The sequence below is a fragment of the Moschus berezovskii genome, chromosome 2, assembly GCF_049115385.1.
Source record: "Moschus berezovskii isolate FMDL1 chromosome 2, NW_MosBer_1.0, whole genome shotgun sequence".
In the NCBI taxonomy this organism is placed as follows: domain Eukaryota; kingdom Metazoa; phylum Chordata; class Mammalia; order Artiodactyla; family Moschidae; genus Moschus; species Moschus berezovskii.
Window position 1 is genome coordinate 85,505,176 of NC_142461.1, and position 69,825 is coordinate 85,575,000.

Below are 69,825 nucleotides of genomic sequence, written 5' to 3' on the forward strand. Positions count from 1 at the left end.
GTAGAAGAGCACCAGGATCTTTTAGATCTCCTGTTTTCTTACCTGTAAAAGGAGGAATGTGTTTCTTCCACATTTTCCACATTTCAATTTCTGTGATTCCGAATCAAAGGGTTTTGTATTTGTAAAGCGCTTGTGGGTTAAATGAGTTAGAAGAGGGCAAAACATGCAAATGTAACTAGAACTCCGGTAACTTCATTTTAAAAACTGCAACTTGGAAGAGTTGGGCTGTGATGTGGAAATGAATTAAACATAACAAAATGAGGGAAACTGATTAGGCCTTTGGAGCTACATCCACAAGTTGCTTTAAATTATGTGAGTAAACATTATTATCCTTAAATTGAAGAGTAAAAACTATCTTCCCTTCTAAACAAAATCCAGGCTCTATGTAGACCCTTGAAGTTTAAAACCATTGTTGAACTGAACAACAGCATTATAAGCATTTGAAAGCCTAATCAACCATCTGTCCATCCCCTTTAACACAAATTGGGAAACTGAAAACTATAAATGCCAAAAGCTGAAAGTGAGTGTTCCTAAAAACACATAAAATAGTAAATCCTATCCATGGAACAACTATAGGAAGAACTCCAAAGGCTATGGCTGCCATTTCACTGCTCTGGAAATCCAGTCTTACAATGTCACAATTAACTTGCTACTGCTGCTAAGTCGCTTCAGTTGTGTCCAACTGTGTGCGACCCTATAGACGGCAGACCACCAGGCTCCCCCGTCCCTGGGATTCTCCAGGCAAGAACACTGGAGTGGGTTGCCATTTCCTTCTCCATTGCGTGAAAGTGAAAAGTGAAAATGAAGTTGCTCAGTTGTGTCCGACTCAGCGACCCCATGGACTGCAGCCTACCAGGCTCCTCCGTCCATGGGATTTTCCAGGCAAGAGTAGTGGAGTGGGGTACCGTTGCCTTCTCCAATCTAGTCCTTAATATCATGTGGAGTCTAATCTTTTCATTTTACAGTTGAAGAACTGACATCCAGAAAGGGTAAATACTTACTCAGTATTACCCAGATTAATTGGAAACAAAGCCAGAATTCAAACTCAGATCTTCTGACTCACATATCTGCCAGCATCTGGGTTATAGTTACTAGTCACATAAAATTATTACACATCAGAGGTCTTTGACTCTGCAGTTTTTCCCACAGGGTTTAAGTGATGTATGAAATTATACATGGCGTTAACTAGGAAAGTATTGCTATCAGAGGTCATTTTGTCCCACTGATTTCAACAATTCCTTTTGCATAAGCTCCATCTCACCTGGCCAGGGTTCATCTTTGTTCTAAGCAATTCTGGCCAGGACACTGGGGTCATGTCACAGCCAAACACATTCATCCTTGGAGGTGCCAAGGGCTGTGCATGATTGTAAGTGTTATGAAGTCCCTATTGCCAAGAAAATTACAACATTACTAGGGAAATAAAATATGAAACATAAAGTAACAAATAATTCATAATTAATAACAAAGGATTATATTATAAAATCAAAATCTTAAATTGGAAATTAACCATGTAGATTAAGGGAAGCCTTCTTAGAAGATAACAAAGGAAAATGTAAAATCTGGATTTGGTTTATAGGAAAAAGGTAAAGGAAATTTCTTGAACAAAGACACTGGGGAAAAAGTAAGCAAGCTAACAATGGGGTAAACTTGGGAGATCAGATGAATCAAAAGAAGAGCTTCATTATGGAAACAATAGAAAACAAAGGTGAAATGACAGGGTAGAATCATTGATAGAGGACCTGAATTTGAGCCTGAATAATTTAGGTTTGATCTAATGGAATATCATTTTGAATTTGGCAGAGGGAGAGGAGTGAAAATGAAACAGGAGACCATTTGTTAGATTCTGAAGTAGCAAGTGGAATTTAAAAATCAATGATAGACATAAATGTGACTAAGGAAAAGACTTGGGTTTAGTGATCATAATAAGAAATCTAAGATCAGTAAGAAGTTCAAGATGACTTTAGGGTTGTGGTGTGTCAGTAACAGTATACATAGACCTTACCTCTTAGAATTGGAAGATCATCAGGCTTCAAATGGTACATACAGGCTCTCAGTTGCTAGAGAAGGAAGAAAAATTTTTCCCAAGGTATACCTTCCTATTCATCACATCCTCATTTCAGAAAAGTTTAGTTTGCTACTCAAATTAGAAGGTAAGAAAAAAAAATCTCTCACACTTTTGTGGGTCCTTTGCTATTTTATGGTTGACCTATTTTTATTTCCATTTCAGCCCCACTGATGTAAAAGTGCTCAGTAGTGCAGTATATAATGTTACACTTGGAAATAAATCAGTAAGTGTTTGTTAAATACATACCAAATGCTGTTCAGCACTCTGCTAGCCTGGAGAGCTGGAAAAGTGTAAAAAGGACCTCTGCTTTTCATAATCTTATAATCTGCTTGGATAAAAAAGGTCAACACACCTGACACAATAGAGAATACATTCCATGGATGGGGATACCAACCTGGATGGACTGTAACGTGTGCATATACAGAAATAGTGAGAAAATTTACAATTGAATGAATTGTAAATGATATCATGGATACTATTCATCATTTAGTACATTTTCATCAACCTTTAAGCATGTTCTAAGTTCTGGAGGTAAAGCAGTAAGATAAAAAGTTCCTCCTCTCATGGAGCTTACATTCCACATAGGAGAGACAGAGAGGAACAAATAAATATACTACTATCAGATAGTAATAATTGTCCCAAAGAAAAGAAAATGTGAGGATGTCAAAATGAGTATATGAAAAGTAGGCAAGATGTTTCCAAGGAACATTTAAACAATGGCTTGAATGAAAGAAAGAACCAGTCCAGAGAGGATTTGGGGAAGGGCGGTTCAGGCAGAGAGTTAGCTATTGCAAAGGCCTAAGGAGGTCAAACTTGGTGTCCTTAAGACTAAAAAAGACAAGTGTTTCTGAAGGAAAGTGAAAGAGATGAAATAGGAAAGGTAAGCAAATTCTGGTAGGTAAGAAGGGATTTTTAAGGTCAGGTTAAAGTACAGATATTTGGAAGATTAGTCACTCTGGCATTCAGGATTAGAGGAGGGAAGATTAGAACCTGTAAGACCAGATGGAAGCCTGTGTGATAATCCAGGCAGGAGGTGATGTGAGGTAGACAAGGTTGACGGCAAGGTTAGCAAGGAAGACAAAATGTCAAGGAGATCAAGTAATGGGTATTTATGAGGGGTGGTAGGCGGTGTTGGGTGGGGACAGCCCACAGTGTCAAATGCAGCAAAAAGGTCAAGGAGAATAAGCATTAAGTAAGAGCTAGTATAGTTAACAAGAAAAATGTCATGTGTGACCTCCAAGAGAAGAGTTCCCATAGGGTGAGGTGCTGAGAAGTGAGGAAATTGAGACTGTAAAATATGACTGTAAGAATCAGTACTACTCAGTTGTGCAATTTACCTTTTAGGTCATTTACATTTGGGCTAGTATCAAAATTTTAATCTATGTTAAACACTCCCAATCAGGTTTAATTTTTTGACTCTATACTATAGAAACATATCTTACATGTTTTTCTGGGCCCAAAATCAGTCACACCAGTGATTCACTGCTCTAAATGTAATTAGAGTTTACTTAAAACTCCAAAGACATTTTTCATAGAAATAAAACAAACAGTCCTAAAATCTGTACAGAATGTAAAAGATCCTGGGTAGGCAAAGTAATCTTGAGAAATTAGAGTAAAGCTGGAGGAATCATTGCTCCCTGATTTCAAACTGTATTACAAAGCTATAGTAATTAAAACAGTGTAGTATTTACAGAAAAAAATAGACACATAGATCAGTCGTAGAGAGGAGGGAGCCCAGAAATAAACTTATGCTTGTATGGTTAATTAATTTATGACAGAAGAGCCAAGAATATATGATGGGGAAAGAACAAGACTCTTCAATAAATGGTGTTAGGAAAACTAACCATTATTTGTACCATATACAAAAATTGACTTAAATGGATTAAAGAATTGAATGTAAGACCTGAAACCATGAAACTCCTCAGAGAAAATGTAAGCAGTAATCTTAACTTAGGTCTCAGTGATGACTTTATGAATTTGACACTGAAAGTAAATGCAACAAAAGCAAAACTAAACAAGTGGAACTACATCAAACTAATAAGCTTATGCACAGCAAAGGAAATCATCAACAGAACGAAAAGGCAACCTACTGAATAGAAAAAAATATTTGTGAATATTTTCTCATACAACTTGGTAGCAAAAAATAATTTGATTAAAAAATAGGCAGAAGGTCTGAATAGATATTTTTCCAAAGAAGATATACAGATGGCCACCAGGTACATGAAAAGATGCTCTACATCATTAATCATCAGAGAAATGCAAATTGAAACTGCAATGAGTTATCACCTCACACCTGTCAGAATGGCTAGAAATAACAATTGATAAGGATGTGGAGAAAAGGGAACCTTGCGCATTACTGATGGGAATGTATAAATTTGTGCAGCCACTGTGGAAAACAGTATGTAGGGTCCCCAAAAAACTAAAAGTAGAAGTATTATATGGCCCAGCAATACCACTTCTGGGTATTTACCCAAAGAATTATATGAATTTGAACAAGTTAAAGAGATACAGAGAACAGATTGGTGTTTGCCAGAGATGAGAGTTGAGAATGAGAGAAAAGGGAAAATGGGTTTTGGCTTTGTTTTTTATTTAAATAAATTAAATTTTTTTTAAAGTTCATTCTTACTCCTGGGATGTGGCAGGAGTCTAACAGTAGAAACACTAAGGCCGATGTCATACCATGTTGGTTATGGTTCCATTACTGCCACCTGTCAGATTTAAACCGCAGGGTTGTGGGTGTTACCTTGAACACATCACATAACCTTGCTGAACTCCAGGTTTTCAATAGTAATGAGGGATTTCTCGTATTTTAGCACTTCTCTAAAAGAGAAACAAAGACCATTGTGTGAGATTCATTTGAACAGCTATCACAATTCCAGCAGATACTTTCTCAAAGTCTTTCCAAAAGGACAATTTGGTTGAACTAGACAATTTGGTTCAGCAACTTGTAAAACAATTAACAAGTACCTTTCTTCCCTGGAAACAGATTAGACTAGTTTTTGGCAGACAGAGTGAAAAAAGCAAGTTAAGTCCCCTTCATTTGTAGCTCTGCAGCTTTAGCATCTGAGGAAACCAAGCCTGACTCTAGCTAAGGTTTGCCTATGGATGCGTGTGCATGCCTTCTTTCAATTGTCTGATGTAGATGGGTAGACTGTGTTAATTTGTTCGGTGTTATTGAAAGATGGAATGCTGCTAGCAGTCTTTTTTCTTTGGAATATACTTCATTTAAGGGGATCCAGTTGGGAGCAGCTAATCTCTTGGGATGGTCTGGAAAGCTTCATTAAATTCAGTAAAGAAAAAGTAAGTGTAAGTTATTCTAAAAATCATCAAGGCATATACTGTATTTAATTTGCTTCCCCAAATGCTTCTCAAATCAGTAGTGACCAAGGATTCCTAGCATTAATGAACAATTACCATATTGCTGAAATCAACACCATATTTAGCCTGAAAAGTCTTCTCATTTTTGGTGCTAAAGAGGCCAAAAACATCAGTTAGCCTAGGAAGCATAAAATGTACTGTTGATGAAATGATTTCTTTAAATTAGGGTTTAGCTATTCCAGTGCTGTAATACAAGGGAATTTGCTTTATCATTGTTGCCTTCTGGCCTAGAGACAGAAACGCTTTATGCTGTGGTTCATCCTGTACCTTTTATCACAGATAAATTCGTGTTTTTGTTTAAAAACAAAGAAAGCTTACATAATCTCTGCTGATGATTAGCCTTTCCAGTAATTATCTGTTGCTTGGAATCAATGTCAGCCAACCAAGTTCAGATGGCAAAAAAAAATGATGTTTGATCTGCAGTGATGGGATTTAGATGACTGTGTGTATGGAAGGTATAGTTATGCACATACAGGGAACATATTTATCTAATTTGACTGCCAGTGATTTAATTAATGTTTGTCAGGCACTTTGAACATGAAAAGAACTATCTGAAAGCTGAGAGCTATTACTCATCATCATTTTTCCTATTTGTTAAACTGAAATTAACATACAAATGTGATACTTTTATGGTATCTTTGAGAGATGTGTTCCTATTCTAACAAACTCGTTGGACTACACATTAAGAAAGTCTCGTTAAAACTTCAAGGCTCTGGTTTCTGAAAGTCAAGCTTCAAGCTGGTTGGGTATCATCCATCAGTCGATTTTGAAGCATACAGGCTAAACAAACAGCAGAAACAGATTGGGGAAGTGTACGCACCTGCTTACTGAGAAGATGTTAACAGGGGCAAATCTAAAATGAGAATGCATACCGCAACCTGATTTTCAAGAAGTTTTCGTGCATGCCTACACTTAAATTTGCCCATATTATCACCTAATTTTTTTTCTTCTAGTTTTCTCTCCAAAGAATAACAGCTGATGAGCATAAAGCCTCAGTAACAGTCTGAGAAGAAAAGAAAGAATGGAAAGAATCTATTTTAGAGTTTGGAGGAGAAGTAAACATCTTTTCCCTTTAGCACTTTTTCTCCAAGAGCAACTGGCAAGAGAAGAAAACCTGAGAAGAAAGTAAGAAGCCTGGACAAGGGCCCTGATCTAACATGGTTCTTCACAGACAGGACTGGGTAGTGCTGCATTCATACTTACAGGCCACTGGTAGGGTATTTGTCCACCTTCCCAGGACCATAGCATAGAATGGACTCCTTGTGGTGTACAAGAAGTGACTCAAAAAGATACTGACTGTTCCATATGACTTATTTTTGAATTTTAGTTTCATTTTATTTACATCCTAGTCCCCTAGAGAGACTTTAACATTACACTTCGATGCAGAACCTTTCCATGTACACCATGCAACCCACATACCTTTATAGCATGCACAAGTGCGTACTCAGTTGTGTCCGACTCTTTGCAGCCCCTTGGACTGTGGCTCACCAGGCTCCTCTGTCCATGGGGTTTCCTAGGCAAGAATACCAGAGTGAGTTGCCATGTCCCTCTTCAGGGGATCTTCCTGACCCAGGGATCAAATCCATGTCTCCTGCATCTCCTGCATTGGCAGGTGGGTTCTTTACCAGCTGAGCTACCAAGGAAGCCCTTATGTCTGTACAGTAAGCTTGATTATGGTACCATTTATACCTTAACCGCACTCAACCAAACTTGACACATTGCCCTGGGAATCTTCTCTTTCAACAACCACTCCCAAGATTTTATATTTGCCAATGCTCAAGAAAAACTTCTAAGAGAGATATTACTTACTCTGCCTAGATATTCTTAGCACAAATTTTACTTGTGGTAATTAGATATGGCAGGGACAAGGGTGCTCATGAACCTTTATGTGGCTCTTATATATTTTCCACTCTCTTCTGTGGTTGGGTTGGAGCCATATAACTAGTGCTGACCAATGGGCTTGAAAAGAAATGAAATTTGTCACTCCTAGTCTAAGTTTTTAAGAGCACTTTTTCTTTTCATGGCCCTAGAAACCTCACTTTTGAAATGATGTAGCTATAAGAAGGAAGCACCCCTGGACCCTTGAAAGCTGGTCTGGAGAGTGATGGTGACCTTCAACAGATCTCTTATGAGCTAGAGGTAAACCTTTAACAGTTAAAGAGCTGAGTGGTCCAATGCAGTTAACTGCGCTATCATTGTGTAGCCTGTCCTAAAGAACACAACTGGATTTAGCCAACTCCCACAATTGCAGGGACAGCTTTTAAATTTTGAACCATAATATGGCAGTGAAAGAATAATAGAGAGACGTCCCCAGTGGTATGTCTCATGACCAAAAGACCAAACAGAAAACATAAACTGTAGAGTTTTTCAATATGTTTTTGAATAAATTCAATAAAGACTTTAAAAATGGTCCACATCAGGAAAAAAAATCATAAAAAAAATAATAGAGTGAACAGTGTACAATTCATTAAATAAATAATTTAGGAACAAATGGATATATACAAAGATCCCAAACAGCATGTTGCATGGTAGGAAAAAAGTTTTTTATGTAGTTCAGTTCTGGTGGTGCTTTCCAACACTCCCCTAAATTAAAGAATTAGTGAAACCTTTACTCTACTATATCTAGATAAAGTATCTCTGTCCTGGTCATTTCTAGATCCTCTTTTTACCCCACAACCTGGTTACACATCATTAACAGTCCATCTTCTAGGCTCTCAGATGGATGAAATTCCCATACCCAATACCATCAGAAGTGGATTAATTACTTATTAATTAATTATTAATTACCATCAGAAGTGGCTAAAAATTCACTCCTTAAGCACATCAACTAGTTTTATGTGTTTTCTAAATTTCTCATTCATTATTGCACAGATGTGTGCAATGCTCAGAGAAATTCACTTCTTTGGAGGGCCTACCAAAGCTGTCTGATTCATCCTTCCCATGAGTGTTCTTTTTGGGTGCTGCCCTCACACGCCTGGGACCAGAACCTATAGGAAGGATGAATCAGACAGCTTTGGAGGAAGGAATGAATGATGGAGGAAAAACTTCCATAGAGGTCAAATACTTTGCAAACATCACTGATCTATACTATTTGCTGAGCTACCCCTAACAGCAGAAGGCCCATTTCTGCTATCCAACCATTACAAAATCATTGTAGTTTGAGAGCTACAAAGGCACATAAAACAAGGACAGAGAAAATCCTTTCATGAGTTCGCAAGCACTACAGAGACTCTTTCAGCAGTAGCTATACCCTTGCTTTCAAATCTTATACCTGCCTCAAATCATTTTTTGAAACTAGGGCAATATAAAACACTAGCTAGCTACAGTTTGCTTCTCCCATGAGTAGAGGACAGTTAATAACATTTCTTATATTTTAACATATCACCTTTCCCTTCGTTCATAGACAAAACAGAAAGAAAAAAAAAAAAGTACTGTGTACCTTTTCCTGTTGCTTTTTCAGTAATTCCAAACAAGTCCATACAACATTCATGTACTCATGTTGTAGAACCATATGAAATGAACTCATTGAAGTCATTTTCAGTTCTATTTAATATTTATTTGTCCCCATTTTGAAATAGGGCCATGTTGCTTTTGTTCCTATAGAAGAGAAGTTATGATTTAAGAAAACTTTACAAAAGGGAAGCCGATCTTGATGTTATCAAACTTCCCTCTTTTCTTTTCGCAGAATGTTTGAGAAAATGCCAATTGGTGTAGCCTATCATCAGAACATTTCAAGATCTGTTTGCTTCTGAAAATGAACTTGTATAAAACTATCTGAACTTTTTCAACAAATTATATTCCAATCTGAACACTTAGAACCTATATTTTTCTCTGAAATACTGAGACTGTATCAAATGTTTTAGGTGAAATCATATCATAACTAACTTCTACAGGTTCCCCCATTTTTAAGTGGGGGACATGCATTGGTATAAACTCAGGCATTGATATTCTTTTGTGGTGAGTATTAACGAGAATGCCATTTTTGTCCAAACTGTCGCCGGATGGTTTTATAATTAGAAGATCCACTCTAAAATGAAAGTCTGAGGTTGATGAGGCAGAACCAACTATGTTTTAAAGAGAAATTCTTATTAATACAAAATATTAGAGGACAAACAAAATCAATTTTTAGAGGCATATTAACCAAATTGTTCATTATTGTAGTAAACATTGCAAAAATCAAGAGGATGGACTGTGTTAGCCATACTCAAGCAGGAGAATGAAGTACTGTGGGCTAATTTACGTACAATAATCACTCATACTAGCATTCTCATTGTTCAGGTACTGACTCATACTGTTCTATGGGATCCCTATTCTCCGTGATTGGCTGCTATTAAAAAATAAAAGCAGTAAGAATAAAATAGGATTTTCCCAGGCTAGCTTTGGGTTTTTAAAAATACCTGAACATAAACAATAAAAGAAAGATTATGACTATTTAATAATCCTTTACCTTTACATCTTTAGTATAGGCTTGAATATTTGAAAAGTAATGTTTTTCCCCACTAAAGGACTTTTTTTTTTCATTCCCTCTCATCTGCTATTCCTTCCTCCAAAGGACACTTAGTAAGATGTCTTTGGTGGCTTATTATTTTAGCCTTTTAAAAAGTTGAACCCAAAGATCAAGTTAGGTAAGCATAGGCTTTTGCTTGTTCATTTTGCATTCCTACCATTTGGTTTTCTTCTGGGTATAGATGGGCATATTAGAGGAGGGGATATATTTCAAAGAAAGAGCTTAATAAAATAATTTATTGTCAGCAGGTCATCACTATTAAGCAAATCTTTTCTAAATCATAAAACTGAATAAATTACAAAGGATAGGATGAAAACCACTGTCAAAAGACACAATTTTCAAGGTGCTTTAAAAAATGATGAAAGGATCTAAACGTGAGTGAAGAATATGCAAACACAGATGAATTAACTTCTTAAAGCTGTTTCACTCTATTTTTTATTGAATTATAATTGTCATACAATGTTAAATTAGTTTCAGGTGAACAACATAGTGAGTCAATATTTGTATACATTATGAAATGATCACCATGGTAAGTCTAGTTACCATCTGTCACCATACAGAGTTATTAAAATATTATGGATTTTATTCCCTATGCTGTACATTATATCCTCATGACTTAGTTATTTTATAGCTGGAAGTTTGTACATCTTACTCCTTCAATTATTTTTAAGCTTCTTATTTTGGGAATTTCCAAACATCTACAAAAATGGAGAAAATGTTACTACTATACGTGACCCCATGAAGTCAGGAAGTGGCAATCCACTCCAGTATTCTTGCCTAGAGAATCCCGTGGACAGAGGAGCCTGAAGGGCTATGGTACATGGGGTCACAAAAAGTCGGACATGACTGAAGTGACCCAGCACATGCACATGAGGTCATCAACATGTTTGCTATGCTTGTTTCAGATTTCATGATTCCTATGATATGGTTTTTACTGATGGAATATTTTTAAAGAAAATCCTGATATTATGCTAGTTCAGTTCAGTTCAGTCGCTCAGTCGTGTCCAATTCTTTGCAACTCCATGAATCACAGCACGCCAGGCCTTCCTGTCCATCACCAACTCCCGGAGTTCACTCAAACTCATGTCCATCGAGTCGGTGATGCCATCCATCCATCTCATTCTCTGTCATCCCCTTCTCCTCCCGCCCCCAATCCCTCCCATCATCAGAGTCTTTTCCAGTGAGTCAGCTCATCACATGAGGTGGCCAAAGTATCGGAGTTTCAGCTTTAGCATCAGTCCTTCCAATGAACACCCGGGACTGATCTCCTTTAGAATGGACTGGTTGGATCTCCTTGCAGTCCAAGGGACCCTTAAGAGTCTTCTCCAACACCACAGTTCAAAAGCATCAATTCTTTGGTGATCAGGTTTCTTCACAGTCCAACTTTCACATCCATACATGACCACTGGAAAAACCATAGCATATACTAGATGGACCTTGGTTGGCAAAGTAATGTCTCTGCTTTTTAATATACTATCTAGGTTGGTCATAACTTTCCTTCCAAGGAGTAAGCGTCTTTTAATTTCATGGCTGCAATCAGCATCCGCAGTGATTTTGGAGCCCAAAAAAATAAAGTCTGACACTGTTTTTCCATCTATTTCCCATGAAGTGATGGGACCAGATGCCATGATCTTCGTTTTCTGAATGTTGAGCTTCAAGCCAACCTTTTCACTCTCTTCTTTCACTTTCATCAAGAGGCTTTTTAGTTCCTCTTCACTTTCTGCCATAAGGGTGGTGTCATCTGCATATCTGAGGTTATCGATATTTCTCCCGGCAATCTTGATTCCAGCTTGTGCTTCTTCCAGCCCAGCGTTCCTCATGATGTACTCTGCATATAAGTTAAATAAGCAGGGTGACAATATACAGCCTTGACGTACTCCTTTTCTTATTTGGAACCAGTTTTTTGTTCCATGTGCAGTTCTAACCGTTGCTTCCTGACCTGCATACAGGTTTCTCAAGAGGCAGGTCAGGTGGTCTGGTATTCCCATCTCTTTCAGAACTTTCCGCAGTTTCTTGTGATCCACACAGTCAAAGGCTTTTGCATAGTCAATGAAGCAGAAATAGATGTTTTTCTGGAACTCTCTTGGTTTCTCCATGATCCAGCGGATGTTGGCAATTTGATCTCTGGTTCCTCTGCCTTTTCTAAAACCTGCTTGAACATCTGGAAGTTCACGGTTCACATATTGCTGAAGCCTGGCTTGGAGAATTTTGAGCATGATATTATGCTATTTCACCCCTAAATAAAATAGTATATCTCAAAAAATAAAAAGAGTATTTTCTTATGTGATTGTAACACAATAACCACACCTAAGTATGCTTAAAATATCTATTCTCATATCCCTTAAGTCACTGTATGTTAACTATTAGCATTTTTAAATTTGATTTTTACCTTTACTTTCTCTTTTATAGGCATCCCCTCAACTAACAAAAGAAATCCTGTACTTTGATTAGGTTAATTTTAGCATATCCCTGAGCCACGTTTATGCCTTTCCCTGGCATGGTATGTTATTTAGAATCTTACACTATATCTGAATTCTTCATTACAGTTGGCATGATACAAGAAAATTAAATTATAGTTTTGCTAAAATTCCAAAGTTTTATAGCATGTAAAAATACTGTAACTTATTTTAAAAAATAAAATGAATCCATCATCTAGCTATAACTGTATTAAGTAATCCACTAGGTAATGTCTAGGATGTTTTCCCTGGGATCCTTTGTTTGCATATATGGGAAGCCCACTTTGGCCAAACAAAGCCAAAAAACAAATACATAAAAATTAAAAGGTAAATGACTAGAAGGAAAGGTTTAAATGCTAGCCTGAAAAATGACAGGAATCAGCCACTCTGGGAGAAGAGAGTTCTATGGAGCAGAATCTTGTGGGCAGTCTCTTGAAAGCTCTGCTATTGTGATGAGTCAGACCAATGTGTTTCCCAACCGTGTGTCACTCTGCTCTGCTCAGAGTCTCAGTCTCTGCCTTGTGCTTTCTCTTTGGCTAGGACACAGCAGGATCCCTCAAAACTGGCAGTCCCACCAACCCATACACACTGAGGCAGAGGTGGTTTCCCAAAGAAAATACAGATGTTCATGCCAGAAGAGAGAATGAATACCTAGTAGGAAAATTCAAGTGAGGCAGAATGAGAATATAGAAAACCTTCTTCTCTTTAATGACTATCCTTCATTCATATCTCATTGATGGGTCGTTGGAAACCAAGCTCTCACCAACCCTTCCTGGGTTCTCTCCTCTATATCTACGTGCTCCCATGAGGAGCTCTCTTTTCATTTGTCAGAAATCAGTGTTCCAAATGCCTACAACAGCCATGCTGCCAGAATCGATGAGTTCTGCACACCTGATGCCACCCTGCTCTCTTTTTTGGGCTGGTGAGGCTGGACTAAAAATTTCCAGTCTAATTTAAAACTTTCCATTTCCTTTTTGGCTCAGGTTTTGCCCATTTATTTCCTTTCCTTTCAGTACACTATTAGACTAAATAATACTGATTTAAAAACATGGATCATTCCCTCTGCTCTTTTCACTAGAACTGTCCCCTTCCATACACAAAGACCCCACTCTCACACATATACAGTGAATACTGGAATTTAATTGGGCCATAAGAAATTTAGTACTGTACAAGCTTGCTGTATAATGGAAGAGTTCAGAGACTATTGGTTAAAGGGATTTCATATTTTTCCTTTAAGGCCCAAAGTTCTATTCAATGTTTAAGATAAAAGGAAGTAAAGTTGTTTGCTCATTATTGCAGTTTCCAAGTGAGAATTTAACCACTCAGATTTTAATAAAAACCATTTTCTAAGGCAAAGGTCCTAGAGAGACAACAAAATTAATAAAGCTAGAAATCTCACATGAGACCTGAGAGCTTGGACCAGTCATTTCACCTTATGAATATCATAGTCCCACTTTGTAACCACATGCAAGAGCTTCAAGCAAGCTGTTCAGTTCAGTTTAGTGCAGTTGATCAGTTGTGTCTGACTCTTTGTGACCCCATGGACTACACAGCATGCCAGGCCTCCCCATCCATCACCAACTCCTGGAGTTTACTCAAACTAATGTCCATTGGGTTAGTGATGCCATCCAACCATTTCATCCTCTGTCGCCCCCTTCTCCTCCCGCCTTCAATCTTTGCCAGGATCACTTCAGTTCAGTTCAGTCACTCAGTCATGTCCGACTCTTTGCAACCCCATGAATCACAGCACACCAGGCCTTCCTGTCCATCACCAACTCCCGGAGTTCACTCAAACTCATGTCCATCGAGTCAATGATTCCATCCAGCCATCTCATTCTCTGTCGTCCCCTTCTCCTCTTGGCCCCAATCCCTCCCAGCATCAGAGTCTTTTCCAGTGAGTCAACTCGTCACATGAGGTGGCCAAAGTATTGCAGTTTCAGCTTTAGCATCAGTCCTTCCAATGAACACCCAGGATTGATCTCCTTTAGAATGGACTGGTTGGATCTCCTTGCAGTCCAAGGGACTCCCAAGAGTCTTCTCCAGCACCACAGTTCAAAAATTCTTCGGCGATCAGCTTTCTTCACAGTCCAACTCTCACATCCATACATGACCACTGGGAAAACCATAGCCTTGACCAGACAGACCTTGGTTGGCATAGTAATGTCTCTGCTTTTTAATATACTGTCTAGGTTAGTCATAACTTTCCTTCCAAGGAGTAAGCGTCTTTTAATTTCATGGCTGCCATCAGCATCCACAGTGATTTGGAGCCCCAAAAAATAAAGTCTGACACTGTTTCCACTGTTTCCCCATCTATTTCCCATCAAGTGATGAGGCCAGATGCCATGATCTTAGTTTTCTGAATGTTGAGCTTCAAGCCAACCTTTTCACTCTCCTCTTTCACTTTCATCAAGAGGCTTTTGAGTTCCTCTTCACTTTCTGCCATAAGGGTGGTGTCATCTGCATATCTGAGGTTATTAATATTTCTCCCAGCAATCTTGATTCCAGCCTGTGCTTCTTCCATCCCAGCATTCCTCATTATGTACTCTGCATATAAGTTAAATAAGCAGGGTGACAACATACAGCCTTGATGTACTCCTTTTCCTATTTGGAACTAGTCTGTTGTTCCATGTCCAGTTCTAACTGTTGCTTCCTGACTTGCATACAGGTGTCTCAAAAGGCAGGTCAAGGTGGTCTGGTATTCCCATCTCTTTCAGAATTTTCCACAGTTTATTGTGATCCACACAGTCAAAGGCTTTGGCATAGTCAATGAAGCAGAAATAGGTGTTTTTCTGGAACTCTCTTGCTTTTTCCATGATCCAGTGGATGTTGGCAATTTGATCTCTGGTTCCTCTGCCTTTTCTAAAACCAGCTTGAACATCTGGAAGTTCATGGTTCATGTATTGCTGAAGCCTGGCTTGGAGAATTTTGAGCATGACTTTACTAGCATGTGAGATGAGTGCAATTGTGCGGTAGATTGAGCATTCTTTGGCATTGCCTTTCTTTGGGATTGGGATGAAGACTGACCTTTTTCAGTCTGTGGCCACTGCTGAGTTTTCCAAATTTGCTAGCATATTGAGTGCAGCACTTTCACAGCATCATCTTTCAAGATTTGAAATAGCTCAACTCGAATTCCATCACCTCCACTAGCTTTGTTCATAGTGATGCCTTCTAAGGCCCACTTGACTTCACATTCCAAGATGTCTGGCTCTAGATCAGTGATCACACCATCATGATTATCTTGGTTATGAAGATCTTTTTTGTACAGTTCTTCTGTGTATTCTTGCCACCTCTTCTTAATATCTTCTGCTTCTGTTAGGTCCATACCATTTCTGTCCTTTATCAAGCCCATCTTTGCATGAAATATTCCCCTGGAATCTCCAATTTTCTTGAAGAGATCTCTTGTCTTTCCTATTCTGTTGTTTTCCTCTATTTCTTTGCATTGATCGCTGAGGAAGGCTTTCTTATCTCTCCTTGCTGTTCTTTGGAACTCTGCATTCAGATGCTTATATCTTTCCTTTTCTCCTTTGCTTTTTGCTTCTCTTCTTTTCACAGCTATTTGTAAGGCCTTCTCAGACAGCCATTTTGCCTTTTTTTGCATTTCTTTTCCATGGGGATGGTCTTGGTCCCTGTCTCCTGTACCATGTCACGAACCTCCGTCCAGAGTTCGTCGGGCACTCTATCAGATCTAATCCCTTAAATCTATTTCTTACTTCCACTGTATAATCATAAGGGATTTGATTTAGGTCATACCTGAATGGTCTAGTGGTTTTCCCTACTTTCTTCAATTTAAGTCAGACTTTGGCAGCAAGGAGTTCATGATCTGAGCCACAGTCAGCTCCTGGTCTTGTTTTTGCTAACTGTATAGAGCTTCTCCATCTTTGGCTGCAAAGAATATAATCAATCTGATTTCGGTGTTGACCATCTGGTGATGTCCATGTGTAGAGTGTTCTCTTGTGTTTTTGGAAGAAGGTGTTTGCTATGACCAGTGTGTTCTCTTGGCAAAACTCTATTAGCCTTTGCCCTGCTTCATTCCGTGCTCCAAGGCCAAATTTGCCTGTTACTCCGGGTGTTTCTTGACTTCCTACTTTTGCATTCCAGTCCCCTATAATGAAAAGGACATCTTTTTTGGGTGTTAGTTCTAAAAGGTCTTGTAGGTCTTCATAGAACCGTTCAGCTTCTTCAGCGTCACTGGTTGGGGCATAGGCTTGGATTACTGTTATATTGAATGGTTTGCCTTGGAAACGAACAGAGATCATTCTGTCATTTTTGAGACTGCATCCAAGTACTGCATTTCGGACTCTTTTGTTGACCATGATGGCTACTCCGTTTCTTCTAAGGAATTCCTGCCCACAGTAGTAGATATAATGGTCATCTGAGTTAAATTCCCCCATTCCAGTCCATTTTAGTTCACTGATTCCTAGAATGTGTACGTTCAGTCTTATCATCTCCTGTTTGACCACTTCCAATTTGCCTTGATTCATGGACCTAACATTCCAGGTTCCCATGCAATATTGCTCTTTATAGCATCGGACATTGCTTCTGTCACCAGTCACATCCACAACTGGGTATTGATTTTGCTTTTGCTCCATCCCTTCATTCTTTCTGGAGTTATTTCTCCACTGATCTCCAATAGCATACTGGACACCTACCGACCTGGGGAATTCCTCATTCAGTATCCTATCATTTTGCCATCAGGGTCTTTTCAAATGAGTCAGTTCTTCTCATCAGGTGGCCAACGTATTGGAGTTTCAGCTTCAGCATCAATTCTTCCAATGTATATTCAGGACTGATTTCGTTTAGGATGGACTGATTGGATCTCCTTGCAGTCCAGACTCTCTCAAGCTAACTCGCACCTATTCCAATCGCTCTCTGATGAGTCCCCAGGCCTCCTCTGCAAGACCTTCTCTCCAGCTTGTTCACCTGCCAACAAGCCCAGAGTTGGCCTGGATTTCGTCCCATTGTCCTCAGAGCTAAGTGGGCCAACACTAAACATCTAATTGCATACTTCACTCACTTTCCCTTCTCCGTCTCTCTCCAGTGTTCCGATCTGCTGGACTACCAAAGTGGGGATAAATTTGGTCTTGCTGCATCTAAGGAACGCGAGGAGGTGCAGAGAAAAACAGCAACTCTTGGTTGTGTTTCATCAGTCCTATCCCCTGACTAGTCACAGAACCAGAGCAAGAGATATCTAAAGGAAAAAAAGAACCTTTGTTGGCGGATAATTACAGTCTACTGAAACTCTATGCAGAAGTCATTGGAGATATTAATATCCCAACACCATGCTTTCCTGGTTCTATGACTTTTCTCTTCTCTGCAAGCAGGTTTTCTTTTACCTGTATATCCCCATGTTCCCAAATATGTAAATCTCCTGGCAGGTTTCATGTCCATCCTTTTTTCTCACTACTCCCCACACATACATGTTCTATTTAGTTGATCTCAGTTGGTTATCATATCCAGGGGAAGCCACATGGTAAATTTTTTTTTCACTAGTTTCATTATCAGTCGTAACTTAAGGTCTCATTACTTCTCTCCTGGACAGTTGCAGTGGCCTCTTGACTTGATTCCTTTCAGACAGTCTGGTCTCTGCCCAATCATGTCTCCAGAGAAATCTTTCCAGCATGCAAAGCTGTCAAAGCCCTACTCTCTCTAAACAATTCCAATGTCGCTGCAGTAGACACGGGACAAAATCTCAAATATTTAGCATGATAAATGCTAATGGCTATGGTCTAGACTGGGTGCCCCAACTCCCACCCCTAGCATAACCTTTCAGCCCAGTCATCACAAAAATACTTTCATTCCCTAGCATGCCTTTTGTTGTTGTTTAGTCACTAAGTTGCATCTGACCTTTTAGCGACCCCAAGCACCATATCCAGCCAGACTCCTCTGTCTATAGGATTTCACTCTTTTATAATTCTGGGCCCTTGGCTTTGTAGTTCTTCATGTCAAACTTTCATTGTCTACCAGGTGACATCAATTCAATCCTCCAGAGACAACACCAAAGTTATAATACCTTCTTTTTGAAGGCTTCCATGATTTCACCAGATTACACATTTTCTCAGTGCCCTCACAGTAACCTGTCAATACTTTTACTGTAATACTTCTTGCATTGCTACTTCTCTCTGCTGATATGCCCATTTCTCTCACTGGAGTGGAAGCTGCTCAAATAAAGGAACTGTATTTGGGTTTCCCAGGTGGCACTAGTGGTAAAGAACTTACCGGCCAATGCAAGAGACATAAGAGACTCAGGTCTGATCCCTGGATCGGGAAGATCCCCTGGAGGAGAGCGTGGCAACCCACTCCACTATTCTTGCCTGGAGAATCTCATAGACAGAGAAGCCTGGTGGGCTACAGTCCATAGCGTCGCAAAGAGTCAGATACAAGTGGAGCGACTTAACACACACACATAGTCCATGTGATTTAGTATTCCTGCTAAGTAGCACAGAACTTGGAATATTATTGGCATTATTGCTTAATAACTTAGTGAATGAGGACAAGAATGGAGAGAAACTCTTCTATAAGTGTAAAAATCTATTAAGCCTGAGCACACAAAAACAGAGATCTAGTACAGACTTCTTTGTTTGCAAATCACACAAATGCAACTTAAATTAGCTTAGGATAAAAGGAGGATTTACTGGAAAGACACTGGAATATCTCAGATAATTGAAAAAAGAATTTGTCAACAGAATAGTGTGAAAGAAAGCCTGGGAAGATATTCTGCCTGTGTGTGTGTTTTCTGGCATTGCTGCAGGTCATGACTCTGTTCCTCCTCACTGTAAACTTTGCTTCTTGGTTCAGTGGTTCTCATCACTAGCTGCACATTCAAATCACCTGAGGAGTTTTCCAGAAATACTGCCACCTGGGTCTCACCCCAGACCAAGTTGATTATTATTTCTGGGGGTTGGGGCCAGGGCATTTTGTAAAGGCTCTCAAGGTGATCCTAATGTGGGAAACAAAAAAGGCAGTAGTTCTTGGGTTTCAGATCTCATTCTCACAGCTAATGACTGTTAGTTCTCTTTCAAAAAATTCCCCATAGAATGAATCTTTTTGGTGTAGTTGGGTCCAAGGACTATTAGTGAATCCAACAGGACTGGTCAAGTGTGTGGTGTCACCTTAAATATGGGAGTTCATTTGAAGCAATAATCATTCCAAATATTGAAGATGATGTTTTTAGAAGACATTATTTTAACCCATAAAATAATATCTAATACATGACAGGAAACAACAAAATTCTGTAAAGCAATTAACCTTCAATTAAAAACTTAATTAAAAAACCATATTTACAACAAAATTTAAATTCACTAGGAAGTAAATAATTGCTTATTAGGTGACTGAATGATAACATATATTAAATGATGTTATCAACTACAAATTGGCACTTGCCATCTACTTCTACAAGGATTAAATCGTAGTGCTGCAGCTACTGATCTTCAACACTCCCTGAAAGGAGCTCAGGGTGGAGAGCAGAAATGAGACACTCTGGGCTCTGGAAAAACTGGCAAAACAGGTCTTCAGATAGTTAGGGATTTTCAGGAGCTGATTTTATGACCCCAATTCTTATATCTCCTCATATCTAGAAAAGCACTAAAATCCTTCATGGTGACCAGTGTTCCTCATGACTAGCAGAAAGCTTCTGGAAATATATGTGTTTGATTGCATGTATTCTCCCTTCATCAAAATCACATATACATATATAGTGACCTTCCCCCACCACCCACCGCTTTGGAGCAGTTTCTTAGAAGCTGTCTGAGGTGCTGTCTCCAGGGCTGCTGTCTTAATTTTGCCCCTAATAAGCCTAACTTGCACAACTCTCATGTTGTGCATTTTTTTAAATCAACTCAGTATGGTTAGTAAATAATGTCATGTTACAAAAACACAATCCTACTAAGTTTTACTTTGTTTTTTCCTTAATTCTCTACTATCTGTAAGTAATGTCAATCTTACAAACTTTTGTTGTTTGATCACTTAATATTAGGTCAGTTTAATCCTCTTTATACAGAAACAAACACAGGCCTAATTTTACCATGTGAGCCAGAGTGTCAAGTTTCAGGGCAACAGGCGGGGGCGGGGAAAGGAACAGGAAAATAGGCACAGTGAGAATGAACTCTGAATCCTGATGTCTGGGCATCTTGGGAGTAGTTGCTGTTAAGAAGTGTGGAAAGATATTTCCACTTGTGTTCAGGCAGTAAAATGAAGGGCAGGACAAGTTACAGGGAAGAAATTTGCCAGCAGGTAGATCTGTACTTGGGCAGAGAAGGTGTCACATTCCAGGGCTGATATTAAATAAGCCACAGGTGCCGAGACACCCCTGTCTGCCTTCTAGAAACCTCTCCTGGGGCTGGGGAACTGAGAAGCATCTGGAAGAGAGACAGTAGTATATGCGACCTGGCAAACGTCTTCAATGTTTCATTCTTCGTTTTAAAATTTAAATATAAATGTTTTGGGAAGTGTTGCTAGTGGCTACCCCTGGAAAATAGAACTGGAGAAAGGGGGACTTTCAGGCCTGCTTTATTTTTCTCTGTATTTTTATTTTTTTGTGATGGTTGTCATATAACATCTTTTAAACCCATCAAAATGGAAGCGAGTTTTTTTAATAAAAAATACATTATAACCATAATGACAGAGTATAAAATTTGTATAATAACTTGGAGAAACTAATCTCTTTTTTAAATATCTAATATAATTGTTGCCTTTTTTATTTTTCAATTTGCCTGCACCCCTCACTTTGCATTTGGGAATCTTAGTCCCCAGACATCTCCCAGGCACAGAGATGGAACCTGTGCCCCTTGCATTGGAAGCACAGAGTTTTAACCACTGGACCACAAGAGAAGTCCCAATATAGTTATTATCTTGACTAAATAAAGTACATTGATTCTATACTAGCAGAAAAAAAAAAAGAAAACAATCACTCTGGGAGAAGGATGGTAAAGAGAATTGATATTGGACTTGATTCTGGGTTCTTTTTTTTTTTTTTTTTTTACTTTTTTGCTGGGAAGACAACCTATAAGATGAGGAGAAAAGGATAAGAAAACTAGGAGGGGAGAGTGGAAATCCAACTTGTATACCTTTGTTTTCCCTAAAGCTAGTGATGTGGCCCTTGTTACCTTCAGCTATCTAGCACTAAAAAATAAAAGCTCTTTAGGTATTCCATGCTGTTTACAAGAAACACTGAATTTCAGTCCCTGGTGCTGAGTTCCCTGGGGATACAAACAGAACTTTCTCAGTGAAAGCCTGGCACGTTAGAAATTCATTCCTGCTTCTTTTCCTATGACTCTCTCCTGGATGAGGGGCATGGGATAAGATAGACTGTTATTATTTGTGCTATAATGCAGGAGATCTACTGTGGGAATTTAAATTCTACTGTGTATTTTAAAAATGATTATAAAAAGGCATTCAGGTACAGCAGGCCTTGTGCTCCTTTTATAAAGGTTTAAGCAAATAAGCAAACAAATGACTGGAGTGTTGTTATTGAATCTGGGTCCCCAAGGCCCAATACTTCCTCTGAATACATACATATGAGCTCCTGACTTTAGTGGGAGTCATGACTCACAGCTGAGAGCAGAAATTGCCCTTTGAATTCCTGCTACGGGGCTTTCAGAAAGAAAGAAAGAACATGAAAAAAGGGGGAAACAGTCTTGAATTTTATTCAAGGCTGAGTTACTGAGGTCTGTAATTACTCACCTCTGCCCAGTCGTCCAGCCTAAGAAGGCGCTTCTTGACCACCCCCACTACAGTGGAAGCCATATTGAAAGGTCCACATCTGAAGAAGCAGATGGATTTAGCAAACACCTTCCCACTAGATCTGATAGATAGAGTGCCTGATGAACTCTGGACGGAGGTTCATGACATTGTACAGGAGACAGGGACCAAGACTATCCCCATGGAAAAGAAATGCAAAAAAGCAAAATGGCTGTCTGAGGAGGGCTTACAAATAGCTGTGAAAAGAAGAGAAGCAAAAAACAAAGGAGAAATGGAAAGATATAAGCATCTGAATGCAGAGTTCCAAAGAATAGCAAGGAGAGATAAGAAAGCCTTCCTCAGTGATCAATGCAAAGAAATAGAGGAAAACAACAGAATAGGAAAAACAAGAGATCTCTTCAAGAAAATTAGAGATTCCAAGGGAACATTTCATGCAAAGATGGGCTCGATAAAGGACAGAAATGGTATGGACCTAACAGAAGCAGAAGATATTAAGAAGAGGTGGCAAGAATACACAGAAGAACTGTACATAAAAGATCTTCACGACCAAGATAGTCACGATAACGTGATCACTGACCTAGAGCCAGACATCTTGGAATGTGAAGTCAAGTGGGCCTTAGAAAGCATCACTACAAACAAAGCTAGTGGAGGTGATGGAATTCGAGTTGAGCTATTTCAAATCTTGAAAGATGATGCTGTGAAAGTGCTGCACTCAATATGCTAGCAAATTTGGAAAACTCAGCAGTGGCCACAGGACTGGAAAAGGTCAGTCTTCATTCCAATCCCAAAGAAAGGCAATGCCAAAGAATGCTCAATCTACTGCACAATTGCACTCATCTCACATGCTAGTAAAGTCATGCTCAAAATTCTCCAAGCCAGGATTCAGCAATATGTGAACCGTGAACTCCCAGATGTTCAAGCAGGTTTTAGAAAAGGCAGAGGCACCAGAGATCAAATTGCCAACATCCGCTGGATCATGGAGAAAGCAAGAGAGTTCCAGAAAAACATCTATTTCTGCTTCATTGACTATGCAAAAGCCTTTGACTGTGTCGATCACAATAAACTGTGGAACATTCTGAAAGAGATGGGAATACCAGACCACCTTGACCTGCCTCTTGAGAAACCTGTATGCAGGTCAAGAAGCAACAGTTAGAACTGTACATGGAACAAGAGACTGGTTCCAAATAGGAAAAGGAGTACGTCAAGGCTGTATATTGTCACCTTGCTTATTTAACTTATATGCAGAGTACATCATGAGGAATGCTGGGCTGGAAGAAGCACAAGCTGGAATCAAGATTGCCGGGAGAAATATCAATAACCTCAGATATGCAGATGACACTACCCTTATGGCAGAAAGTGAAGAGGAACTCAAAAGCCTCTTGATGAAAGTGAAAGAGGAGAGTGAAAAGGTTGGCTTGAAGCTCAACATTCAGAAAACAAAGATCATGGCATCTCGTCCCATCACTTCATGGGAAATAGATGGAAAAACAGTGGAAACAGTGTCAGACTTTGTTTTTTGGGGCTCCAAAATCACTGCAGATGCTGATTGCAGCCATGAAATTAAAAGATGCTTACTCCTTGGAAGGAAAGTTATGACCAGCCTAGATAGCATATTAAAAAGCAGAGACATTACTTTGCTAACCAAGGTCCATCTAGTCAAGGCTATGGTTTTTCCCGTGGTCATGTATGGATGTGAAAGTTGGACTGTGAAGAAAGCTCATTGCGGAAGAATTGATGCTTTTGAACTGTGGTGTTGGAGAAGACTCTTGAGAGTCCCTTGTACCGCAAGGAGATCCAACCAGTCCATTCTAAAGGAGATCAATGCTGGGTGTTCATTGGAAGGACTGATGCTAAAGCTTAAACTGCAATACTTTGGCCACCTCATGCGACGAGTTGACTCACTGGAAAAGACTCTGATGCTGATAAGGATTGGGGGCAGGAGGAGAAGGAGACAACAGAGAATGAGATGGCTGGATGGCATCACCGACTCTGTGGACATGAGTTTGGGTGAACTCCAGGATTTGGTGATGGACAGGGAGGCCTGGCGTGCTGTGATTCGTGAGGTCGCGGAGAGTCGGACACAACTGAGCGACTGAACTGAACTGAACTGAACTGAACTTCCCACAGGTATTTTTCAGATACTTGCCTCTGTCTCGATGAGTAAAGTTTTCTTTCCAGTTGCTCTCCTTTGTGTCAGTGCCAGTTCCACTTCCAGTATTGTTCTGTTCAGGTTTCTGGGAGAGGAAGGAAGGGTCAGGGGGCCAAGAAAAGCCTGGGGAACATGACTTGGGGAGCAGAGAGACACAGACGACCAAGAGGAAAACAGCAGAGCAAGACATAAAATAAGAGCATTCAGAGGACGGGATTAGAGGGATAAGGAGTTCAAGGGACAAACATGAAGAGAGAAAAACAAGAATGAAAGGATGTATGGATGACGAGGTAAATACTGAAAAAATAAATATTCTCACTTCATTTTTTAAAAAGGTACTATAAGATCTGCTCCCCCCAACTTTCTCTTGAGCACATTTTTGTTGACTCCAAGTTGGCGATGTTGTAAAATGTCAACAAATACAGACATCAGCTTCATTTTTTCTCCAGAACAAAATAGTTTGTTGGCTATGTTTATTCTAATAATATAATGGAGAGGGTTTGAGTTAAAAATTCATTTTTATGAAAGTATGACAAATTATTATGCAATCAATTATAATTACATCTAGCGTTTCATAATCAAGAAAAAAATATTAAGGTTCATGTATTAAGTTTTCAAGATTTGGATATTCCTATTTAACAAAAATAGGCATTTTTTTTTCTCAAAATAACCCCAATAGAATACAGTTTATTCATTCACTCATCCAACTAATATTTATTCCTTGTTCTAAATATTGGAACTACAAAGTAGATAAAGACCTCGAGATTTATAATTTAGTAGGAAGAGGAAGATCAATCAGTGATTGCGCCACACATTGGCAATCTTCCCAGGTGGTGTTAGTGGCAAAGAACCCACCTGCCAATGCAGGAGACAAGAGACACAAGTTCAGTCCTTGGGAAGACCCCCTGGAGGAGGAAGGGCAACCCACTCCAGCACTCTTGCCTGGAGAATCCCATGGACAGAGGAGCCTGGAGGGCTACAGTCTATAGGGTCACAAGGAGTCGGTCACGATTGAAGGGACTCAGCACGTGGGGGCAGAGGGAGGGAGAGAAAGTTATAGTCAAGACTTGTGTGAGCACAGACTGAAGGAGAATGTCAAATCAGGATCAATACCTGAGCTGGCTTCCTGAAGATGATGCTTGAGGTAGGTTTATGAGAGTGACGAAAGTTGGTGTTACAGAGAAGAAAGTAAAGATGGGGGAAAGTAAAGGAAGACAAGACACGGTACTCCAAGAACAAACTGAGTATGTCAACACAGGGAGAATTAAATGAAGGAGGTAGTGGGAGATAACTGGGAGGTAAACAGAACAAGGTTAGAAACGCTTTCTGCACTAAGCACAGGTATTCCGACTTGATCCTGAATGGTGTGAGAGACTATTGAGAACATTACACATCCGATTGATCTGAGCAGCTGTATGTTTTAGAGAATTCATCTGAAGCACAGTGAATTGAAAAGGGCTAGACTAGAGGCAAGGAATCCAGTTAGGAGGTTGCTGCAATAATTCAGGAAGATAGTGGTTTGCTTAGAGAATTACTATAGGTTTAGAGGACATAGACAGATTTGAATATATTCAAGAGTTAGAACTGACTAAAATTGGTGGCTGATTAAATGTTAGGAATGAAAAAGAATAGGAAGTTGAGCATGACATGACTTTATAATGTATATAAGCTTGTACATAAATTAAATATTATATCTAGATAGACACAATACATTGAGAGTTTCATTTCTTGGTAATGGGATTAGGAGTGGTGAAGGGGTCCAAGTTTTCATGTCTGGGAATCTGGGTAAATGGCAGTATATTCATCAAATTAAGGTGAAATTTTAAAAACAGAATTCAAAATATATGGAACCTAGGAGGAGGAGCAAGTTTTAAAGGAAACTATTTGCCTTAAGGCCAATGAATTGAAAAGCGACTAAACTCAGGATAACAGTAGAAACTGTAACTCCAGGACAGAAGATATGAATGAGTATTGAAAGAGACGAGTTCTTGAAAGAGGCTGGGAAGTTAACAGAAAGCTGGGAGAAAAGCCCAGGAAAAGTGCCATCACAAAAGTACAGGAAGGAGTGAGTTTCTAGTTGAGGTGGTGAATAGTCGCTCATGCCACAGACAGGTCGAGTCACATAATGACAAAACCACCCAGTGGGTTGGTTGTAAACTTAAGAACAGGAGTGTAAACTCTTTTTTCAAAAAGCTTCACCTGTGAAAGAGAAGTGATTGTAAGCAAGGGATTTTTCATTATCATCTTCATTATTATGATGCCTACTACTACGATGATGAAAGAGCCTTAAGGATGTTTATATGAAAAGAGGAATTAGTAGGGGAGGAACTAGAGATTCAGTTAACAGAATGATGGATGAAACAGAGTTCTTGCGAACAGCAGAGAGGAGAAATATGTATCTCACCAATGCCCTGAGGCTTCACTCATAGTTCAGTTGGTAAAGAATCTGCCTGCAATGCAGGAGACCTGGGTTCAATCCCTGGGTTGTTAAGATCCCCCGGAGAAGGGAAAGGCTACCCACTCCTGTATTCTGGCCTAGAGAATTTCATGGACTGTATAGTCCATGGGGGTTGCAAAGAATCAGACACGACTGTGTGACTTTCGCTTTCACTTTCAATGCCCTGTACAACTTTAAGGGGCACAACACATGTTGTCTTCTGTGAGTAATAAATGTGAATTTAGTCAACTAAAGCACAACTCTAGGAGTTACCATTTACACAGAATACAACTTGTGTCTCCAGAGTTGTGCATGGCTGCTGCTGCTGCTGCTGCTAAGTCGCTTCAGTCGCGTCCGACTATGTGCGACCCCATAGACGGAAGCCCACCAGGCTCCGCCATCCCTGGGATTCTCCAGGCAAGAACACTGGAGTTCTCCAATGTGTGAAAGTGAAAAGTGAAAGTGAAGTCGCTCAGTCTTGTCCGACTCGTAGCGACCCCATGGACTGTAGCCCACCAGGCTCCTCTGTCCATGGGATTTTCTAGGCTGGCAACCCTGGAAATGCACAGCATACATGGAGAAATTGCTCAATTCACCTTTATTCCCCTGAGTGACAGTTAAACTGCATCTAACACATTGAAGCTCTTCATACTGAGATCAAGGGTAACTATTAGGTGCTTACACTATTTGACAAGTACAATTGACAGAGAAGTAGAGCTTAGTGTTCTGTCTTACCAACCCAATTATCTTTCAGTGCCATTCAACACATATTTATTGAGCACCCCTCTGCCTCACTCAGGAGTATGCTAGGCTTTAAGGAATGCAGAAAAGATGCTAAACAGTCAGTAGCCTCAAACTAATTATAACCTGGTTTGAAAGACAAAACATATCTACTCACTCAAACTGTTAGGAGATACTGCAAAATAATGTGTGAGAGAAACAAGCGCTAAAGGTTAAAAAGAGTTTCATTTAATTGAGAGAAAAGGAAATTTAAGATCATCTTGTTTACTGGTTTTCAAACTGTGCTTCCTGGAACCCTGGGGCTTCATGGCGTTGCTGCAGGAGTTTCACAAAGAATGATGTATTCTCTGCCAAACACTGAAGATTTAAATTGCTCCTGGAGGTTCACCACGGCAATGTTTGTAATAACAAAAAATTAGAAACAAACTAAATGTCTTTCAATAGGGGTCTAAGTAAATTATGGTGCCTTCATACAATAGCATACTAAATAGCTGCTTTTAAAGGAAAAAGAAATCTGTATGTATTGTTAGAGAAAGATGTTCAAGATCTATAATTAAATGGAAAATGTAAGTTACAGAGAAATATCCATAGTATAATCCTATGTGTATAAAACAAGAGATATGTGTATGTACATGCATGCATATAGATATGTATACCTTGTTTATACATTAAGTATTATTTCTGGAAAGATACAATGTATTGAGAGTTTTATCTCTTGGGGAGGCTGGGAGGCTGGGAGTAGTATTGGGAGGAAATAGAAAATTATCAGTCTAGGCTAAACTCTTTATTTTATTGAGAGAAAGAGGAATTTTTTTGAGATTGAGGAAACTTTATTGAGATTGAGGAATACTGTGACTTATCCTAGGTCACACGGGCAGTATTAGTCAAAACCAAAACTGAAACCCAGTCTCTGGATCTGTTATTTACTTCTCATCATACCTCAGGACAAGATAACTATGGACAGGAATCGTGTACAGAAGCTCAGTATTTCTTGCCTCTATTTCCAACATCCGCCCTCTTTCTCTACCACAATTCATCTCTCATTTATTTTCTATCGTGTACACACTAGCTTTTCTCTTTCCAGTTGACTCATCAAGCAGGGGTGCTCAAAGTAGCTGTGAACTGTTGTACTGAAGAGGATTTTAGTCCTTGAAGGACCAAGTCTGTCTTCTCTTTGGGCCGTGGGGCAGCCAGTGGAAGACACATTTAGTGTGTACTGGTTCAGTTGAAATCCCCATAGAGTTCACAGATTCCCTGGGCAACAGTGGTTCCATACCCAAGCAGGAGATGCCTCTAGGTATGATTTTCCTCTGCTGTCACTCCATGTGGGACCTTAGGTAAGTTGCAGGGCTCTTCCGTGCGCAAGTTTCCACATTTGTAAACAGGGACATTGTTTGAGCCTCTCACCTTACTCTGGGTTGCTGAGAAAATAAAATGATACAATGGACATAGGACTGTAATATTTCTTATCATTTTCGGGAGGATAATATATTATGATGGAGTCAGAATCCAAGCTCTGTCTCTCCCTAGTGTGTGGCTTTAGGCAAGTTGTATGCCTCTGCGTGATCAATCTTTTTCTATTAAATGAGACTGATCCCCTGGTGGCTCAGTGGTAAAGAACCCATCTGCCAATGCAAGAGACACAAATCGGATCCCTGGGACTGGAAGATCCCCTGCAGAAGGAAATGGCAATCCACTCCAGTATTCTTGCCTGGGAAATCCCACGGACAGAGAGCCTAGTGGGCTCTAGTCCATGGGGTCACAAAAGAGTTGGACCTGACTTATCAAGTATAACAACAGTAACACCTAACTCCTAGAGTTACTTTCAGGCATAAATGAGATAATGGATGCAAAGGGTTTAACTCAGTGTTTGACACAGGAAGCACTCAAATATGGTTAGTTTTTTACTATCTTGTTGTTGTTACATTTTAAAATGTTATTAGGTGCCTGTTTGGATCTATCCGTAGAAGGTCACTTCAACCTTGTCTCATTTTAGTCGTTAATATTATTCCAGATTCTCTTGTGAATATTAAGCAAACCAAGAAATCCATTTTATGTCAAGAAATCAGGCTATTACTTCTGTTCAGTTATGTAAGTATTTATTTTTATTAAGCAACTATCATGTGCAAGATTTCAGGCTAGGCTTTGGAGTTACAGAATGAAAATGATACTGTCCCTGCTCTCAAAATGTTTTGATTCCAGTGGGTTCATCTGTCATTCTCAAACTCAAGTGATGGTTCCTGGCCCAGGCAAAACTAATGGTATACCTTGCAGACACAGGATGAAGCATAGCCATGGCAGCAACAATTGATTTGCAGGCCACAGAAGCGGTGTGAATTATATAACTCAGATTTCTTCCAACTTTTTGATTTTAGGATCTTCTTACACTCTTAAAAAGTATCGAGGATCCTAATAAGCTTTCTAAAATATGGGTTAGAGTTAGGAAACTGGACAGATTCTTGCAAAATAATGAAACTGTACCACTATCTTATACCATCCACAAAAATTAACTCAAAATGGATTAAAGATTTTAAGACCTGAAACTGTAAGATTCCAAGAAGATGACCAGGAGGTTAACTCCTTGACATCTATCTTGGCAATGATTTCTTTCTTTTTTTTTTAATTTTGGCACCAAAATCAAAGGCAACAGAAGCAAAAATAAACAAGAGGGACTACATCAAACTAAAAAACCTGCACAGCAAAGGACCATCAAGAGAATTAAAAGGCAACCTATGGAATGGGAGAAAATATTTAAAAATCATATATCTCATAAGGGGTTAATATCCAAAACATATAAAGACTCATAAATTCCAGTAACAAAACAAACAAAAAACCCAAACAATCTAATTAAAAATGAACAAAGGAACTGAATAGACATTTTTCCAAAGAGGACATAGAAATGTTCAAAAGGTACGTGAAAAGGTGCTCAACATCACTAATTGTTAAGGAAATGCAAAGAAAAACTACAATGAGATACAATATCATGCCTGATAGAATGGCAGTCAAGAAGGGGACAGAGGATAGCAAGTATTTGGTAAGGTAACTGAAGAAAGAGGAACTCGTGTACTATCAGTGGGAATATAAATTGTTGCAGCCACTGTGAAAAACGGTATGGAGGTTCCTCAAAAGATTAAAAACAAAACCAAGATACTGCAGTTTCACTTCTGGGTATATACCCAAAGGAAATGAAAACAGGGTATATGAGGAATATCCATCAATAGAAAAATGGATAAAGAATATGACACACACACAGTGGAATATTATTGAGAAAGGAGAAAAGTTCTGAGACACCATAGATGGACCTCACGGGCATTATGCTAAGTGAAATAAGCCAGGTAAAGACGCATACCACATGGAATAAACATGTGGAATCTGAATAAAAGTCAGACTCATGAAAACAGAGAATAGAAAAGTGGCTACCACCTGGAGGGACAGCAGAGATAGGGAGAGGTTGGTAAAAAAAGTTCAAACTTTCAGCTATAAAATGAATAATATCTGGGGATTTGATGTATAACATAGTGACTATAGTTGATAACATTGCATTGTATAACTGAAATATACTAAGAGAATAGAACTTAAATGTTCTCACCAAAAAAAGAAAAAGGAAAAAAACAAAAGGATAAATATGTGAGGTGATGGAAATGTTATTTAACTTGGTAGGAGGAATCCTTTCATGATGTATATAAGTATCAAATGATAACAGTCTTTAATATCTTAATATCTTTTAATATCTTGCACCTTGTCAATTATATCCCAATAAAAATGAAATAAAATAAAATATGAAATAGTGTTATAGTTATTGTTGTTAATTGTATTAGAAATTGAAGCAAAACCATTTAAAATATTTATTTATTTAAATAACATGTTAATTACCATTCATATTAGCATATTAAATAAAATTAAATTTAAAATTAAATTATAATTTAAAATTATTAAAAATAAGAATAAGCCAATTATATGTTAATAAAAATAACATTTTTGAAAAATAATTTATAGCTATGGCTGTTATAGAATAGATAATAACTTATTGAGTTTAACTTATCTTTGGAGAAGAAGAAAGTGAAAAAATGACTTATTTCATGATGGTGAATAGACTCTTCTAGCAGTGGTACCAGGATGACTTTCCATGATGTGTGATTCAGTCATATGTACACCCATCCAGACATCTTTGTGGCTTAGGTTTTGAGGCTATCAATCTTATCCCGACCTCACACTGTCCTTTTTTTCTCTGTCATTGAGAATTGCCTGTTCATGGATGTTCCTAAGGGATGAAGGTTATATACTGAGTAATGGAGAAAGAACCACTTGGAAATTCTGACGTTTGGGTTTTCCAGCCAAAGACGTTGGATGAGACATTATTAAGAGCCATAAATGTAGCCTGAAACAGACAGAGCATAGCCTCAGCACCATGCAGGAAGAGAGAGGGGATTAACTTTTTAAACTTCCACTTTTATTAAAAGCAGTTCAACAACCAAATCCAAACATTATATTGCCACCTTTGCTTCTTGTCAGTTAGTCTTACTTCGCTCAAAACACTGTGAGTTTCCTAAACCTGAGCATGTTTCTTATAATTCTGCGCTTTCCCTTTCTTTTGACCATAATATTTAACTTGGTGTTAAATACTTAGCTGGTCTAACATATCCAAAGTGAAAGCCATCACCTTCTTTTTGCTGTTTTCTTCTCTATATCCCAATGGCTATATATGGTATCATCCTTTCCCCAGCTATCAAGGATAGAAAAATGTAGTCATCTTTGATTTTTTTTTTCTCCTTCTCTCTGCCAGTTCTAGTTTTACAAAGTCTGAACACGATGAGGTAGAAACATGTAATGATTTTGCAGTTCACTGTTTTCAACAATGTTCTGTTCATCTTCCCTTCAGTTCAGTTCAGTTCAGTCGCTCAGTCGTGTCCGATCTTCCCTTCTCTCTCCCTTAAAACATCCTAAGCTGATCACACAGCCTTTGGTTACTTTCTGTAGCCCAGAACTGACTCATTTTCAGTTACCTAAAAGTCTAATCCAGGTCAAATCAAACCTTTATTTTGTTTCTGACTCATATTGCGTCACCTATCCTACAGATCAAGTTTGACCCAGATCTGGAGTGACCCCAGTTGGAGGGTCAGGCCCCAAGTTGGGAGCCTCTTACCATTCCTAAGTGGAATCTTAAGACTTTGATAATTAGTGAATGACTGTGTGTCTCCTCTTCATCCCTTTCCACATGGAAATGTTTATTGAGATTATCCTGCTCTTGTGTCTTTACTGTATATTAGGTGTGTAGGGGGAAAAGCTTATTATTTCATGTATAGGTCTTTGGATTAAAATGGACATCATCCAGACCTAATGTAGGGAATATCACAAGGTCTTGAACTTTGGGCCTAGTTTCATAAATAGATAGGAATTTTGGATTGTCTCTTTTGGGGACAGGATAAATACAGGGTGCAGAAAGGAGGGAATGGTATTATGCTATCAAAGGGGTAGAGGGTAACAGAATGTATTCTTTTTTAAGAAAATTTTATTGGTGTATAGTTGATCTACAACGTTGTGTTAGTTTCAAGTATACAGCAAAGTGAATCAGTTTTGCATGTACATATATACTCTTTTTTAGGTTCTTTGCCCACATAGGCCACTACAGAGTACTTAGCAGTGTTTCCTGGGTGTTGCTGCTGCTGAGTCACTTCAGTCGTGTCCGACTCTGTGTGACCCCATAGACGGCAGCCCACCAGGCTCCCCCGTCCCTGGGATTCTCCAGGCAAGAACACTGGAGTGGGTTGCCATTTCCTTCTCCAATGCATAAAAGTGAAAAGTGAAAGTGAAATTGCTCAGTCATGTCCGACTCTTAGCGACCCCATGGACTGCGGCCCACCAGGCTCCTCCATCCATGGGATTTTCCAGGCAAGAGTACTGGAGTGGCTTGCCATTGCCTTCTCTGTTCCTGGGTGTTATTTAGTAGTATTTAGTAGTGTTCCCTACAGTAGGTTGATAGATTGTATTCTTGTTCACAATATTTGCTGCTCCTCCCTCAGGGAAACTACACATGCCTGCCCAATGACCTCAGGTTTGCCCATGTGACTTACCATGGACAACAAAATAAGGGTAAATGTGGTATGTGCCATTTTTGAACAGAAAAACCAAAATACCTAAAGTCACGATGCCTGGACCCCAGAGTGAAGAGAACTCCTAGCTGAGCCCCAGTAGAGCCCCATCAGATCTCAGCCTACATGTAATGTGAACCAAGAACAGGTTTGGTGCCATGAGCTACCAACACGTGGGGGCTGTTTATTATCACTTATAACAGCTAAACTTGCCAGGCCTAAATTGCTTGCTAAATCCTTAAATGGCTTGCTAGTCTTGTGTTTCCTCTCCTCCTCAGTCTTTGATTATTCAAGGCCACTTAGTTGAAACTGGATAGACTTTGCTTTGAATCCTCGCTCCACCACCTTTTATCTGTGTAATCTTGGGCAAGTTACTTGACCTCTCCTCTCATCAGGTCATCTTAAAAATGAAGCAAAGGATATTAGGATATTATTTTGATTAGAGAATTAATATCTCATCCATGTCTGGCATAATATAAGTACTGGATAACAGTTTTCTACTCAACTCTTATTTTTCACCCAAGAGGAGGGTAGAATTCATCATTGACTTAATCTTTTTGTTTTTGTTGTTCTTGGAATTTCCCAGGAATACTTCTAGCTTCTGTTTTTTACTTGAAAAATTTAAGAAATATGGTTACTATTCCCAAATATATGCTATTCTTACTAGTAGGAGATTTAACTTATGCTGTTCTACTCCTCCACCTCTGAAGTCTTTATGCACTTTATTTGTAATTTCACAATGTAATAAAGCTACAGGCTTTTGTATTTAAGTCTCATCCTCATCCTCGTATGCTATATTCTAAGTTCTATGAAAGCAGAAACTATATTTTACTGCTGATAACTGTGTAGGACCTAGAATACTGTCATATATGACAGTTCACAAAATCAGTAAATAAATGGTGAAATTAGTTTAAGGTTATTTGGGTGTGTGTGTGTGCTCAGTCACTTCGGTTGTGTTCAACTCTTTGCAATCCCTTGGACTGTGGCCTGCCAGGCTCCTCTGTTGATGGGATTCTCCAGGCAAGAATACTGTAATGGATTGCCATGCCCTCCTCCAAGGGTCTTCCTGACCCAGGGATCAAACTTGAGTTTCCTGCAATGCAGGAAGATTCTTTACCCACTTAGCCACCTGAAAAGCCCTTAAGGCTATTTGAGTACAGAGATTTTTCTATGAGTATGTGCCCCACTGATCTATCAAAATAGAAGCTTTATGTCTCAATCTTCCATAGACAGACCTTCTTGGAAGAGGCCTGACCGGTTCCCTTCACAAATTATGGCATGTGTCTGAATGAGGCATGCAGAGCAAAGGTTCTCATTTAAAATATTTTCTCATGGTTAGAAAATATCATTTGGAAACTTAAAAGCTGTAGACTGCTTTTAAAAAATAAATAAAAAATTTTGAATTGTACATTGCTTTTGTTTTTAAGCAAACTAAAGTTCCTAGCTGACTTCTGTTTGTTTGTTTTCTCTGGGAACCAAGTAGCTGCACTACACCCAAGTGTGTATCATTTCACGACAATGACTCAGAAAGCAGTACAGATGTCATGGCTTACCTAGTCCCTAAAAAATGCCTACCATGCAGGAAATGAAATAAGGTTCCTGGACTCAGCAGAAACGGGGTGAGGATAAAGAGGCTGCTTTGAATTTGTGGGCTTTCCCAAACTGCTTTGGAAATATCTCATGCAAATCCAAACAGTATCTGGGTCACAGATAGTTTTTGACCAGTATTTTCTGAATATACTGTTGGTCTTCTAATATATATAGAGGTAGTAGGCCTATTTGGAAGATAAAATAATTTGAATAATTTAGATAGTTTGATACCTTTCTACCAATGAGGATCTTTTTCCTAACTGTCTGTCATTCTAGGAACAATTTTCAAGGCCAAAATTTTATTGTGCTGAACAACAAATAAAATCCAGTCATCTAGTGCTTTTACCAACAACTTAAATATGCATGACCTATTGTTTCTGAATATGTCTTTTTTGTGCATATATATACATATAACAATTTAGTCCAGCTTTTTAACCAAGAAACAGCTTGCTGAAGATATGAATTGTATCATTGTATTTGACAAAACATTCAGTCTGTAACTCATTACTTTAGAAGCCTGTCAAAAGCTATTAGAAACTTTCTCTTTAGTCTTGGTGATAACAAACCAAAAGTACCTAGAATTCTATGGGACATAGACTGTCAGAAAGTGTTGAATGCACCATTTTGTGGGGGAAAGCAGAGAGACCTTTACAAGAAGACCTCAATATGCAAATAGAGAAAAGTTTAAAATATGCAAATTAAAAAGATTTAAGAATGGGAAGGATTTAAGAAGAGAGAAATCATCATGCAAAGCAAATTATTTCATACCTCACTTTGACACCCTGGCTTGGATACTATTCTGAAAATGGGGTTGTTAAATGTCTGCCATGACAGAGAAGTTTTTCAGGGGAAATCCCAAAGATGACCACAGCCTAAAAATGCACAGCTTAGAGGGGAGTTTCCAATGGACTTGGCCATTGGCCAAGCGCCAGGTCATTCATTCAAATTATTCCCCACAGTACAACTAAATGCTTGCCCTGGTCTAGTATGGCACTTATGCATAGAAAATAGGATTTAGCATGAGGAATCCTCCAGCAGGAGAAATGAACTGTGAAGGAGAGAGCTTGAGTCTTACTCAAGGACCTCAGCTAATATACTGTTGAAGATTATCAGCTCTTACTGAATTTGAATCTACACGTTATAGCTTGCTCATTTGGGGCTCTGGTAAAAAACAGCACCAACAAATGACTATAAGATTGTTTGTCTTACAATACAGTTTTTCTCTTTTTCTAATTTGTGGGGAAGGTGAAGAACCATCTGTAGGCATCTTTTTTATAAGCAATACGCATACAGAAAGTGAAAAGGAGAAAAAAATAAACTTTAAAACTACACATCATGACATTTTGACACTGAGTAATTTACTGACATTTTAGTTCACACCATCACATTTCAAGTCAAGTATAGAAGTGTTTTATCCAATAACAACAATGAGAAAATGGAGCAAGAATGAGGCTTGGAGTCTGATGGACATGAGCTTAAATACTGCTTCAGTTTATGGGCATATCATTGAAACTTTGTGAGCCTCAGTTTCCTCATCTTCAAGATAAAAATCAATGCTAATACTTTTCTCTTTCACTTATTGTGAGATTGAATGATCTGAATTAAAGAACCAGACTACATCTCTCAAAGACGTGGAATCTGACGTTTTTTTTTATGTTCCCAATGGTTGGCAAAGAGTAGACATTTATAAACGTTTAATGAATGAATGAACAAATGACATAGTGAAGCATTAGCAGGTACAGGCCTGGCTCAATAAATGTAAGTGCTCAACAAATATTACTTTTCTCTGGGTAAGGTAGCAGTGTGATTACTTGCAAAGTGCAGCATGATATATTAACTCACTCCCTCCACACCAGGACTTGAATTTTGACCTAGATGAGAATAAAACAGGCCTCCGCCACTGCTGCTGCTGCTCCTAAGTCACTTCAGTTGTGACCGACTCTGTGCGACCCCATAGACGGCAGCCCACCAGGCTCCCCCATCCCTGGGATTCTCCAGGCAAGAACACTGGAGTGGGTTGCCATTTCCTTCTCCAACGCATGAAAGTGAAAGTGAAGTCGTTCAGTCATGCCCGACTCTTAGCGAACCCATGGACTACAGCCTACCAGGCTCCTCCTTCCATGGGATTTTCCAGGCAAGAGAACTGGAGTGGGTTGCCATTGCCTTTTCTGAATAAAAAAGGCAACATTGCCAAATATAGAATTGCCATTTGAGGGGAAATGTAGGGAAGAACAAACCTTATCATGACAAAATCTTTTGCATAAGTGAGATATCATTTTTTCTGCTGAATTCTGCAGTTTGGCCATGGGGATGCAATTGTATTCTTTCAGTAATTATTTACTCCTTTAATAAAAAAACACCTAGTTTTTTGGAGAATTTGTTTAAGGTAAACATACCTCAAAATATTCTCCTGAATTAGACTGTTATTTGCCATATTTTTCATGTGAAAAGTCTGAGCAGATTATTAAATTGGAGTCACCTATTTGTCATTCAATATTCTAGCAATTTAAAAATCATGTAATTTAAATAAATGTTTAGATGATTATTTCCATACATGTGATTATTGTATTTGTTATATTATACACAATGGACCTAATTTTTCATTTCATTGTAAAGGATACTGTTATTATAACTTAAGCCATGTAATTTTCTTTCTTTTTTTTTTTTTTGGCCAACAGAAACACTGAGAAAAATAACATTTCCAACATATATCAGAATTACTTTGAATATCTGTTTATAAATTATGTTAGGAATAAGAGTATAAAAAGTATCATATAAATGACATAAGGGGGAGTGAATGCATGAGTTGAAATTTATTTATATAGGAGTTTCTTTTCAAATAATCTATACAGGAAAGGATGAGTTAATGTCATTTTCCTGAAGTTATGCTCTCATTCTTGAAGACACACTCCGTGTTAGCAATCTCAGGGCTCGCTTTTTAGTAAGTCAAGACATCACTGGAGTAATCATAAATCTCTATACATGACGGAAATTTTGAGTTAATTGGATTACAAATTCTTGGTGTGATAACTCAGGACTGGCATTGATGAGTATGACTTTTTCAAGACAGACAGGCATGGACTATAAGAATGAATTGTATATCCAAGATGTAAACCCTTGTGCTCCGACTACAAAATTTAAATGTTACTAAATTCACAGAAAGTTCCTGAGTGAACCTAAATGGGGGGTGGAGGAAGATTCATTGAAAAAGAAAAGGCAACATGTAAGAGTACAAAAACTCAAAATCAAGAGGAAAAACATGAATTATTTTGAGCAGAAGTGGGAAGAACTAATATAATATTCCACATTATAGCAACTAAGTATTTTGGGCTATCTTCTATCATAAACAGTAAAATACAGAGCAGATTATAGATTTATTTTTTTAGGGTGCAGATTTATAGCTTTTAAATTCAGAATCTAGAAAAACAAACCAGGAGATGGGCACATTTTTCTGACTCATGAGAGGGAAACTGATGACTTCATTCAGCCTTAGAAGTTATAACTTTAAGATCTGTAAAGCTTTCCTTTGCCTAATAATATACAGGCATTCCATAGATATTATTGGTGTCACACTTTCACATTTTCACCTTGGGAACATGGCGTATATGAATCACTATTATCATAGATAATAGCAATAAAAGACCATTGATAATGTTTGGACTGTTAGCCACTATAGCTTTTGAATGAGAACTCTGCAATTATTATCACAGCTCTGTTCCAAGGAAGTGATCATAAATAACACAGTGGGCCAAGACTCAAGCCCTCCAGGGATCTGGAATTACTTTCACTACTACAAGGTGCAGGCCTTGTATTTGAAGAATATAGAATCCTTTTGTGCATACTTATACATATGGATCACAATAAACTGTGGAAAATTCTTAAAGAGATGGGAATACCAGACCACCTGACTTGCCTCTTGAGAAACCTGTATGCAGGTCAGGAAGCAACAGTTAGAACAGGATGTGGAACAACAGACTGGTTCCAAATAGGAAAAGGAGTGTGTCAAGGCTGTATATTGTCACCCTGCTTATTTAAATTCTATGCAGAGTACATCATGAGAAACTCTGGGCTGGAAGAAGCACAGGGTGGAATCAAGATTGCCGGGAGAAATATCAATAAACTCAGATATGCAGATGACACCACCCCTATGGCAGAAAGTGAAGAAGAACTAAAGAGCCTCTTGTTGAAGGTGAAAGAGGAGAGTGAAAAAGTTGGCTTGAAGGTCAACATTCAGAAAACTAAGATCATGGCATCTGGTCCCATCACTTCATGGCAAATAGATGGGGAAACAGTGGAAACAGTGGCTGACTTTATTTTTCTGGGCTCCAAAATCACTGCAGATGGTGATTGTAGCCATGGAATTAAAAGATGCTTACTCCTTAGAAGGAAAGTTATGACCAACCTAGACAGCATATTGAAAAGCAGAGACATTACTTTGTCAACAAAGGTCCATCTAGTCAAGGCTATGGTTTCTCCAGTGGTCATGTATGGATGTAAGAGTTGGACTATAAAGAAAGCTGAGCGCCAAAGAATTGATGCTTTTGAACTGTGGTGTTGGAGAAGACTCTTGAGAGTCCCTTGGACTGCAAGGAGATCCAACCAGTCTATCTTAAGGGAAATCAATCCTGAATATTCATTGGAAGGACAGATGTTGAAGCTGAAACTCCAATACTTTGACCACCTGATGTGAAGAGCTAACTCATTTGAAAAGACCCTGATGCTGGGAAAGATTGAGGGCAGGAGGAGAAGGGGACGACAGAGGATAAGATGGTTGGATGACATCACTGACTCAATGGACATGGGTTTGGGTGAACTCCAGGAGTTGGTGATGGACAGGGAGGCCTGGCATGCTGCAGTTCATGGGGTCACAAAGAGTCAGACACGACTGCGCGACTGAACTGAGCTGATACACATAGATAATGAAACCTTCTCCCACTGATCACATTAATGTGATTTTCTATATTTTAGGAAGAGGCTTCATTTCAATTCCTATGACAGTCTCCAGTTTCTTATTGGGAGTAGAAGTCCAACCAAAGCCAGACTGTTCCCCTGAGGCAGTGGTAGTGTGCTAAACCTCAGCCAACTACTTACTGTCAGGGGCCACAGTGTGTCTTTGTTTATCATTTCCCACTCGTCTTGCCACAAAGCCCTGGTTTAAGGAATTCCACCCTAAGTGGCATCCAAATTATATTGTTGTAGTAGATACTCTTGTGCTTTGCCTAAATCCACTCTTTTGGGTTGACATGCCTGCTATAAACTGCACTGAATCCCCCCAAATTTATATGTTGAAGTCCTAACTCCCAATATGGTGGTATCAGGAAGTGGGGCTTTGGGAATTAATTAGGCTTAGATGAGATCGTGAGAGTGGGTGACTCCACCATGAGATGTCTTGTTATAGGAAGAGGAAGAGAGAGCAGAGGGCTTGCTCTCTCTCTCTCTCTGCCATGCAAGCACAGTGAAAAGGCAGCTGTGTGCAAGCCAGGAAGAGGGTACACATTCAGGGACCAAACTGGCCAACACCTTGATCTTAGACTTTCCAGTCTCCAAAACAAATTCCTGTTTCTAAGCCAGCCAATCCATGGTGTTTTGTTATGGCAGCCCAAGCTGACTAATGCAATTATCTATTCCTCAGCTACTAAGAAAATCAACCACTGAGGCTCACAGTTGTGTCCCTCACTGAGCACTGCTTTGCCCAAGGTTACAACCCTTTCTAAATAGGAGGCCAAGGCCAGAATGGGGAGCTACAAAGATTCAGCTCTTTTGCCTAATTTTGTGAAACTCCCAGTGGCCATCACAGCCTCCCCTGAAGGACTAGCCAAAAACTCAATCGCAAGCAGAGTGCTGGCCAACTCCTTCCTTTGTCTAATCTCGCCTTCCTCACTTCCACGCAGGTCTCTCCCCTGAGATCACCTTCCAGTGAACCTTCTGCGTGGCACTCACTGACTCAGAGTCTATTTCCAGGGAATCCTATTTAAGCCAGCTGCTGCTACTGCTAAGTCACTTCAGTCGCGTCTGACTCTGTGTGACCCCACAGACGGAAGCCCACCAGGCTCCCCTGTCCCTGGGATTCTCCAGGCAAGAACACTGGAGTGGGTTGCCATTTCCTTCTCCGATGTGTGAAAGTGAAAAGTGAAAGTGAAGTCGCTCAGTCGTGTCCGACCCTTAGCGACCCCACGGACTGCAGCCTACCAGCTCCTCCATCCATGGGATTTTCTAGGCAAGAGTACTGGAGTGGCCTGCCATTGCCTTCTCCACTTAAGCTAGCTATGATCCCGTAATTGCGAATAGTATCACTTCTTATCAACTTTTAATGTTCTGCCTCACCCATCAGAATCCTAAACAAAAAAGTTATTCTGGTTGCTTGTTAACAGCAAAAGTTATTTGCTTAATCCTAAATTACAAAGTTGACAGTCTGTGGAATCAGTCCTTCATCTTAGAAATCTAGGTCTCTTCCTTCTTGCCTAGTCTCCTCTTCTCAGTATCTAGTTCCCTCTTGCTTTAGGCTCTTAACACACCTCCACCCAGCTGTTCCATGTGCCAACAAAGTGGCAACTACTTTCTTCTCATCAAATCCTCCATCATCAGATAATGCTCTCATCTAGGCCTCAAGGTGGACGTTTGAGTCAACCAGTTCACAAGTGTACAAGTGAAGTAACAGTAGATAATTGGTTTTTGCCAGGTTATTTTTGAGAAGGGTCTTTTCTCTTTTTTCTTTTCTCGTTACTTACATCCTTCCCTCTCTTTCCTCCCTCCCTGCCTCCCTTCCTTCTTTCTTTTCTTTCTTTCAAAATGTGGGAATGGGAGATTTCCAAGGACAGCGACACCAAATGGCATGCTAAGGCATCTAAAGTGTTAGCCACCAGCAAACTCCACACTACTGTTTTTTCTTTATATTTTATCCTTTTCAAAATTACTTCTTTTGTCTACTTCTGAATCCAACATTTCTCTAAAAGCACTATATTTTTTCACAATGGTGCTCTTGAAAGCAATAGTGAAGATTCAGACAGAGAGCAGGCAAGAAGCGATGTGATTGGGAATTGGGCCATGTCTACTAATGCTGTGTTCCCTTAGATCCTTATTTATCTAACCTCCCTGGTGATGGCTGAGCTGTCTTCCGGAGACTGGATGCCATGCAAAGTCATGTTCAGAGAAACTCCAGTCCAACTTTAGGATCCACAAGGACAGTATAGATATTTACTGTAAGTAAAGAGGTGAAATGAGTTTTACAGGATGTATCACACAGAACATTTCTGAAGAGTCATTAGGCTTCTCTGCGTCTCCCTAAAATCTCCTACATGTGTCTCCCGCTCCACTCCAGTGTAGTTCCCTCGATATTTTGCCGACATAGCTTTGACCCCTTGTCTACACTGCATCCTCATATTCTACCCTCCCCAAGTGGGCCTGTTCTGCCTGGCTCCCTGGAAAGGGATATGTGGTCTTTGGCTCTGCCTTTTTCACTGTGAGAATTCACATGCTTTCTTCCCCAGAAATTCTGCTGAATAACATTCCCACTCCTATCATACAACTAACTGACCCACTGACTCATCCACAGAGTACAGTACCACAGGAATCTGACAGACAAAAATAGCCCTGTCCTTCTCTAGGGCCAGGAATCATAGCTACAAGAAGCAGAGACAGGAAAGAGAAAGGGAGACAGCTCAAGTCTGATTAGTTCTTTCAGAAGAGTGAAGATATCTTTAACTTTTTAAAAAGAAATCCTCACCCCACCTCCCTTTTATTTATAAAACATCAGATACATAGTAGGTATTCATTTCATGGGCTTCCCTGATGGCTCAGCAGTTAAGAATCCACCTGCAATGCAGGAGCCACAAGAGCCACAGTTGTGATACCTGGGTCAGGAAGATCCAGGGCATGGAGTAGGGCATGGCAACCCATGCCAGTATTCTTGCCTGGAGAATCCCATGGACAGAGGAGCATATCGGGCTAGGGTCGATGGAGTTGCAAAGAGTCAGACATGACTGAAGCAGCTGAGCACACATGCACTTGCTTCATATTGGTTATTGAATATCATTCTGAAAAAAAGACAAAATGAAGAGATTTCTAACTAATCTCAAATAGACTTTATGTAAATTTTCGAAATCTTATGAATTCCCTTAAAACTTATCCCTAATCAAATATATTTACAGAAAAAATAAGCAAATATGGGATTATCTACCATGTTGTGTTATTTGGACTACTGCTACTGGCTAGTTATGAGTTGACTGTACTAATAAAAATCTAAAATAAATGCAATATCAAAATCAAGATAGAGGGAAGAGGAGTAACATTTGTTGAGTATACGCATTAAAGCTAGCTGCTGTCCACATGTATTCCTTCATTTATATTGCAGTGACTCTCTGAAGGCTGTGCTGTTGTCTCATTGTTTGAATGAGGAAACTGAGGCTCAGAGTGGTCATGTAACTTGCCCAGGGTCACATGAACAAAAGCAATAAGGTGGACTTGCACTCAGATCTGTCAGGCTCCCAAGTCTGTGATCTTTATCCACTACAACACGCAGCTTTTTGATTCTGGATTTTATTCTACTTTGGGGAGTTGTCTTGGGCTTGCTCTAGCTATTTTGTAGATGATGAAGAGTCATTTCTGTCTAGTTAAGCCTTAAACACCAAAGAACAAAGTACATCATATTTCTACATATGAAAAGCCATTTGGAGTGGAGTGTAGAGGATTGTCGTTTCGAAGCACTCTCACACATAGTAATTGCTGACCCAGTACAAGAATCTAACACAAATTGCCAGAGTCTTATTTATTATATTGTACGCAAGCCAGAAAACCTAGAAATCCAGTTCGGTATTGGCTTTCCAACTCCTGAGCTGAAAGGGAGCCAGGTAAAGCAAGCTGCCTTTCTCATTGTGTTTTTTCCAGAGGCCCCAAGCTAAGGCATCAATCACATTCACCCCTTTATTCCAACTTGAGTTGTAAAGTGTAAGAGTGTGATTCAGCCCCTCTTGTTTAATGTCTACTATTTTATTCTACTACCTCATTCTTTTTTTTTCTTTTTGTTCCACTTTTAGCTCAAGTTTCTGGGCATATAAAAATAAAATGTAAAATGTGATAGGTGCATGCTTTAGTGATTTACAGAGGTGGATTCCAACTTCCTTTTAAGGCCAGAACTATGGATTTTGCTTTTGTTTTATTGTTTCTTATCTATCCAACTGGGCTGTAAGTTTCCTTTAGGATAGGATCCAGGTCTCATTCATCTTTGTAGCCTCCTCTCTCTCTCCCCAGAGACAGTGGCTTTTCCCAGTATCTTGCACATTGGAGACCTTCAATAAATGCTTATTGAAATACATGTGTGAACAAATGCAGATGATAGAGGCGTAGAGTTCTATTTTTGTCCAATGCCATAAAAGGTAGTGACTGTGTCTCAATGGTTTAAAAACTTTTGTTGTGGTCTAGATAATTTTGAATTGTTTAGTTCAAAACTGGCTAAGGCTGCTGTGTCATTTAAGATGCTTTTAGCGGCAAGTAATAGAATAACCAACTAAAAGCAACTCAAGGAGTAAGACTAGATGAGATGATAAGACAGCAGGTCTGGAGGAGGTGTGCTACACAAACAGGATCATCAAGGACCCAGGTTCTTGGCATCCTCTGATTTTGCTTCCCGAGTGTCTCATTGTCGCCAGATGGAGATGGATGCTTCATATCCAAACATCTTGTCTTCCTAGAATTTATTTCAAAGATAGGAAAGAAGAGGCAGAAGAGGATTTCTTGACATATTTTCCCTTTTTGTCAGCATACTTCCCCTTTCCTCCTATTGACTAGCCAGGATCACTTGCTCATTTTATACCACTGGCATCAGGTGAAAAGAATTGCCACATACTATGATTAACTTGGACAAGTCATGGTTCATCCACTAGGAATTAAGGAGTGTTATACAACAAAGGTCCGTCTAGTCAAAGCTATGGCTTTCCAGTGGTCATGCATGGATGTGAGAGTTGGACTGTGAAGAAAGCTGAGCGCTGAAGAATTGATGCTTTTAAACTGTGGTGTTGAAGAAGACTCTTGAGAGTCCCTTGGACTGCAAGGAGATCCAACCAGTCCATCCTCAAGAAGACCAGTGCTGGGTGTTCATTGGAAGGACTGATGCTGAGGCTGAAACTCCAATATTTTGGCCACCTCATGTGAAGAGTTGACTCATTGGAAAAGACCCTGATGCTGGGAGGGATTGGGGGCAGGAGGAGAAGGGGACGATGGAGAATGAGATGGCTGGATGGCATCACTGACTCAATGCACATGAGTTTGGGTGAACAGGTGGACAGGGAGTCCTGGCGTCCTGCGATTCATGGGGTCACAAAGAGTCGGACATGACTGAGCAACTGAACTGAACTGAACTGATACCTTTTCTTCTTCATGGATCACTGCCTTATTGTGGTGAAGGGGCTTGTATAACTCAGTGAAGCTACGAACCATGCCATGTAGGGCCACCCCGGTCTGACCGGTCACAGTGGAGAGTTCTGACAAAATGTGATCCACTGGAGGAAGGAATGGCAAACCACTCCTGTATACAACAGAAAAGACCATGATACTGGGAAAGATTGAAGGCAGAAGAAGAGGGTGACGGAGGATGAGATATTTGGATGACATCACCAATTCAATGGACATGAACTTGGGCAAATTCCATGAGATGGTGAGGAACAGGGAAGTCTGGAGAGCTGCAGTTCATGGGGTCACGAAGAGTCAGACACAACTTGGTGACTGAACAACAACAATATCTTTTTCAGGGAAGCCCTGGGGGCTCAGTGGTAAAGAATCTGTCTGCCAGCATAGGAGAGGTGGATTTGATCCCTAGGTCATGAAGGTGTCCTGGAGAAGGAAATGGCAACCCACCCCAGTGTTCTTGCCTGGGAAATCCCGTGGACAGAAGAGCCTGGTGGGCTACAGTCCACAGGGTTGCTAAAAGATTAGACGTGACTTAGAGACAACAACAAGTATCTTTTCCAAGGTATCTTTAAGTTAGAGTCCTGTTATCTCCTACTGGAACAAATCAGAAAGAAGTAATGAGGAGTAGGTTTTGGTGAAGAAAAGAGTAGTATCTGTTACCTCCTGTATGAATTAGTTGTCACAAACATTTCTGCCAGAGATGTGAAATAGTTTGTGAAATTCCTAGACCTCAATAAAGGGGCAGGGGGCTCTTATTTATTTATTGAATACCTATTACATACATATGTTATTTCACTTGACCCTCACACCACCAACCTAGGAAGCAGGTATTTTCACCAGTTTACAGGTGAGGGTACTAAGGCTCAAGGAGGTTAAAATATTGCACAAAAGCTAGAGACCATCATGATATTCAAATCGATATGTGTCCTTCTCTAAAATACATTCCCTTTTCTCCATGTTTTAGGGTCTAATGTTCAATTTCATCTGTCAACCTGACTGGACTATAGGGTTCTCAGATATTTAATCAAACATTTTTTTTGTTATTTTTGTGAGAATGTTTTTAGATGAGGTTAACATTTCGGAGAGGGCAATGGCAAGCCACTCCAGTACTCTTGCCTAGAAAATACCATGGATGGAGGAGCCTGGTAGGCTGCAGTCCGTGGGGTCGCTAAGAGTTGGACACGACTGAGCAACTTCACTTTCACTTTTCACTTTCACACATTGGAGAAGGAAATGGCAACCCACTCCAGTGTTCTTGCCTGGAGAATCCCAGGGACAGGGGAGCCTGGTGGGCTTCCATCTATGGGGTCACACAGAGTCAGACACGACTGAAGTGACTTAGCAGCAGCAGCAACATTTCAATGGGTAGTCGGAGTAAGCCAGATTGCCCTTCCTAATTTGGCTGGGCCTCATCACAACAGTGGAAGACCTGATACGTATTCACGTGCTCAATTGCTCAGTTGTATCCGAATCTTTGAGACACCATCGACTGTAGCCCATCAGGCTCCTCTGTCCTTGGAATTCTCCAGGCAAGAATACTGGAGCAGGTTGCCATTTCCCTCTCCAGGTGATCTTCCTGACCCAAAGATCAAACCCGCATCTTCTGCAATGGCAGGTGGCTTCTTTACCACCAGCTCCACTTGGGAAGCCCCAATGAAACAATAATATTCTGTCGAGTAAGAGAGAGTTCCTTGTGCCTGATGGCCTTCAGACTGAAGCACTGGCTCATCCTGGGCCTTGAGCCTGCCAGCCTTTAGACTGGAACTACACCATTGGTTCTCCTGAGGCTCCAAGTTGCTGAATCACTCTGTCAATTTTGGGACTGGTTATCCTCCATAAATTGCATGAGTGAATTTCTTGTAATTAACTATATGCATGTGTGTGTGCTAAGTCACTTCAGTTATATCTGACTCTGTGCGACCCCATGGACACTAACCTGCCAGGCTCCTCTGTCCATGGGATTGTCCAGGCAAGAACAATTCTCCTGGGTTGCCATGCCCTCCTCTAGAAGATCTTCCCAACCCAGGGATCAAACCTGCATCTCTTAAGTCTCCTGCATTGGTAGGTAGGTTCTTTACCACTAGCACCACCTGGGAAGCCCCAATTAACTATATTAACTATATAATTTATACAGAAAATATATTAACTATATAATTTATACAGAAAGTACTTATACATATGAACAGAAGTAAACAAGTACTTATGCACACATATGCACATCCTATTGGTTTAGCTTCTCTGGAGAATGCTAACACATGATAAGAATCTCTTTTCAGTTTGGGAAGACTTTATTCTTAAGGACAGTCCAAACCAGCTCTTGAAGTTCTATGACCCAGAAAAAACAAAAAAAAAAATCCCAGCCTCTGTTAGGAGTAAAGAAAGCTTAATGGAAAGGTTCTTCAAATAGGTGAGGGGTGGAAAAAGAAGAGATGCTTCAAGCTTTCGGTAGCACTAACATTCTAGAATGCCACATCCTGCACGAAACCAGAGAGCTTTGACTACAGAGCAGCAGTTCTTAATCACTATGGTTAGCCATCCTGATGGGTTTTGATTAATTATGAATCATTGCGTAAGGCATTTGTTATCTATTGAAATCAAATACTGAAGTTTAACAATCCTTTTTAAAATATAAATTAGAGAAACAAAGTTCTCACTTTCTCTCACGTGTGTCCTAGACTAAAGCAGAGCCTTAGGTAAGAGAGGGATGAATAGAGAGCCAGCCAACATTTGGAGAATGATCCTGCCTCCCACGATGGACCCTGTGCCACCAGGGTGTCCTGACAGGAAAAGAGTGAGAACCGTTGCTTGCCCTTGATATATTCATGACATCCCACTTTTAGAGCCTCTGGAGGCTGGGGTATTACTCCTCTTAATACTTCTTTCTTGGGATGAGTTAAGCTGGGAAATGGCTTTACCCTTGAACTTAAAGTCACTCTTTCCTCAAAACATTGATTCTCTAGCACATATAATAGCGTTTCACTATTTGGCAGTCTATTTGACTGCCCCAAATTCTATCTAAAAGAAAATCCAATATAATGTTTCTATCTTTATTTGGAAGAATGCTGCTAAGTCACTTCAGTTGTGTCTGACTCTGTGTGACCCCATAGACAGAAGCCCACCAGGCTCCCACGTCCCTGGGATTCTCCAGGCAAGAACACTGGAGTGGGTTGCCATTTCCTTCTCCAATGTGTGAAAGTGAAAAGTGAAAGTGAAGTTGCTCAGTCATGTCTGACTTGTAGCGACCCCATGGACTGCAGCCTACCAGGCTCCTCCATCCATGGGATTCTCTAGGCAAGAGTACTGGAGTGACTTACCATTGCCTTCTCCATTTGGAAGAATAGAAAGGGAATTATTTAAAAAATAAAGATATCAACATTTTATACAAAAAAGTTAGTTAAGCTGAATATTAATTAATCCAGTCTTAGACTATAAGAGAATTCTTTGTTTTTGTAATAACTTAAAGAATTCTTCTTTATTAAAAAAAAAACATTATGGCAAGGTATCAGGTTACTTTTTTCCTAATAAATTTAAAAACACAGAGTGGGAAAAAAGTGCAAAATCAGCAAATTGCCCTCCATTTGGCAAAAAAAATGGGAAGAGATTTCCTAGGGAAGCTGCCTCTGACAGAAATTAAGCACTGTACTATTTGATTCCATACATTCATTAGAATAACAAGAAAATAGATAGCTTCCCTGGTGGTTCAGATGGTAAAGAATCTGCCTGCCAGTGAAGGAGACTCAAGACAGGGGTTTGTGTCCTTCCTGGAGAAGGAATCCAGTATTCTTATGCCTGGAAAATTCCATGGACAGAGAAGCCTTGTGGGCTACAGTCCATGGAATCACAAGGAGATGGTAGCTGTGGACAATTCAAGGTCAGGAATTAGTAGCTATGTTTAGGTCAAGGTCAGATCCAGATCTTAAGCTTAATCTCATCCTCTGGAAGTTCTATAATTGATTATCTCTGAAGATATATCACTGATTATATAAGGAAGATACTTGATTACAAAATTAATGTTTTATTTATTTAATAAGCTTCAGGTGTTGGGTGTGCTTACAACTCAAATAGGGCTTCCCTGGTGGTTCAGAGGGTAAAGTGTCTCCCTACAATGCAGGAGACCTGGGTTCGATCCCTGGGTCGGGAAGATCCCCTGGAGAAGGAAATAGCAACTCACTCTAGTACTCTTGCCTGGAAAATCTCATGGACTGAGAAGTCTGGTAGGCTACAGTCCATGGGGTCGCATGGGGTTGCAAAGATTCGGATACAACTGAGCAACTTCACTACAACTCAAATATTTGTTTCAACCACATATGTTTCTTTTATTCTTTGAATGTAAGGGAATTCTTTAGGGTATGGATTCCTAACACCCTCCCCACCCCACCACGGGAATATTTCCTGTCAGTGTTGTTTCTAAATTTGAGAACATAGAACTTTTAGTTTGGTGGTGTGTCTTAACCAGGTCTTGTGTTCCTGGTTTATTAAGCACAAAGCATATGAAGCCTGGTTTTCTCAAAAGCTTACTAACTAAGATCTTCCTTACCATGTAAAGGAATTCAACTGTACTTTTATCTAGCTGGAGTTTTCAGATGCAAAACAATGCAGAATAGAGTAGTTGATCTGTTTTAGTCCATATTTAAGAGGGAGAAAGTGAAGAAGAGGCAGAGATGGCAGAGGAGGGGAGGGAGGTGGAGATGGGAGAGAGAGGAAAGCGGGGAGAAAGGGGGAAGAAGGGGAGGAGGGAAAAGAGAGGAGGCCGAGGAGGGAGGACAGGAGGAGGAAGGAGAAGTCAGTAACAGTGTGATGCTTTATCTTTGACTCTGGACATTGTTCGAGGCATCTGGATACGGTTTCCTGATTAATGTGATTTTCATTGGTAGCCATTATCTAAAATCATTCCGTATCCACATCCTATGATTCAGCATGCTGGAACATAACCACACCTACAGAGAAACTTAGTGAACCAATGACAGAGAATGTTACATTTCACCAAAGTTAAACCAAAACAACAAAACACAAGAAACAAAAACAATACCCCCAAATCCAAAATACGGAAAACATTGGCTATTTAAATTAAACAAAGTATAGCAATTTTTTAAAAATAAAATGAATTGAATTTAAAAAATTAACTTGATGATTTGGGAGGATTCTAATAGATTCATTGTATTATAATGATATCAAGTAGATAGTCCTAATCCAAGCAGTTGTGCTTTTAAAACCACAAATAGCATAAACATCCATATACACAATGCAGTTAGGATTGGTGGTGAATTAATTTTTCTCCCCATGTATGCCAGTAGACCTGAGTGTGTGCCTGGGGGGCTACAATTAAGAAAGAGGGAAAACACTGCTTAATAAAATTGGGATCAGGCATTTAAAAAGACTCCTTAAGCTCAAAACTGCTAGGGATCTGACTTGTTTATAGGAAGCAGTTCTGCTAGAATTAGAAGTGGAAATAAGGAGATGATAATGAAATACAGTTTAACCAGTAAAGGGTGGTGAACATATGTATCAGGCCGCACCATATGAATATGCTGCCAGTTTTGATATACAGCTGTGGTTCCTTTTGTCAAGCTATTCTATTTCCTGTTAGGAAAGATAACTCTGAAATACTGTTTCAGGATGCAGGAATAGAACAAGAGCTTCATTAAATTGCTTAAAAATTATTTCCTCAAGTTTCTCTCTTACTGTTTGTCATAATGAGATGATGTTCTTATAAGTCACTCACTTATTCATAGCTTGTGGGAAAAAAGGTTTCAGTCTTGACTGCTTACTAATGGTCAAGCATGCACATCTGGAAGTCACTCGATGGTATTTCAGTGAAAGGTCAGAATCCAAGTGTAAGATGACCCATCAATCAGGTGCTTGCCTCACTTTCCTGGTTTCATTCCAGCCATATTTGTCTCTGTTGGGTGGGGGTGAGTGACTTCCACCGACTTTTTCTCTCCTCTTCCCCCAGAATGATTTCTGTTCGTTTCCAAGGCAAACCATTCAATATTACAGTAATCCAGGCCTATGCCCCAACCAGTAATGCTGAAGAAGCCGAAGTTAACTGGTTCTATGAAGACCTACAAGACCTTTTAGAACTAACACCCAAAAAAGATGTCCTTTTCATTATAGGGGACTGGAATGCAAAAGTAGGAAGTCAAGAAACACCTGGAGTAACAGGCAAATTTGGCCTTGGAGCACGGAATGAAGCAGGGCAAAGGCTAATAGAGTTTTGTCAAGAGAATGCACTGGTCATAGCAAACACCCTCTTCCAACAACACAAGAGAAGACTCTACACATGGACATCACCAGATGGTCAACACCGAAATCAGATTGATTATATTCTTTGCAACCAAAGATGGAGAAGCTGTATACAGTTAGCGAAAACAAGACCAGGAGCTGACTGTGGCTCAGATCATGAACTCCTTATTGCCAAATTCAGACTTAAATTGAAGAAAGTAGGGAAAACCACTAGACCATTCAGATATGACCTCAATCAAATCCCTTATGATTATACAGTGGAAGTGAGAAATAGATTTAAGGGACTAGATCTGATTGATAGAGTGCCTGATGAACTCTGGACGGAGGTTCGTGACATTGTACAGGAGACAGGGACCAAGACCATTCCCATGGAAAAGAAATGCAGAAGAGCGAAATGGCTGTCTGAGGAGGCCTTACAAATAGCTGTGAAAAGAAGAGAGGCGAAAAGCAAAGGAGAAAAGGAAATATATAAACATTTGAATGCAGAATTCCAAAGAATAGCAAGGAGAAATAAGAAAGACTTCCTCAGTGATCAATGCAAAGAAATAGAGGAAAACAACAGAATAGGAAAAACAAGAGACCTCTTCAAGAAAATTAGAGATTCCAAGGGAACATTTCATGCAAAGATGGGCTCGATAAAGGACAGAAATGGTATGGACCTAACAGAAGCAGAAGATATTAAGAAGAGGTGGCAGGAATACACAGAAGAACTGTACAAAAAAGATCTTCACGACCAAGATAGTCACGATAACGTGATCACTGACCTAGAGCCAGACATCTTGGAATGTGAAGTCAAGTGGGCCTTAGAAAGCATCACTACGAACAAAGCTAGTGGTGGTGATGGAATTCCAGTTGAGCTATTTCAAGTCTTGAAAGATGATGCTGTGAAAGTGCTGCACTCAATATGCCAGCAGATTTGGAAAACTCAGCAGTGGCCACAGGACTGGAAGAGGTCAGTCTTCATTCCAATCCCAAAGAAAGGCAATGCCAAAGAGTGCTCAAACTACCACACAATTGCACTCATCTCACACGCTAGCAAAGTCATGCTCAAAATTCTCCAAGCCAGGTTTCAGCAGTATGTAAACCGTGAACTCCCAGATGTTCAAGCAGGTTTTAGAAAAGGCAGAGGCACCAGAGATCAAATTGCCAACATCCACTGGATCATGGAGAAAGCAAGAGAGTTTCAGAAAAACATCTATTTCTGCTTCATTGACTATGCCAAAGCCTTTGACTGTGTCGATCACAATAAACTGTGGAACATTCTGAAAGAGATGGAAATACCAGACCACCTGACCTGCCTCTTGAGAAACCTGTATGCAGGTCAGGAAGCAACAGTTAGAACTGGACATGGAACAACAGACTGGTTCCAAATAGGAAAAGGTGTACGTCAAGGTTGTATATTGTCACCTTGCTTATTTAACTTATATGCAGAGTACATCATTAGGAACGCTGGGCTGGAAGAAGCGCAAGCTGGAATCAAGATTGCTGGGAGAAATATCAGTAACCTCAGATATGCAGATGACACTACCCTTATGGCAGAAAGTGAAGAGGAACTCAAAGGCCTCTTGATGAAAGTGAAAGAGGAGAGTGAAAAGGTTGGCTTGAAGCTCAACATTCAGAAAACAAAGATCATGGCATCTGGTCCCATCACTTCATGGGAAATAGATGGAAAAACAGTGGAAACAGTGTCAGACTTTATTTTTTTGGGCTCCAAAATCACTGCAGATGCTGATTGCAGCCATGAAATTAAAAGACGTTTGCTCCTTGGAAGGAAAGTTATGACCAACCTTGATAGTATATTAAAAAGCAGAGACATTACTTTGCCAACCAAGGTCCGTCTAGTCAAGGCAATGGTTTTTCCCGTGGTCATGTATGGATGTTAGAGTTGGACTGTGAAGAAAGCTGATCGCCGAAGAATTGATGCTTTTGAACTGTGGTGCTGGAGAAGACTCTTGAGAGTCCCTTATACTGCAAGGAGATCCAACCAGTCCATTCTAGAGGAGATCAACCCTGGATGTTCATTGGAGGGACTGATGCTAAAGCTGAAGCTGCAATACTTTGGCCACCTCATGTGACGAGTTGACTCACTGGAAAAGACTCTGATGCTGGGAGGGATTGGGGGCAGGAGGAGAAGGGGACGACCGAAAATGAGATGGCTGGATGGCATCACCGACTCTGTGGACATGAGTTTGAGTGTACTCCGGGAGTTGGTGATGGACAGGGAGGCCTGGCGTGCTGTGATTCATGGGGTCGCAGAGAGTCGGACAAGACTGAGCGGCTGAACTGAACTAAACTCCCCCTCTAAGGCAAGGAGGTTGTTCATCAGCAACATAGCTCACGCCCAAGTATTGCTACTTCATTTAGTTCTTCATTAGCAACTGTGGAAAATAGGTAATTAATATTTAGGAGGGTAGATATAATTTATCTATTACAGTATGGATTTTTTATTTTTTGGTTTAAATATGAAGGCTACTTTGGTCCCGTTTGAGGAGTTTATCACTGGATGCTTGAGGAGGATGATGAGCTCGTCATGGTTTTCCCACACCGGGACTCCTCACACTCCCATGCCTTCTAACATTATCCTCTCTTCTCAACCTGCTGAGCTTCTATTTGCGCTTTTATTTTTATTTTTGACAGGAAATAGCATTTAGTGGTGAGCGTGATTAAGGAGGGGACAGCGCTGATGCTCATGAGTGCAGGGCCCGCCATTTGTCCAGTGGACCACAATTAGGGATGTATTTGACCCCACAGCCATCTGGGATGAGAGGCTTTTCAGCCACCATGTTCTCAAATTCATCCGCGTTGAACTTGGTAACTCCCCACTTCTTGGAGATGTGGATCTTCTGGCGCCAGGAAACTTGAACTTGGCCTGGCGGAGAGCTTCAATCACATGTTCCTTGTTCTGCAGCTTGGTGCGGATGTACATTAGGACCTGGCCAAGTGGACCCTGGCCACTGTGCCCTGGGGCTTTCCAAAGGCGCCGCTCATACCTGTCTGGAGTCTATCAGCTCCAGCGCAAGACAACATCTTGTTGATGCGGATGACATGGAAAGGGGGGAGCCACACTCGGATGTGAAAACCATCTTTGCCACAGCTTTTCACCATGTACTTGTTGGCACAAATACGGGCAGCCCCCAGGGCTTCAGAGGAGAGCTGCTCATACTTGTCTGACACCATGGGGCCACAGAGTGGGAACTCATCCACTTTGGCCTTCTCATGCCCCAAGAAGAAGATGCGGATCTTAGCATCAGGGACGCCTCGGCAGAAGCGGTACTTTGGGTACGTCTTGTTCTTACAATACCGGTAACACCGGGCAGGGCGGTGGCCATGGCGACACCAGAATCTTCAGTGGCATGCCGAAGGGAAAGAGCTCTTTTATTTTTTTAAATTAACTTTTATTGGATATGGTTGCTTTACAATGTTGTACTAGTTTCTAATATATACATATAATGTATACATCCCCTCCCTTTGGACTTCCTTTCCTGTCAGGAAGTAGAGTTGCCTGTGCTATATAGTGGGTTCTTAAGACTGTGAAGAAAGCTGATCGCCGAAGAATCGATGCTTTTGAACTGTGGTGTTGGAGAAGACTCTTGAGAGTCCCTTATACTGCAAGGAGATCCAACCAGTCCATTCTAAAGGAGATCAATCCTGGATGTTCATTGGAGGGACTGATGCTAAAGCTGAAACTGCAATACTTTGGCCACCTCATGCGACGAGTTGACTCACTGGAAAAGACTCTGATGCTGGGAAAGGTTGGGGGCGGGAGGAGAAGGGGACGACAGAGAATGAGATGGCTGGATGGCATCACCGACTCTGTGGACATGAGTTTGAGTGAACTCCGGGAGTTGGTGATGGACAGGGAGGCCTGGCGTGCTGTGATTCATGGGGTCGCGGAGAGTCGGACACGACTGAGCGACTGAACTGAACTGAACTGAATAGTTATCTATTTAGTATCAATAATATATATGTGTCAGTATCAATCTCCCAAGTCCTCTTCCCTGCGCTTTCCCCTCTTGGTGTCCATATATTTGTTCTCTACTTCTGTGTCTCTATTTCTGCTTTGCAAATAAGATCATTTGCCTAGAAAATCCCATGGATGGAGCAGCCTGGTAGGCTGCAGTCCGTGGGGTCGCTAAGAGTCAGACACGACTGAGCGACTTCACTTTCACTTTTCACTTTTACACATTGGAGAAGGAAATGGCAACCCACTCCAGTGTTCTTGCCTGGAGAATCCCAGGGACGGGGGAGCCTGGTGGGCTTCCGTCATGGGGTCACACAGAGTCGGACACGACTGAAATGACTTAGCTTATACCATTTTTCTAGACTGCATAATATACGCATTAATATACAATATTTGTTTCTCTCTTTCTGGCTTACTCCACTCTGTATGACAGTCTCTAGGTTCATCCGTGTCTCTACAAATGACCAAAATTTGGGTCCTTTTTATGACTGAGTAATATTCCATTGGGGCTTCCCTGGTGGCTCAGAGGTTAAAGCGTCTGCCTCCAATGCGGGAGACCCAGGTTCGATCCCTGGGTCGGGAAGATCCCCTGGAGAAGGAAACGGTAACCCACTCCAGTATTCTTGCCTGGAGAGTCCCATGGATGGAGAAGCTTGGTAGGCTACAGTCCACGGGGTCGCATAGAGTCAGACACGACTGAGCGACGGAACGGAACGGAATATTCCATTGTATGTGCCACATCTCCTTTGCACTGTTGGTGAGAGTGTAAACTGATACAGCCAATATGGAAAAAAATATGGAGGTTTCTTTAAAAACTAAAATTAGAACTACTATGTGACCTCGGAATCCCACTCCTGGGCATATATGCAGAGAAAACCATAATTCAAAAAGATAATGCACCTCAATGTTCACTGCAGTACTATTTACACTATCTACAATAGCCAGTACATGGAAGAAACCTAAATGTCCATCAACAGAGGACTTGGTAAAGAAGATATGGTACATTCATCTTGTTGTTGTTCCGTTGCTAAGTCATGTCCATGGGGTTTTAGGTGAGAATACTGGAGTGCTTTGCCATTTCCTTCTCCGGGGAATCTTCCCAGAATAGGGATTGAACCTGCATCTCCTGCATTAGCAGGTAGATTCTTTACCACTGAGTCATTAGGGAAGCCCCAGGGCATGTGTATTAATACAATGGAGTGTTACTTCTATTGGCCCTTCAACACCAAACTCAAATAGTTTTTTTTCTCTGAAGCCTTCCCTAGCTCCCGTGGACAGAGGTCTCACAAAATGACCAGAACTCTTTCCTGCCTGTTGCTCTTGTAACAGTCTGTGGACCAACACAATGACTGGTATTTACTGGTAATTTGTAAATATTTGTTTGCAAATGACCTATATAAAACATCCCATCCAAGCATCAGAATTTATCAAGGTATTCCACCTATGTAAACTGTTAGAGGAACTGAAAGTAACTAAATCGGATGACAAGAGTTAACATCATTCGAGTCTGTCTGAATCAGCGTCAGGTTTTAGTGTTGTATATCTAACTATCGATCTGCCAAGTCTTTTCATTTTTGCAATAGAAATGGCCTTTCAGGTTGTCATCTACTTGTATCTTTCAAGCCAGTCTTCATGGAAATGTTTGTTTACATGGGCTTAAGAAATATGTAGTATTGTTTTCATAGAGGCTTAAGAAATACTTGGCTGAACAGTTTAATAGGGGAAAAAAAAGATTTGAGGAACAAAAAGTACCAAAGAAAACTTGGTATTCATCAGAATTAAAATTAGCTGAAGGAAAACAATGATCATAAACTAGAAACCTTTTCCTGCTATTTGGATCATCAGATTTCATCTCCAGCAGCTTCCCCTCCCGCGTCTCTTGTCAAGTTATGAAAGAAGTTCCCCGTATGGGCCGATTATTCTGACAGGCAAGGCTATCTCATGACTTACAAGTCTCCTTAAAATATGCAAAAGGGCTAACAGGAAGGTTCGAACTGTGAGCAGTATCTTGGCTGCCTTGTTTCAAAGGCTCACCCTTGTGACTACTTCATTATCGTCCTAGATTATCTGCTCAGAGCAGCAAAGGCCCCATGTACTTAGAACTGAGACACAACAGCCTCCTCATTTCTCATGCTCTGAGGCCTCTCATTGGCCTGATAATTGTCAAGCATTCCTTCCTCTTTCATGAACCCGAGGCTCACACCCACCAGGAAACAAAGGGTTCCTTCGAGGATGAATCTTGAGACCATCCCGGCCACCGAAAAATTACAAGCTGGAAATTTTCTAAGTACTGAAATTATTGTGTTCCTTTTAGAGAACTCTCTGTGGACCTAACTCTAGGAATAGGTTATCAAAAGCAGACTTCCCTCAAAACCAGGAGGGAAGAAAGGACACTGAGGAAGAGATGAAATAAATACACTGCACACACCTGCCCCTTTACCGGAGCCTGCCACAGAGACCGTTTGCAAACTATTTGCACATCTCTTATCTTATCTGATTCCCATAGCCATTCTATGAAATGGTTACTAATAGTATTCTCATCTTAAAGGTAAGTAAATTGAGGTTTAGTGAGGTAATGGTCAAAGTCACTCAGGAAGAACAGAACAGAGATTTGAACCCAGATCTTTTCACAAGAAAGCATAGCCTTTCAGCCATCAACCACTGAGCTTCTCATGCTAACACTCCCTTAACCAGGGCTACCCTCACATCTTAAACTTCATAGAAAGGAGCCTCCTTTACAACCCCTCATTTTATTGACAAGGAAACACCATCATAAACTGCAGTTTAAATATTCTTTAGCTTCAGGAGAAAAAAGCAAAATCATGAGAGAACCAGTTCACGTCAGCAATTTTGTGAGAAAACCAAGAGAAGCAACTTTCAGGGAAAGCCTGCAGTCCGTGTGCACTCAGGACCATGTGATGAGAAATGAAGCTTTCTCTGTTGACCCCAAGGAACAGCAACGTTCCAGCTAAATGCCTTTGTGATCTGTGGACTTCACATTCTGGGACAAAGCAACCTGAAAGAACTTATCAGATGTTGTCACAACGGCTGGAGGAAAAAAAGTTTTGTAATTGCCTCTGTGACTTTAGAAATTGTTCAGTTGTATTATTGGTTTGCAGAAGATTTCTATTGGCAAATGGTTATTTTGTCTATCTTCCATTTGTCTGTCTTAGCTTCATTTAAATCATTGTATGCCACCCAAACAAGGGTGATATCTGCTAACTCTTATACTGCTGCTAAGTCGCTTCAGTCATATCTGACTCTGTGCGACCCCATAGATGGCAGCCCACTAGGCTCACCCATCCCTGGGATTCTCCAGGCAAGAACACTGGAGTGGGTTGCCATACAGTTAATCACAATTCCCTAAATACAGAGGGTATGCACAGTGTTTTCTGGTATCTAACATTTTAAGATACAAATGCAGAGAAAATTCTAGTAGCATCTATGATGGAGTCCTTACAAAAAGTCACTTAGGATTCAAGAAGGAAGTGTTTATATTTCCTGGGAAAGAACAGTGAGGTCTGCGTATCCACCTGCTCTGTGATATATGCATGTGGTTTTCATTTTATTTAAAAATCACTAATAGAAATTGTACCTTTTCTCATGCCTCCCACTGGCCTTCACTGCAGGATATATTACTCATGTCAGACCCAAATTTACCTCTGGCCCACACAAACCTACTGTTATCTTGCTGATTTGTTACTGTAAATTACTGACATCAGCAAAGCTTTGTCAGGAAACTGAGGTAATTGAAAATTCCAGAGAAGTTGAAGAAAACGCATCCCAGATTACTTTGGGCTTCTTCCTCTTTTATTTAGTTCATGTTCCCCATCTGAGTCATTGCTAAAATAGTTGAAAGGCTATGTTCACATTCAGTATTAGGTAGAAGGCTTATTTATTCATGTTTCCCTTTAACCCACCTCACTTGGATTGTAGCGAGTTTTGCCTAAGTTTACAATTCGATCAATATCTGGATGTCGGCAGTGGAGTTTGATGCTGTTATACATACTTAGTGATTATATGAGAAATGAAATTGTTAATCTATGTGGGTAAAATTTGTGCCCCAAAATATCTTGTAAACAGTTTTTTAAAAAATCTTCGAGTGTATGAAATGACAACTTTCTGATTTGCATTGAGGTCCTTCCACAGCTCCTTATTTTTCCATCACTCACTTTCTACGTGATTTTCTCTCTCATCACCAAGTTATTCCTCTCTTTGTCTAATAACCAGGGTCAATGGGGACTAGATGTTGCTGACAGCCTCTTTCCAAAAGACGCACAGATTTCCCAGGTTCTAGCTGGGTGTCCGGCTTATTACTGTGCACTGCAGTCAGAATGTTCGATTTTGACCTTCCAGGAACACGCTGCCTTAGGGAGACCAACCCTTGTATAGCGTGTTAATGAAGTAGGTGCAGAAGCCAGAGGAGGGCATGTCTAAGACTAGGGTTTCAGGAAAGAGGGTCTTAAGAAAGTGACCCTTGATCTGTGTCTTGAAGGATGAAAAATAATAATAATATAAAGAGAGGTATGTTCAGGCAGATGCAATTGGAGGGATGGTGAGAGCTGATGGAAATGGAGGCGAGGAGAAGCCAGCATATGAAAGTTTTGTGGACTAAGCTAAGGAATAAGAGCTATATTTTGGGTGTTCTGTGGAATCCCACAAAGATTTTAAAGGCTTTGGCATAATCAAATTTGTACTAGAGCATTAAATCAGTGAGCATTTCGGTTCAGTGATAAGCAATTTTAACTAGGGAAGTATTTCCCAATTTTCTGCCTCAGTTCAGTTGCTCAGTCGTGTCCAACTCTTTGCGACCCCACGGACTGCAGCATGCCAGACTTCCCTGTCCATCACCAACTCCCGGAGCCTACTCAACTCATGTCCATCACTTCAGTGATGCCATCCAACCGTCTCATCCTCTGTCGTCCCCTTCTCCTCATTTACTGAATATCTATTTGGTGACATAACTCCCAGAGAGGTGGGACTACAGATAACATGGTCCCACCCTTAAGAATAAGCTTACCTGTTTACGTATGAGAAGGCAGACCTGAAAACCAAAAAGTGTCAAAAGAGCACTTTTGGTCCACGCAGTAACGTAGGATGAGTTAGAAGGAGATAAGACCCCAAGAATAGTTACAGGTGGAAAGGAGAGGGAGGGGACTAATAATTTCCCCTGAGCACATTCTTTTCAACCATAGTTAAGGAGCTGCATCAACATAACAGCTGCTAAGACTATGATGAAACAATGTTCCAGAAAGGCATTATGTGATGAATATCAAGAAATATCTTTGAAGAGCATAAAAGGGGCATACTTCTATCTGCCAGCTCTGCCATCAACCCTCAGTGACAGCTCTCTTCTCTGTTGTATTAGGTAAGGCAGCACCTTGGGTGAGACTGCGTCAGTGTGCCTGGTGGAAAGGCTATTAGAACAGTTCTTGAGATGTGCTGTGAGTCTGAAACAAGGGAGAGATGATGGTGGCTGAGGAAGAACAAGTAGGAGAGGTCGTGGGGAGTATGACTCAGAAGACCTGATAACCCGTTTAGAGATATAGCAGGATGACTCTCAAGATTTCCACGTGAGTGACCCAGGAAGTGACAATCATCAGGTTTCGGGGGCAGGGGCAGGAGGAAGACAGCTGCATCCACCTTGGATGAGTCAGATTTGAGGTGCTTTTCAGACCATCAGGGGACAATGGGCAGTATTCATTTGCATGTGCAGGTCTGGTGCACAGGAAGAGAGCCTTACCGGGAAGGTGCATGTTTGAGTCTTTGTTGAAAAAGTCACTGCACCACAATGATCAGAAAGAGGAGAGCAGAGAGCCCCAGAGGGACCCTGGAGATGCTGCCATTTGAAGACTGAGTTGACGAAAGCAGAGCTTGGTCAGTGGATAGGAAGAGAACCAAAAAGACTGTGGTTAGGGATTTAAAGAAGGACTTTTAAAGAGGAAGTCATCAGTGGAGTTAAAAGCTGCCTCTTCTGTGCGTAAAGATGTGCTATGATTTTCAAAACAAATTAAATACATTAGGTGGGACTGTTATTGGTAGTAATATGCAATAACTGACTAATGGCATATAAAAATACCACAAAGCTTGGAGAAAAGCAAATTCAACCAGGCTTTTAAGATGATATACCATCTTCTAGAAATGCAACGTAAAGGATGGCATGCTGGCCTCTGTGAAGAAGACATAGAGTTGGGTTTGTTTTCCTTAGAAAAGAGATGAGAGATTTGCAGTGAACCCTCCCCTGACTTTCTTACCTGCACCTCCTGGGGCCCTCTCGTGGGTGGGTAGGTAGCAGTAGATGGTGAGTACTGGGGGCAGAACAGAGTTCACAGCTGGATCTGAGAATGCATCCCAGAACCTGGTCTCGCTGATTCCCAGGTTGAGGCTGCTGGGTACCAGAGCGACATATCAACTTATCAAAACACACCTCAGTCGACTCACTCCTGCCCCGGGCTTTCGTGTCGCCTTGTCCACAGGACTCCCAATATCCTTCCCCAAATCTCAGTGATGGAAGGACACTGCGGGAATTTTATCAGGCGACTTCCCAGGAGACTTGGAGCTGAAAACTGTTCAGATCTTACAGCAGCAATGAGTTAGGGAAGAGGGCGAGTAGCACTCACTTCAAGCACTGAATTCAGACTGCCAAAAAGCACGGCAAAGAGCAGTTTGTATTCCACCACTCCCCGCTTCCCTTAATTTCAAAACGTGACTCTGTTTTTCTCTGACATTTCCTACCTGAAGCAAGGTTTTGGTTCCCACACAACACCCTTTTCCTCTGCTTTCTGGTACTTGCATTATCTTGGCCTGCCCTCTGACACTGTTTCCCAATTTATGTTTTCCTTTCTCATTTCCCTCTTCTTAGCACTGACATGAGCCACAAACCTATAACGAGAATGTCTGACTCACTCGGTGCTTCTCCGGCTAATGGACACCATGTGGGACAGGAGGCAGGAAAAAGACGCTTTACAGGAAATCAGACGATAATGCTTGCACTTTGGTGCCCTTTGAAACAAGAATTTAATTATCCTAATTAAAATGATTACCTTATAGAAGACGTTTGGGGAAAAAAAGAGTAAGCAGTTTGTCTTTTTCCTGATGAAACGTGTCTCGAAACCAAGAAGGATATTCCTGCTGACCTTTATCTGTTAAATCCCAGGCACCCATGGGTCGAATCAAAAATCGATCTCAATGTTTAGACCGACCCAGAGACTGAGAACTGGAAGCCTCACCGTGCTTTGTTTGGTGGGGTGGGGGAAGTATTAGTTTCCTAGTGCTGCATAAGAACCACAGATTAGGTATCTTAAAACAACAGAAATTTATCCTCTTATAGTCCTAAAGGCTACAGGTCCAAAATCAAGGTGTGGATGGGGCTGCTTCCTTCTGAGGGATCTGTTCTGTCCTAACTTTTGGGGATGGTAGCATCTTTGGCTTGCGGCTGCCTCATTCCAATCTCTTTGATTTCACACACATTTCTTTGATTTCTCCCTGCATGGGTCTGTGTCCAGATTTCCCTCTCTTGTAAGGATATCATCCATATCGAATTAGGGCCCACCCAAATGACCTCATCTTAATATATCCAGAAATACCCTATTTCAAAAGAAGGTCACATTCATAAGTATCAGAGCTTAGAACTTAGCATACTTTTTTGGGGGGAACACAAAGCAGCTCAAGCAGAGGATTAGTATTAGGCACCATCTCCCCTTCCTTCAGGGGTCCATAAAGTCCCAGTTTTCTGAGTCCTCACCTGAAATCCAGACCTTCTGTTCTCCAATAAAGGTGAGAGAACACCTTTGCCTTGGGCCCTACTCCCTCAGGACCTTGCCAGGGCCCTACTCCCTCAGGACTCAACTCTCAGCTATAAACTGATCAATTAATCTAAGGGAAGATGACAATAGGCAAATATCACCCCTCCCAGGTATTTGCACCAAACAGATGACTTCCTGGAGATACTGCTGTAACCGATAGGTGCCGGTGGAAATTTTGCAGTGGGTGACATTTTCTTTTTGAGTGGACAGGTGTTTCCATGACCCTCAAATCATCATTGTCTCCTCCATCTGTGAGAAGAGTGGTTCCTCTCTGTCTGCTACTCTCTGAAAGGAAAGTTATTACACACAGACAATTTGATCTGTCTTTGCATTGCTTGCATTTTTTTACATCCCATGATTGTAAGCATGCCAGGAGAGAAGATTTGCCCCTCACGAGTAAGTCCATCAAGTGGAAGAATTTTATCATAAAAAATGATGCCAACCCGGGGATCAACAAGGAGGACTATAATCCCATTCTCAACCACGGATGATTTTCAAAGAATGAACAGGCGAGAGGGAGAGAATTCGGTTGCTAGGAAAATAGAATAAAATAAACATAAGCTCCCCCCGCCCCTTGTTTTTCTATGCTGGGGTGGGCTGTGCTTCTTCGTCTTGTTATGGAATGTTTGTCCCTCCCCGTCTCGGCAGTGACAGACTCCCAGGGATGCCTGCATATCTGTCTCACAGGTGTGGGATCTGATCCCTGCCAGCTTAGCGAGACTTTGGAAGAATCTCCCACAGTGGTTGTAAAGAGAAAAAGGAGAGAGATAATAGTTCACTGGCATCAATAATCTGCTTCCCCAACCGGCTGAATGTCTGAATAATAGCCTCAGCACTTGCCCTTCTACTCCCCTTCCCTGGCTCCGCCACTGTCAGATTCTCTTCCCTTCTCCACAACTGGGAACTCTAGGGAGCAGATTGTTTTGGCTGGAATTAGCCGGGCACAGATGGTACCACCTGCTGCATGTTCCTTACTTCTTATTGGCTCCTCTCTCAGCTCTGCGAGTTTTTATATTTTCTAGAAGTTCAGGGGAAGGGGAGATGGCTGGGGCCCTTGCTCATGCCTGATTCTAGCACGGCTGTCTTGAGCAAACTGGCAAACGTGGGGACTGAGCTGGGTCTTGTTGATCAGGGAGGGGTCTCAGGGTAGTGAGCCACTGTGGCAGCCTGCTTGCTGTAGCTGGTTCTTTCATTTCCAAGATACAAACTTCCTTTGGCCCAAACCATTTCTGTTTTCCAGGATGACAGATCTGCCTATGACCAGACACAAGGCACATGATCCTGAGAGAGTTTGAGAAATGAGATTTCTCTCATTGTTAACTCAGAGGGACATAGAAGGATACTGCCCATTTTACAGGGAAAGGAATTATGATTAAACCACAATCTGGTTGCTAAATTCATTTCTGGGCTATTCACTGGGAATAATAATAACGCATCTCTTTTGACTCCCACAGGGTAAACCTCACAAATTCATGAATTCCATTCCTCACCTCTGAAAACATGACATGGGACCAAAGAACCTAAGAATTTCACTCCTTAATATTCTTTTAACTTTACCTGTCTAGTTGTTCTTGAATGTTTCCTGACAGGAGATCACACTGTAAATCATTCAAACAGCTGAAACATATTTTCTTACTGGTCTGACTTCATCTTTCCTTTTCTGCTATGCTTTATTAGACCAGGGGTTTTAATTCTCAAAAAACCAAACTGATTCTTGCCTCGGGTATTTGCATCCTCTCTTCCCTCTTCCTGGAATACTCTCGCTGCAGATCCTCCCCTGGTTCACTTCTCCTCACCCCTCAGGCTCCACTCAGCCTTAGATATTTTTCCTGACATTTCCCTCCCTGCACCCCAGCTGAGGTTGCCTGTCCTCCAATCCCATCTCATCCACTATTAAACCACCTCTTTTTATTCCCATCAAAACACAGCGGTATGTGAAGTTGACTTATATAATTGTTTTGTTTTGTACCTTCGCCACTAGAAAGCAGGTCCCTGTAGGATGGGAATATTGTCTGATCACTGCTGAATCCCTAGGACATAAAACAGTGCATCTCCTACAGCATCACTCCATGGGATGCATGTTAATAAGGGAGGGGTGTTGTTTTGTGTTTTAAAGTGGGAAACACTGTGGTACACAAGGGAGACTGCTTGAGACTTTGATACTGGTACATTCCCTGGGAAACCTGGAGCTCAACTTTCTACTTCCTTATACATGTCTGTCTCTGATGGAGTATACGAAACTTAAGGCCAGTAGTCTTGTTTGTTTCTGTATATCCTACAAAACCTAGTATTATGCTTCACACAAGGTGGGCACTCAGTAAAGTGAATTACCATCAATGTTGTAACTGTTATTTCTTACTATTATTTCTAGGGCCACTAAATAGAACAGAGGTAGAAGAAGCATCAGTAGAAGCAACAACAGCATGTATGCCATAACTGGAGACCTGGCTTCTGGTGTCAGCTCTGCCAATAACCACAAGTTGATACGGGCTTTTACTCCTCTCTGAGGCCCAGAATGTGAAGAGCCAGGGCTTTTGATGAGAGGGTATATGTATTCCTCCACTCTCTAATTTTCTTTCATTTATTTCAGCCTATTTCAGTTTTGCTGCTGCAGATTTATAAATCTCCAATTACTCCTGTTACAGCCTGTTTCTCCCTCTGACCGCCTCTGGATTATTCAGTGCACACGGGGTTCAGAAAAAGCTGTGACTAGAGAAAGAACAGCACTGGGGACTCACACAGAGGGTTCAGGCTGGAAACTGTGGGTGCAGAGGCTTGATGGAACTACAGCTCCGCAGTGGATGTAAGCACTGTCAAAAATCCTGGGCAAACTAGTGGGTAAAATGTACGAACAGCAGCTAGTAATTTTTAAAGAGCATTTCTCAAACTTGAGCTTGTCTCTGGCTCTAAGTGAAAGGAGACTTCAGTCCAGACGTGGTTAACTGCCCTCAGATGATGATGTGATCTTAGAGTAATATAGGGTTTCCAAAGTAGCTTATTTTCATTCCACTCTTGCATGGAAGAGTTCATGTAGACCAGAACGAACTTCTTGCAGGAAGTAGGCAGACTAACTCACTCCTTTTGATGTTTCCACATCATTCAAAGGAGCATTTTACTGTGATGTGTTGTGGAAAGCATTGTCAGGAGACTAGGGTTCTGAAATCTATGCTTAACTGCTTTCTAGATCATTGTGGGGTAAAGATAAACTAGGAGCATAGTCTCAAGTCTATGAAGATTTCAGTTTCCTCATCTAAAAATTGCAAGCAGTAGATTAATTAACTGCTTTTATTTTTCTAAGTGTTAACAACCATCAAGACGTTCTTCCTCTGAATCCATAGGAGAATTTTATTGAGAACGAGATTTTTTACTATTTCAATGTAGACATCAGGTATGCTATAATTTGGTCAGGTTTATAACAGTTACAGGCTGATTTGTTGGTGAAGATATCTGACCCAAGGGATCATGACAATTCCTTGAAAAGGATTTGTACATATCATTATTCCAACTTTTTTTTAAACCAAGGTAGTACATTTTAAGGAGTTACTGTGGTTGGAACACTTCATATTCTGGAAAGATATTTTTCAAATGTTCCCTCACCATTTGAAGTGAGTGAAATGTTCCTTTTCATGGAATTGTCTTTGATAATATAAAAACACTTTATAATGCAAAAGAAAAGGTGCAAAATTGTCTACTTAGATGTTAGGCTGATTCTTCTCAAGCCTACTCTCTGAGCAATGATATTTTCAGTGTTAAAACAAATAGGGCAGGGTGATATGTACTTCTCTTTTTCCCCCTCTTGCTTAGATGTACCTTCAGCCGGAAACCCATGAGCTCACACTTTCTAAGCATGTTCAGTAATGAAGTGGTAGACCTCCACGGAATGTTTCAGGACCTCAGGAAGTGGTTAAGGGTTATTCAATAGTTGGTGTTCTCTCTTTCTGTCTTCACCAATCCCTGGGCTACACTACAGGGTTTGGAAATATCATTTGTGTTGGAAGTGGTATCTTTCAGAAGAGACGTAAAAACCAAGGTCTAGGTTGCTTGTGGTCACTAAATACACATGATGTTTTCTATGAGTTCTTTAGGGATGTTCTTGAGTTTCCTTCCTAAATTTATATTCCTTTGTTCCTCTATATTCTTTTAAAAAGTAATTTGAAGGCCGTAGTCTTTTCCCTTAACAAAACTAGAATGAAATGTAACTGGAATTCTTTGCCCTTTAATGAGACTGTTTTAGGAATAGATAAAGGTGACTCTCCTTTAAGGAAAGGTCACAAACTAAAATATGAGTTTCTGAGAAAAAGTAAAGATAAATGAATATTTGGTCCCCTGCATTGCAGGCAGATTCTTTACCAACTGAGTTATCAGGGAAGCCCATTTTATGGTTAGCATATCTTAGAAGTGATATAGAATTTTTTGGTGAAACTTCATTTTTTCAGTATCAACATTTTAAGTGTTTTCATTTGTGTAATATACAAATACATAAAATGTCTCGCAAGCACTCCTTCATAGTCCCACCATCTTTTCAGTATTGTTGTTTTTTAAATACTAGCTGTTCAAATGTGCACGCACGAAGTCGGCAAGCTACACACGCGCAGAGCACACACCCAGACTCTCACTGCCTCTGCCTCTCAGTCTCTCTTACTACCCTTTGCTCTGAAAATGGTCACAACAGGAGCATAATACACACATCTTTCTCTGAATATTTCTTTATGTTAGATCAGTTCCGAGTTCTGTGCTTGCCAATGCTAAACTTCCTGCCAGGGCAGTAGTCTATTTTTAACATTTTGGGGGCTTATCCCTTCGTTCCAAATCTAACAGGCATATTCTGTGGAGTGAGAGAGAGAAAAGCTGACTGGGTGCACTTACAAATCAGGATCATCAGGATTTGCAATTTCTGTAGAATCAAAGATGTGAATGAGAAAGCCCAATTAGAATACTTAAAAGATCATTTGTCACCACTTTAATCTTCATGGAGTTTTACTCATCATTTTCTTTGACTAAAATTATTAGAATCTTTGTCATATTCATCTCAAGGCCAAATGGGAATAGTACCATTAATTTTATATTTTCAATATTTTGGAGCATTTTAGCATGTCATACTAGATTATAGGTGGTAGGTGACTGTTTTAGTAGAGAAAGTCTTGATTGGTGGCATATTCAGCATCACATCATCTCAGTGTCATTTCTCTAATTCCATATTTCATATACAAATGAAGACTGAGGGATTTATTTCTGTTATTTAATAGCATTTGTTTAATTCAGAGATTAATATATCATCTTCAACCCTGAAAAAAGAGGCCCTCTGAAACATCAGACCCAAAAAATTGGACACGGCCTATTAGCCCAAAAGAACATGTTGCCAATTATCTCCATGTTTATTTAAATATTTAGCTCTAAAGGAAGCAATCATTCCTTTATACTTCTTTAAATTTAGTATTGACATTTTTATTTTGGGAAAGGAGGTCTTTTTTTTTTTTTTAACATGGATACAGGAAAAGAAAACTCTCCAATAAAAATATTGTCTAAAAAGTTTGTTTTGTCTGCATGATTTACTAAATATGTACAATTTCAATTCACAGCGAAGGTAACAAAGATTTAAACAGCCAACATCACAAATGTCTCAAGTTCTAAAAAAAAATCACTCTGCACAGTTTAACAATTTAATTGAATAAAAACCAAAGCTAAGCCTTCAGTCTGAATCTTTTTTATGATGGGCACAAGCCATGTATTTTCTTCATCTTTGTTACACGATGTATATTTCTGTGACTAAACACCCCTTCCCATTTTAGTATATTAGGTTACGTCAGTACATACTTAAAAGAGGCATAAATTGCCTCTTGGTACACCTATATGATTCTTGATGTGTTCACATATATGTCAGGATATTTATCAATATATAAAATGACCAGATGAGTCACCTGTGATGTTTTTTTAATGTCTTCAAATGTAGGAATGTTTTGTTGCATGTATAAAATTTTTTTAATTTATAGGAGTGCTATTTAAAGCCATAATAATTTGACCAATGTCCTCTTGACATAAAGTGTCTAGAAACAACTATTCTATGCTGGAAATATAGAGATTCCATATCTCTACCCCATTCAGGTTTGTCAAGCTTGCTATTATATAAATCTGAGTGTTATGGTCATTCTGATATAACGGCCAAGTGAATGAACCAATTAATCATTAGAAACAAATGTCAGTGAATATAGAATAGTGGTTACAGTAAGGAGGGTGCCATCACTTTGGCTAACCCTATAAAATCTATAATAAGCTTGTTTTCACATATATTTTTTCCCCATGTAAATTC

At 40.3% G+C, this 69,825-nt stretch overlaps 1 protein-coding gene and 1 pseudogene across 6 annotated transcripts in view; both read right to left on the bottom strand.

Moving 5' to 3' along the window:
- Window positions 1-54,429: 54,429 nt before the first annotated feature.
- LOC129538531 (large ribosomal subunit protein uL16-like) lies at window positions 54,430-54,910 on the bottom strand (annotated as a pseudogene).
- A 14,037-nt stretch (window positions 54,911-68,947) lies between these two features.
- Window positions 68,948-69,825, bottom strand: part of ZEB2 (zinc finger E-box binding homeobox 2) — a 139,541-nt gene continuing 138,663 nt past the window's right edge. For all 6 annotated transcript variants that reach the window (XM_055398252.2, XM_055398253.2, XM_088829238.1 and 3 more), the window contains one exon: window positions 68,948-69,825. This exon is cut by the window's right edge and continues 4,698 nt beyond it. The gene's annotated coding sequence lies outside the window, so the exon portion shown is untranslated.